Raw genomic sequence first — 72,089 nt, forward strand, 5'->3', positions numbered from 1 at the left:
ACAAAATGTTCATACCTCATGATGTCATCTATTTTGTGAAGTGCACCACACCCCCACAACATGATGCTGCCACCCCCGTGCTTCACGGTTGGGATGGTGTTCTTCGGCTTACAAGCCTCCCCCTTTTTCCTCCAAACATAACGATGGTCATTATGGCCAAACAGTTCAATTTGTTTCATCAGCCCAGAGAACATTTCTCCAAAAAGTACAATCTTTGTCCCCATTTGCAGTTGCAAACCGTAGTCTGTTTTTTTAATGGTTGTTTTGGAGCAGTGGCTTCTTCCTAGCTGAGCGGCCTTTCAGGTTATGTCGATATAGGACCCATACTTTTGTACCTGTTTCCTCCAGCATCTTCACAAGGTTGTTTGCTGTTCTGGTACTGATTTGCACTTTTCGCACAAAAGTACGTTCATCTCTAGGAGACAGAACGCGTCTCCTTCCTGAGCGGTATGATGGCTGTGTGTTGGTGTTTATACTTGTGTACTATTGTTTGTACAGATGAACGTGGTACCTTCAGGCATTTGGAAATTGCTCCCAAGGATGAACCAGACCTGTGGAGGTCTACAATTGTTTTTCTGAGATCTTGGCTGATTTCTTTTGATTTTCCCACGATGTCAAGCAAAGAGGCACTGAGTTTGAAGGTAGGCCTTGAAATACATCCACAGGTACACCTCCAATTGACTCAAATGATGTCAATTAACCTATCAGAAGCTTCTAAAGCCATGACTTAATTTTCCAAGCTGTTTAAAGGCAGTCAACAGTGTATGTAAACTTCTGGCCCACTGGAATTGTGATACAGTGAATTATAAGTTTAATAATCTGTCTATAAACAATTAATTTTTTGACTCCAACCTGAGTGTATGTAAGCTTCCGATTTCAACTGTACTTGCATGTTTGCGAACTCTAGCTCATGTGACATTGGCACCTTCGTTTTTCACGCATCACCTTTGCGGGGAGACCTAACTCCTCAAATCTTGATGCAAAGTTACCTTTCACAGTACGCACAATGGGGATATGGAAAACATTTTAAGGGTTCAAATTAGAGGAGAAAACGAAAGCGGTAGATTTTTTTTTTATCCTATCAATAAAGGTTTTATCCCTCCCCTGTTGTCCCAAATGAAGTCCATTCAAGTGATTGATGCCACTCTGAAAACAAACCACAGCTACAAACTCATCATGCATTTTCACTCGTACGTGTTGGGTTTGTTGTGGCAGCAATTGCTTTTCTCCGCGATTATCTTCTCCCTAAACTCACATACTCTCGAGAGCAACAGGCCTACCATTACTTAGCTGCTGAGCGTCATTATGAGGAAGTAGATCATGCTGCTCAGCAGACTACAAAACAAGCGATGTTGAAGGATAAACTTTGATGGGATAAAGTTTGAGAGCCATAACTGAGTCCATTGTTTTTGAAGTCACCGCTGGGTTTAGCCAAAGCACGTTTAGGCAGTGTAGAGACAATTGGCGGGCAGACAGACACTGTACCCCTGTTAGTAGCTCTGATTGGCTGAAACTAATATGTTACTGATATTGATTGACAGCACTTACTGGGCAGGACAATAGGATAATAGATTTTCCCATTGGAGAATATTGAGCAAGGGCTCATTTTGGCACAAAATATCTGATTTCTGCTGGGATTATTTTTTATATTTTTTGGGGGGCAAAATTGTCTTTAAAAGATGTACAAAACATCTCATGTCACAATAGGGACTGTGAAATGACACACTAACACACACACATACTTTAGTTGTATTGTTTGTATAAATCATTAATGCTAATTCTAGCCCTAAACCACCTACAAATAGCCTTATTCCTTGTTGGGTTCTGCAAAATGTCCCCAGTTGGTCTAATTAATGTTAGTTTGCTATTCTTGCGGGGACTTCTGCAACATTATTTCTAGTCATCTAGTTGCTTGGCCTTTTTCAAGATCAGAGTACTTCACGTTATCTTAACTTTTATCTAATTTTGACTAACAATAGACGGTTAATTTGATGTACTATACTATTTTATTTCTTAACCTAAATTTTGCTTCATTTAAAATAACTGAACTTTTCAAGTGTTAAAGTTCAGTTATTTTAAATGAAGCACAATTTAGGTTAAGAAATAAAATGAAGTAAAGTCAACCTTAACGTTTGTTGTAACCTACTATTCTGAGTTTAATCCATTTCCAGTTTTGTAATGTCAAATGTAGTTATCTTATCTAATAACCTAACCATTTTGTAAGTGCAACTTACTATTATTATTTGAATCAACTTAAACCTTTTATGTTAACAATACATGTGTAGTTCTAATAACTAAAGCTACATTATTGTTGACAAATAAAAGACAGTTAAGTCCACTGCTTCATCTTTCAGTGTAACTTACTATTCTCATTTGAATCAACTTAATAATTTATTACGTCAATGTCACAAACGTTGTAAGAATCGGACCAAGGCGTAGAGTTCCACATGTTTCATTTATGAAACTCACCAAAACAATACAGAAGAAAGAAACGAACGTGAAGCTATGCAGTGCTCACAAGCAACAATACATAAACAAGATCCCACAAAAACCCAGTGGGAAAAGGCTGCCTAAAGATGATCCCCAATCATAGACAACCATACCAGGCCAACAGAAATGAGAACTAGACTACCCACCCTAGTCACAACCAGAACCAAAAATATAGAATAAGAAGGATCTCTAAGGTCAGGGTGTGACAACTCAACATTTGTTGTTGACTATCATAGCTAAAGCAACATTTATGTTGACAAAAAATATTTTAAGTCTACATGTCAGTATAACAGACCATTTTTAGTTGAATTCATTTCACATTTTGTCAAGTCAACTTTGTAACTAGTAATAAAGTTATCATAACCACATTTAAAGTTTACATAACATGTCACGTTATCCTTGCTTAGACCATTTTGTTAAGTGCTCTGAGCTTGAAAAGGGCCACGCAAGTAGGTGACTGGAAATAAGGTGACTTGGAGTTACTGACTGGAGTTATCTGAGCTAAAGCCAGTTACTTCAATTTATAAGAGTTAACCATTTGCCATTAACTTGTTATTCTGAGTTCAATCTTTTTCCAATGTTATGTTAACTTTTAATAAAGTTAACTAGTAACACAGTTATGATAACTACATTTTTAAAGTTGACATAACAAAATAGTCTAAGCTAGGATAAGGTGACATGTAATGTACTCTGAGCTTGAACAAGGCCATGTAACTAGATAACTGGAAATGGTGTTGAAACAACATTAAAGTGTGAGTTATCTGATCTAAAGCCACATTTAAAAGAGTTAATCAATCAACATGCACTTAAGTCAAGCCTACTTGATAGCGTTATTGTAACGCAGAGTTCTCAACCTGTTTGGCTGGTGGTGCTACACTGTGGCTATGAGAAAGACAAGCAGGCCACAGATACATAAATAACTATACTATTAATGACATAACAGATGAGCTTGCCACAGACTGCAAGTTGAGAACCACTGTTCTAACTCAAAATTACTTTGACTAATAAAAAATGTAAACTTAATATAACCCAGTTTGTACAGTTGAACAAAGTTTGAAATTTAGTCAAGCTTATCCATTTTTAAATGACTTTTGTATTTACAATGATTGATTTGCTATCAAGAGTACATTGATCGATTCAACAATTTACATTGAAATCAATTAATTTCATCTAGCTTGTAATGACAAAATAGTCCAATCGTTTATTTCAGAACATTTATTACACAATGTATTAACAAACAAATACATGTGCAAAAATGTATTGTTCCCTAGAATGCATTTTGATTGTCATTAAAACAAATCTAGATGCATTTAAACGGGCAGCCAAATTCTGCTGTCACTAATTGATCTTAACCAATATCAGCTAAGACATTTTTTTAAAGATCAATGTTTTGTCAAACTTTATTCTTTATTGTGTAAACATTTCCAATACTCTTTGTTGGTTGTCTATCAGTGTCAATAGTGGCACCTCTGAAACAAGTGCCACCTTTTTAAACATTAGAAACTTGTTTATTGGTACCAAGCACACACTCAACAACAAAAAAATCATTGGATAAACGTAATTTAATCATGCCACCTATATTCCATCTAAGCAGATCAAGTAAAACCAGTCTATCTTGATTGTGTTATTTGAACATCACATTGATTTGTGGGTGAACTGTCATGTTAATATTTACATTCAATTAATTAGCCTTTTATTGAATTAAAATGTTTTTACTTAGGTAGTCAAATGAAATGTAAGTTTAGTTTACATTGGTCAAACACTTAAGTAAAACAAAATTCAGCCTTGTTGAATGAACTAATATAGGTTGTCTGTTATACTAATGTCAATCTTGTTTCAATTAGTGTTTTCATTGCTAGTAAGCAATCATTTGAATTAAATTACCAAAGGTCCACTAACGTACATAAAGGACAACATGTAAAACCATTTTATTAAATATTTGGCTTTAATGGTTGCCAAATCCTTGTCCTTCTCAGATTTTTCCCCTTTAACCACCTCATGCTAAACTTCCCTTTAGCTATCATCATAGCACCGGCCCCAGGCCTCAATTTTACCTCCATGCCACCTGAGAATACAAACCAACAGTCCTAATTGCAACCACGCTGTTCTGAAGGATGGTTGACGCAAACGTCAAAGCTAAGAGACCAAGAGGATTAAATGAGTTGCGTAAATAACAGGTACATTTTAGAACCATTCCACCCACAGCAATGCATGTAGGAGACAATAGAACTTCCAAAACAATGTTCACTCAGTCGAGAAGGATTACCGAACTAGAGACTCCCTAACCCCTGTAGACCTAACATTACACCAGATGTCTTTCACACATTTCCACAATATTGTCATTTGAACTTAATTACTGACTAAAACAGTAAGTGACATAATTCCTTCCAACACTCAATGAAAAGCACCAATTAAACCAATTTTCACAAAGGCTCTCATTTTGTTTGTCATATATTAACCATATCATTATGCATTTGGGAATGCTGTATTCACTTCCAAATCCTAAGCGTAGTGGCTTCAAGAAAACCGAGTTCATAAGTATTGTAAAATGGGTGCACTTCTGTCATTTAAGGTTTTCAACAATTTTTTTCAACTTTTGTAAAATAAAAAATGCATGTAGAATATTTTTCAAACAAAATAATCGAGGCTCATTAAGAAAAAAATGCTCAAAAATGTGCATGCTCATTTTGTATGTAAGGTGTCATCCTGAGGAAAAAAGGGAACCCATCCTGACAATATTCAGCATGTAGGCAGCATTTTGAAAAAATAACTCTGTAGTCTTGATAGCAAACTGTCACGCCCTGATCTGTTTCACCTGTGATTGTCTCCACCCCCTCCAGGCGTCGCTTATTTTCCCCAGTGTATTTATCCTTGTGTTTCCTGTTCTCTGTGCCAGTTCGTCTTGTATGTTTCTAAGTCAACCAGCGGTTTTCCTGTTCTCCTGCTTTTTGCATTCACCTTTTTCTAGTCCTCCCGGTTTTGACCCTTGCCTGTTTCTGGACTTTGTACCCGCCTGCCTTGACCACAAGCCTGTCTGCCACTCTGTACCTCCTGGACTCTCATCTGGTTTTGACTTTTTTGCCTGTCCACGACCATTCTCTTGCCTACCGCTTTGGATTAATAAACGTTGTAAGACTCCAACCTTCTGCATTTGGGCATGGTTATTGTGTGGTACAGTGGTTGCTCCACTAAAAAGTTTAGCAATTATACTACGGGACTTAGAGGTAATTTGTGGTTTATTACAGTACCCTGCGTCACTACTGCATTGCTCCAGAACAGCGGAAGGGGGAGTTAGCGCACTGATTACGCTTTTGGGTCCTACTATGTCTAACTGACAGTGAATGGGTGACATAAACCTAAATAGAAATGGATAATTGTGCACGACTTCAGTATTACTAAAACTGTATTTTATTTTGCTGTTACTGTAGCCCACTCACGACTGGTCAAGTTCTACAGTGCCTGAGTGGCGCAACAGTCTAAGATACTGCATAGCATTGCAAGATGTGTTGCTACAGATGGTTCCAATACCTGTGCTGGCCTCGACTGGGAGACCCATGAGGTGACTATGTTTTTGGTGTCTCTCCCTCTAAAAACAGATTCTGAATAACAAACTGGCTTTATTTTCAAATTAGTTACCATGTCTCACCCCATGTTCAAGAATGGCCTTTTTCTTGCTAATTTGACATAATTAGAAGATGCAACTCAGTTATTTTTTTAAACAAAGCGATTATTACAGAAATTACAGAAATATTGGAACAAAGTTGTCTAATGAAGGTAAACAAATTGTTTGCTTACTGGAAAATACTCTTTCAAACACACACGGTCACGTTGTACAGCGCCATTATGGCTATTAGCAAGGCTATATTTTGGCCGTTATGGGCGGCGCACAATTGTCCCAGCATTTGTCTCCCTCTAAAAACATAAGTAAATGTTTTGGCCTTTACAAATATTATTTTGGCCTTTATTCAGATTACAATCGCTCACTTTCATTTTTTGAAAATGAAATGATCTCAAATATTGTTTATATTATCAAGTTGATGGTACAGTCATATAGCCGACACCTACATAAAGTTAAGTGACTCACTCATTCATGGCTTTGGATCAAAATAAGTACCAGAATTCTTTCTGATAGTCTTTAATAAATAAATAGCTTGGTACAGTATAATAGCTCATTATGGACTATTAGCAGGACAATATACCTTTACCAACACCTCTCTGTTTTGATACTTTGTGGATGGGGGCTTCCGCAATGCAAAATACGTTGCTACAGATGCAGGTTCGATACCCGTGCCAGCTGCCACGGGGAGGCCCATGAGGCAGCTTTTGGTTTTAATTTATAATCCTCCAATCTTTTATATGTTATTATTGGCGGAGTGTCACATATTTTGCTATATACTGTTTGCCTACAGTAGGCGACATGAGTCTCAATAGTGTTGAGTAATGTGCTGTTAAAAGTGGTGTAGGTCTTATTTATTAAAGAGCATATTCAAGTTAGAAGCAATAGCCTACAACTATAAAGCAATGTGATTTTTATTTTCACTGAATCTCTGATTGGGTATTGGTTAGACTACAATTAGGGTGTAGAAATGTTATGCTCTTAGTGTTAGTTTTAACTATGCAAGTCAGTTAAGAACAAATTCTTATTTACAAGGACAGCCTACTCCTTCCTCCCCATTGGGGAAATGAACCCCTGTCTCCCGTGTGCCTGTACGACACAGGGATTCTTTAGCTAAATAGCCCAGTACTGTAGCCTACTCCCGACCGTCACATTGTACGGCGCCATATTTTCCATTCCATCATAACGGAAACCCAGAGGGTTTTTCATTTTTCTTGGAATAGAAACACCATAATATTAATCAAATGAATTAACCTCTAGCGTCGAGCAATCCGGGAGTGTAATCATAGCCTCAAGATCATTACCATAACGCAACGTTTCCTATTCATGAAAATCGCAAATGAAATTAAATAAATATATTCAAACACAAGCTTAGCCTTTTGTTAACAACACTGTCATCTCAGATTTTCAAAATATGCTTTTCAACCAAAGCTACACAAGCATTTGTGTAAGAGTATTGATAGCCTAGCATAGCATTAAGCCTAGCATTCAGCAGGAAACATTTTCACAAAAACAAGAAAAGCATTCAAATAAAATCATTTACCTTTGAAGAACTTCGGATGTTTTCAATGACGAGACTCTTAGTTAGATAGCAAATGTTCATTTTTTCAAAAAAGATTATTTGTGTAGACGAAATAGCTCAGTTTTGTTCATCACGTTTGGCTAAGAAAAATACCGGAAAATGCAGTCACAACGCCGAACTTTTTTCCAAATTAGCTCCATAATATCGACAGAAACATGGCAAACGTTGTTTAGAATCAATCCTCAAGGTGTTTTTCACATATCTATTCCATAATCTATCAGTGGTGGCAGTTGGCTTCTCATCAGAAGCAAACAGAAAAATTCTGCAGCTGGAGATTACGCAATAATTGCGACGGAGGACACCAAGCGACCACCTGGTAGATGTAGTCTCTTATGGTCAATATGCCTACAAATACGTCACAATGCTGCAGACACCTTGGGGAAAACGTGGAAAACGTAAGCTGACTCCTAGCTCCTTCACAGCCATATAAGGAGTCATTGGCATGAGGCGATTTTTAAAAAATGCGGCACTTCCTGATTGGATTTTTATCTGGGTTTTTCTGTAGCATCAGTTCTGTGGCACTCACAGACAATATCTTTGCAGTTTTGGAAACGTCAGCGTGTTTTCTTTCCAAAGCTGTCAATTATATGCATAGTCGAGCATCTTTTCGTGACAAAATATCTTGTTTAAAACGGGAACGTTTTTTATCCAAAAATTAAAATAGCGCCCCCTATATCCAAGAAGTTAAACAAAATGTCTTAAAATCAGTCCCATATACAATGTTCTTACAAAAAAATGTTTTAAATTCTCTAGTACAGCCACTATTGAAGGCTATCAAATGCTTCTCAAAGATGCCCTCTGGTGGTCAAACTAGCACTAACTAGCATTAATGGTACCAGTGGTTGGCACTTAAATAACGTGCCATAGAATTCTGTGGCATCATGCAAGCTGTTCTGTAGTACGCTGCAACTTTTAAAGGATGAAGCACTGTAGACTATTCAGATCTCAGGAGCCCAAAAGGCAAGTACTCAACATCTATACAAGATCTCAAACAAATCAGACATGAAATGAGGCAACCATTCACACACAGGGTGGTTTTTCATTCTGTCCAAAAAGTTCACCATGTGATTTTACCAATTACTTCCTCGTCTCTGGCTAAAGCTGATGTAATCAGTATAATCACATGATTAAGTATTTTGATTAAGTTAAAAACCTGCATACTCTTGGCACGTTTGCCTACCATATGTATAGAGAATTATGCTCATGCAATTGTCATGACAGGGGCATAAAAAGTATTTTATAAGCATAGGTCTACCCATTTTAATACAAACCTTGGACCTGGCCACCATGAGATGTCTCATTTTTCTTCCAGCCGCTCCACCTTTGCATCGAAGGCTCTCCATCATGCGTGGAGAGTACCGGTCGAGCTCAGCAAATAATGTAGGTAGCAGAGGTATAGTTGATATGAGCATATGCGCAACTCCTTATCGATCTGAAAAACATTAACAATGCACTTGTTACTCACCCTATCAGAACATCACAACAATATACAACACAGGAAGGATGAACAATGAATTACTAGCTGTTTGATCACTATATTATGTCAATATCAGTGAGGTGAGAAACAACTGGTGAACACTATATTTGATTTGTCATTATCTTCCTGTTCCTGTGTGTGTGCACACTCTGGGGGCATATATAAAACCTGAGCACATATAGGACATGCACCTCTTCCTCAGTGAACAGAGCTGGCCATCTGGTTTTGAAGTCTGAAACCAAGGGCTGTCCTTGAAGAACTTCTTGTCTTCTGTGTGAGGAAAGTATTCTCTATTTTCACTGTCACTATATGGTCATTGTTTCTCTTCTTAATCTCTGAAAGCAGTGCAATTCTCTCTTTTTCCAGACTCTCAGTGGTTTCTCCTTTGGGATGCTGCGGACAGTAATTGACTTCTGCTCTTTTCACATTCAACACTGGCAGACATTTGTCTTGGGCCTTGTTCTTTAGTGAATTTATCGTCACCTCAGCACATCTCAGGCCTCTTAGTTTGGTCCGGAAGTTGGCCATTTTATACTTAAGGCTAATCTTCTACCTGTAACAGCCATTGAAGGATCCCTGCTCCCTCAGACAAGGATGCTTTTTTTCACAAGGGTTTCTGCAACATCATCCAGATCATTGTTAGTTGGGTAGGCTTTGAATTTAAATTGATTTAGTTACACTGCAGGTTGCAGGTTTATTTTTCCGCACTGCGGTTCAGTGTTCAGCACAAAAAAGCAATTTTGAGAAATAATGTATCCAGGGTATAAATAAATACAACCTAGCCATAGCAAAGTTGAGCTAGCATTAACTGTGAGAAACAAGAGTGATAAAATTCATGTTTTAGAGAACTATCCAACTGAGATGTCTCAAATGTCTAATAGCTATTTATCCTATTTACCCTATTGAACTAAATAAGTTAATGTAAATATATCTGAATTACTTACTCTTATTATCAAGGATGCCACACAATTAGGTGAGAGTACTCTTGCATGTGTTGGTTAATCTTCCATGAACGTCCCACTCCTGCTTCTACAAACGTTTTCTGCCTCCAGTGGGCGTGGAGCATGCGCAATAGCTAACCATATCAGAGTCATTGTTTTAAAGGGCCTCATTCTCATTGGATTGACATGAATGAATTTAATTAATCAGAATTTTCTTTGAGTCCGGTACAACAAACAAGAATGAATCATTTAATGAACATAAACACGATTCATTAATTTAATGAATATATTTCTAGTTGCTAATCAATAGATTTTTAAAAAACTTTTTTTACAGTGTAGTCCCCACAAGTATAGTTAAATCTCCCTAAGGATCGGGGTCCCGCTAGCGGGACAACTTCCGCTGAAACTGGAGCATGCGTAATTCAAATAAATAATCATAAATATTATGGATTTTAAACATTTAGGTACATATAAGTGTCTTATATCAGTTGAAAGCTTAAGTTCTTGTTAATCTAACTGCACTGTCTGATTTACAGTAGCTATTACAGTGAAAACATGCCATGCGATTGTTTGAGGACGGCGCCCCACATCAAAATATTTTTCCACCGGCACAGGTTTTATACATTCACATATAAAGATTAAATATTCACTTACTTTTTCTAAATCTTCCTCTGATTTGTCATCCAAAGGGTCCCAGCTATAACATGTAGTGTCGTTTTGTTAAATAAAACCCTTCTTTATATCCCAAAAAGTCTGTTTAGTTGGCACCATCGATTTGAGTAATCCACTCGTTCAACTTGCAGAGAAAGGAATCCGAAAATCTATCCCTTAACTTTGTTTCAACAAGTCAAAATAAGTTTCTATTTAATCCTAAAATACCCTAAAATGTAATCAAACTCAAAATATTTCTTTCGGAAAGAAGTATGTTCAATAGGAAAACGATTTTAGCAGGTGCATAATTTCTTCATGGCGCGAGCAAACACGGATTTCCAGGACTGTGTCCTTCCACAAAAACTGTTATTTCTTATTAGTTTTTGAAGTTACAAGCCTGAAACCTTGAAAATAGACTGCTGACACCCTGTGGAAGCTGTAGGAATTCCATCCTGGGAGCTAATTTACAATTTACAATATGACCTTTCTCTTGCATTTCTAAGAGGATGGTCTCTCAAAGAAAAAATAATTCTGGTTGGTTTTTCTTTGGATTTTCTCCTACCATATCTATTGTGTTATACTCTCCTACATTATGTAAAGTGTTTTCTTTCCAATGGTACCAATTATATGCATATCCTGGCTTCAGGGCCTGAGCTACAGGCAGTTTACTTTGGGCAAGTCATTCATGTGGAAATTGAGAAAAAAGGGGCCTAGCTCTAATTAAACATGTCCACACACACATACGTGTTTATACTACCTACTGGGGACACCTGTTCTGGCATCACATTCTGGGGACACCAATTTCCTGGCAACCTAGAGACAAGACGAAAAATAAATAAATAGATAATAAATACATCCTTCAAATGTAATTCATTAATTTAATTAAGGGTAGATGACATGGTGGGGACTGGGCAGGTGATCAATGTGGGGACCCAAGAGGAAACTCATTATTTTGAATCAACAGGAAGTCTCATTTGGGGACCAAGTTCCAATCAACTAGTGCCATCTAGGGACAAGTGTAGGCTATTGTTTAGGGCACAAGGGGAAGATGGATTCTGATCTCGATAAGTTTGTATTGGTAGAACCGTCTGGCCATTCAGCATATAAATAAAGGGAAGGGAAAGGGGGATACTAGTCAGTTGTACAACTGAATGCATTCAACTGAAATGTGTCTTCCGCATTTAACCCAACGCCTCTGAATCAGAACGGTGCGGGGGGCTGCCTTAATCGACATCCACAGACACTAGCATATGCATCAGATACATATCAACATGCAAGGTGTGCAATGTGCTTGATAAATAAATGATTGATAAATAGTGCATACATTATTGTCAATGATTAACTGCATGAAGAAATACTCATGGAAATATATCAATAAAAAAATTATAGTTATTTGTTCAGAGAGTGAAGGATATGTTTTGTATAATTCTACAAAGTCCTAGAAAAAATGTAATTTCCCTCACAATAAAACACTACAGTGTAATCCATTTGATCAATGTTATTTGTAGATTGAATTAGTAATAGAGTTATAGTAATTAATAAAGTCCAGTTACATCTTCTTACAGAAACGAAAAAATATAATAATAATAATACTATAACCAGCCAGGTGCGCAGGTGAATTTATTTGCTGTATTTCTGAACAAAAGCACCAGTGCATGAACAATTATAAAGGATTGCATAAAGAAATATTTCTGGAAATATATTCATGACAAGATATAAAAACAGTCATGTTGATTGTATCTGACACTGTTTTGCCATTATACCTGTGCCTTCACACAAAGCCATCGCATCTTCTCCTTATGGTTCTGTTCCACACCTACATGACATTGTATCTTATTTTTCCAAGTGGGAGCTGTGGTGGTTGGGGAATAGGGAGAGCTGCTGCCTGCTTGGAGCTGTGGTGCTTGGGGAAGAGGGAGAGCAGGACCTGCTGACTTCTTGGAGCTGTGGTGCTTGGGGAAGAGGGAGAGCAGGACCTGGTGCTTGGAGCTGGGTAAGAATAGGGAGAGCAGGACCTGCTGCCTGCATGGAGCTGTGGTGCTTGGGAAGAGGGAGAGCAGGACCTGCTGCCTGCTTGGAGCTGTGGTGCTTGGGGAAGAGCAGGACCTGCTGCTTGCTTGTTGCTGTGGTGCTTGGGGAACAGGGAGAGCAGGACCTGCAGCCTGCTTGGAGCTGTGGTAATTGTGGAATAGGGAGAGCAGGACCTGCTGCCTGCTTGGAGCTGTGGTGCTTGGGGAAGAGGGAGAGCAGGACCTGCTCACTGCTTGGAGCTGTGGTGCTTGGGGAAGAGGGAGAGCAGGACCTGCTGACTTCTTGGAGCTGTGGTGCTTGGGGAAGAGGGAGAGCAGGACCTGCTGCCTGCTTGGAGCTGTGGTGCTTGGGGAACAGGGAGAGCAGGACCTGCAGCCTGCTTGGAGCTGTGGTAATTGTGGAATAGGGAGAGCAGGACCTGCTGCCTGCTTGGAGCTGTGGTGCTTGGGGAAGATGGAGAGCAGGACCTGCTCACTGCTTGGAGCTGTGGTGCTTGGGGAAGAGGGAGAGCAGGACCTGCTGACTTCTTGGAGCTGTGGTGCTTGGGGAAGGGGAGAGCAGGACCTGCTGCCTGCTTGGAGCTGTGGTGCTTGGGGAAGAGGGAGAGCAGGACCTGCTGCCTGCTTGGAGCTGTGGTGCTTGGGGAAGAGGGAGAGCAGGACCTGCTGCCTGCTTGGTGCTGTGGTGCTTGGGGAAGAGGGAGAGCAGGACCTGCTGCCTGCTTGGAGCTGTGGTGCTTGGGGAAGAGCAGGACCTGCTGCTTGCTTGTTGCTGTGGTGCTTGGGGAACAGGGAGAGCATGACCTGCAGCCTGCTTGGAGCTGTGGTAATTGTGGAATAGGGAGAGCAGGTCCTGCTGCCTGCTTGGAGCTGTGGTGCTTGGGGAAGAGAGAGAGCAGGACCTGCTGCCTGCTTGGTGGCTGTGGTGCTTGGGGAAGAGCAGGACCTGCAGCCTGCTTTGGGGCTGTGGTGCTTGGGGAAGAGCAGGACCTGCTGCCTGCTTGGTGGCTGTGGTGCTTGGGGAAGAGCAGGACCTGCTGCCTGCTTGTTGCTGTGGTGCTTGGGGAAGAGCAGGACCTGCTGCCTGCTTGGAGCTGTGGTGCTTGGGGAAGAGAGAGTGCAGTACCTGCTGCCTGCTTGGAGCTGTGGTGCTTGTGGAAGAGGGAGAGCATGACCTGCAGCCTGCTTGGAGCTGTGGTAATTGTGGAATAGGGAGAGCAGGACCTGCTGCCTGCTTGGAGCTGTGGTGCTTGGGGAAGAGGGAGAGCAGGACCTGCTGCCTGCTTGGAGCTGTGGTGCTTGGGGAAGAGGGAGAGCAGGACCTGCTGCCCGCTTGGTGGCTGTAGCTTCTTTCTTGGCGCTCTTGTGGTTCTCACGAAGCTCACATGCCAGATCCAGTGGGATGCATGGCGCTGAGGATGCAAACACTGTTATTTAATTTACACCTGTACTCTGTGAGTGTTGCTTTACCACTCTCCATCACGGGGTACAGATCCGCTGGTATGTTGTTTTACGGTAAGGGGGCTAGCTCCCGCCTTTGTTTGTTCACTGTTCCAAGCAGGCTTGTCTTCTTTGCAATCAACTTGTCAGCCAGGGAAATTGATGTGAAGCCACAGGATTGAAATGAACGAATTCAACAACCATGTCTCTGTCACTAACAAATACACTCATGGGTGGAAATGTTACAATTCACTACAAAAGCCAAGGCACACTGGGAAATGATTTAGGAGGCATGGCTTAGTTGGAGAAAGGCTTTCACATTACCCCGTAGTGGGAGATGTACTGTACTACAGACAAGCCCCCTTTATGAGAGTCACAAGTACGCATCAGGCACTGAAGGAAGCAGTGTCATGGTGCGTTTGTTACCAAGTGGGAATTTACTACATGAGGCTGGAAAAAATCCACTTGAATGGCCCTCCAACTAGTAATTACTAGTAGGAAACTCATCTAACATCCTGAGCTCCCACTTCTCCCACATGGTGACCTCTGACGTCACCGACTAAGGAAATAGTTTTTATAACAGCATTTTTGGCAGTTAAATGCAACAGCAAAACGTTATTTATTAAAATCAATCCGTTTTTGAACTCCATAATTTGACTCTCTTCTGTCTCCTCATGATTTTGTCCCTCAGTGTCAGTGAGTATCCTAGAAACGGTTCTGTTTTGGAATCTCAATAAAGACACAGAGAGCTGTTAGAATAGAGCAGGTGAGGGGTTACTTAAATTGCTCTACCTAGAGATTGGTACTCAAGATTTTGAATCCGATTGCACATTTGACAAGCTGAGAAGTAGGGGAAATATTTTTTGCATTAGTGGTCAAAACGTCAGTTGTTTGGGAAAAGTTGGAAGAACACTTGGTAATGCAGTCAGAAAAACCACTGTACTGTAAACTCCGTAGTGAATATTTTGATTCCGCAAATTGATATGTGTAGCAGAGCGTATGGGATTTTCACCTACTTATACTTCTCTAACTTTTTGTCTAACTTGTTGCAATAGTGGTCAAAATGGAAGTTGCTTGCAAAAATTTTACAAAAAATGTTGTTGATGGGGTTACTTAACCTTTTGATCCAAATATAATTTGTTGTCCAATCGCCAGATTTGAGTAGCAGAGAAGTAGACGAAGCTGGTCATTTCTTGTCTAAGTAGTTGCAAAGTGGAATTATTAGCTGATTTGAGTAAAAAATTGCATGATTTCACTTACAGAGAATTGCCGTTGGCAGCGAGGATGTTACAACGGGGAGCTTCAGAATCTTGAGAAATCCCATGAAAATGGATGGAAGAGAAAAAGAGGACAAAGTGAATAACAGAAAGTATAACAGATATCAAAAAGTTGTATGCAAGAAACTCGTTCGAGACCGTTGGAACAGCGTTTCTAGCTTAAACGGTGTAGGAGGAGTAGCTTGCCAGTTGTAGTCACTCTTCTGTCTCCTCATTATTTTGTCCCTAAGTGTCAGTATGTATCCTAGCAACGGTTCCGTTTTGGAATCTCAATCATGACAGAGAGCTGTTGTTAGAATTAAGCAGGTGAGGGGTTTCTTGAATTGCTCTACCTCGAGATTGTTAGACATGATTTCTAAACCGCTTTCAGATTTGACAAGCAGAGAAATGTTTTTGCCAAACTTGTTGGGTTAGTGGTTGGCTCTGTGACTCAAACGCACAACCTTTTGTTTACTGGCCCAATGCTTTAATCGCTAGGCTACTTGCCGCCCTTTTTGTTCTGCCGCCCCCACCTCAAACCCAGCCTCCATCTGCTTTGTGTCTGTTCTATCTCTATGGGGAATGTAGATTATTACTTTCCCTACCCATTGTTTTGTTTAATTGTGTACTTTGTTATTATGCTTTTTGGTTCGGGAGTATTCCGAAATGAATTTTATTTAATAAAATTGTTAAATGGCCAAATCTTCTCTGTGAATTATCCTTACAAACCATTAAGTTTCAGACCATTTAGAGAGTTATAGAGATTTCAGAATAGGAGAGACTAAAGAAGACCGGAACAAACTCATCAATAAGATTTATCTGGGCAGATTCCTTACCTGATCTTCCTGCCATGGGCTCCTGTACCATCGCTGGTATCCTATGACATGTTGTTTGCATATACCGGATCTATTTAAGTCTAGTCAAATTTCTTCCCTGCAGAACCATTGTCTGTGTTGTCTGTTGTGTTGTTCTCCACTCTTGAAGCCCCTGAAACACATGTCCATATGTAACCGATGTGAAATGGCTAGCTAGTTAGCGGTGGTGCGCGCTAATAGTGTTTCAATCGGTGATGTCACTCGCTCTGAGACCATTCAAGTAATGGTTCCCTTTGCTCTGCAAGGCCCGCGGCTTTTGTGGAACGATGGGTAACGATGCTTCGAGGGTGGCTGTTGTCTGTGTGCAGAGGGTCCCTGGTTCAAGCCCAGGTAGGGGCGAGGAGTGTGACAGAAGCTATACTGTTACACATACATGTTCTATACATGTATTCTTGTTGCTAAACTAAAGTAATGTGTTATAACTGGATACTAAGTGATTTTTACATTTTTAGTAGACACTCATTCAGAGCAACTAGCGTTAAGTGCTTGCTCAAGGAACAAACACATCAATAAGATTTATCTGGGCAGGTTTCTTTACTGATCTTCCTGCCATGGCCTCCCATATCATATCTGGTGAGCCAATGGAAATACATTTATATACAATTACACTGATCAGTACTAAAATCCTACAACATGCTGTTTGCATATATAGTATCTATTAAACTGTCTGTTCAAAAGGTATTTGTGTGTCATTCATTAATATGTTATGGCTGAAAATGAGAATTGAACAGGTTCCTAAATCAGCTGTGCCTTAAATTCTTTCATTCCACATTTACATTTTTACCTTGTGGCTCACATGACTTTCCAGGAGTCTGTATCACTCTCTTCATCTGGCTCAACAAACTCTGAAATACAAGCAAGCAAGAATGTCTGTTAGCAGGGAGGGAGAAATAGGCAGGTTGATCAGATTAAGTCACCATGATGTGGTTGAGGTACCAGATTCAACTTGATTTACAGATTCTCACATACCTGCTGGACTGACGTTGATCTGGTCAAGACCTTTCCCCTTGAATTTGTTTAGCCTTCCCTGCTCCATTGCCATCAGTATCAGTATAATATGTCCCAGGAAATCTGCTAGCTGGTCCATGTCAGTGTCATTTAAGTTGAGCACTGTGGTGATGTGTTTACACAACTTGGTGGATGAGAGGGATTCATTTGGCACCACACTTCTTGGCAAAGGGATGCAGGCAGTCTGATCCGCAGAATGATGTTGGATAGAGTAGAATGGCGAACATGTAGATGTTCTCCTTCAGAACGCTGCAACGTTTGCACCTCTCCGCAAGCACCTCCATTGATTTGATCACTGTAGGTGCTAGAAGCACTGCAACTTTTCATGATCGCTTTCCAAGTATTTCTATGCTTGGTCTAAAGTGGAGGAGTCCTACCCTCACATCACAACCATCGGCTGTGCTGCTCATGCATTAAATCTGCTCCTCAAGGACATCATGGCACTGAAAACAATGGATACACTCTACAAGAGAGCCAAGGAAATGGTTAGGTAAATGTGAAGGGTCATCAAGTTATAGCAGCAATATACCTCACCAAGCAAAGTGAGAAGAATAAGAGCACCACATTGAAGCTGCTCCAGTCTCCTGGAGGGGAAGGAGTCTCCAAGAAATGGCCATTTCACAGTCTGCCGATATGGACAGCCCCATCAAGAAGATCCTCCTGGATGATGTATTTTGGGAGAGAGTGGTAAGCAGCCTGAAACTCCTGAAACCTATAGCATTAGCCATTGCACGGATTGAGGGAGATAATGCCATCCTGTCTGATGTTCAGACTCTACTTACAGATGTAAGAGAAGAAATCCGTACTGCCCTGCCCACTTCACTGTTGCTCCAAGCAGAGGAAAATGCAATTCTGAAATACATCAAAAGCGTGAAGACTTCAGCCTGAAGTCCATACACGCCGCAGCGTACATTTTGGACCTCAAGTATACAGGTAAGAGCATCATGTCTGGTGCAGAGATCAACAAGGCCTATGGTGTCATCCCTACTGTGTCTCTCCAGGTCCAGGGAGAAGACATGGAAGCCTGGGAGGTAGACAACCAAAGCTTTAGTTTCTAGACTATCATTTCACAGATGTATGTTGAAAACATTTTTGGGAGATGCGATGGATCATTGGGTGTCATTCAATATTCCCTTTCTGTTGTTCAGTGAAATCATCCCATGTGAAGAGTCAACTCATTTAATTAAGGTTAAATTCGTAACAATTTTTTTAATTTTTTTACATTTCTTTTGGAAGGATTTAAACATTTACAATTATGTCTACTTATGATAAGGTAAAAGGTTTGTATGTCTGTCTCCATATGATATGGTAAACATATCCAATGCAAAAAAACTTCTACATTTAAATGGTATTAATGTGCATATATTTATGTAGATTCCCATATATTCCCGTTAATTCCCACAAAGTTTCCACCTCTGAATATTCACCAAAATGTGCAACCCTACCCATGAGGCTTTTATAAGTTATATTTCTGTTACACCCTGGTCAGTTTCACCTGTCCTCTTTACTGTCTCTTTACTGCCCCTCCAGGTGTTGCTTGTTTTCCCCAGTGTATTTATCCCTGTGTTTCCTGTCTCTCTGTGCCAGTTCGTCTTGTATGTTTCCAAGACAACCAGCTGTTTTCCCGTTCGCCTGCTTTTTGCATTCTCCTTTCTCTAGTCCTCTCGGTTTTGACCCTTGCCTGTTTCTGGACTGTGTACCCGCCTGCCTGACCATTCTGCCTGCCTTGACCACGAGCTTGTCTGCCACTCTGTACCTCCTGGACTATGATCTGGTTTAGACCTTTTTGCCTGTCCACAACCATTCTCTTGCCTACCCCTTTGGATGAATAAACATTGTAAGACTCTAACCATCTGCCTCCTGTGTCTGCATCTGGGTCTCGCCTTGTGCCTTGATCATTTCAGAATCAATGGCTATGTATCGTTAATGCCCCAAAATGGATGTATCAGAGGATGAATATTTTGACAATTGAGAAAGAGCCCTGGCCTGGTATTCATATGAGGGAGAATTCTGACCCGAGTTAAGCATGACAAAATGGAACATAATTCCTTTTTAATGCACTTCTCTACCTGTATTCTGACCTTGAACTTAAGCATGAGAATAGCATGCTATTCACCCTATTTTGGGGGGGTGGAGCTCAAAGAAAATAAGGTGTGGCAGATTCTGACCTTCACTTAATTCCACCACCTTTACGCTCAATGACGGGATTAATAAGGTTGAGCAACTTGTCGGTTCCAAGTGGAACAAACATCTTTCTTTTTCCGATAGAAATAAAACCATTCTCTCCATGCACTGAAATGTTTTTTTTTTCATAAGAGCTATTCATAAGAGCTAGTTAAATGAGCAATCCGTTTGCATAGAATGTTTTAATTATATGCCCAGACTCTTTACTGTTTATTTTTTATTACAATTTGTATTGTGTTAATTATTACCCATTATTTTACTCACATACATTTAAAACTGTCACTGACTTCGGTGTTAGTTTCCGTACATTTTGCATCTGTCTCGGCTGTTAAACGAAGAGGACCAAGGTGCAGCGTGGTGAGTGTACATTTTCTCTTTATTTGGAAAATGACGCCGAACAAAACAAACACTACAAAAACAAACCGTGACGCTAAAGGCTATGTGCCCTAAAAAAAAGTAAACTACCCACAAAGACAGGTGGGAAAAAGGGCTGCCTAAGTGTGCTGCCATCCTGTTAGAAGGTAACAGATTATTTTATTAATGGTTAAAATGTATTTTCATGTATAATGTACAGCTGCAGTATGTCAGTGTGAATTGAATACTAAAGTATATTCTTTTCTGTATTTTGCAGTTTCACAACATAAACGTTTTCAATATATTCATTCAAGAAAAGTCACGCCTTGGGAGTTTTATTGAAGGCTTAGTTGTTAGCTATCTGTCTAGTTTTGCATGGGAACGCAACTCAAGGGCAGAATATTATGGTTCCCAATCACAGACAACGACAGACAGCTGTCCCTGATTGAGAACCATACCCGGCCAAAACAAAGAAATACAAAACATAGAATGCCCACCCAAATCACACCCTGACCAAACCAAAATAGAGACATAAAAAGCTCTCTAAGATCAGGGCATGACAGCATCATTCCATTAAATCGTTAGTTTGCCTCTCTTTCCTCTGTCACGTTCGTGTGGTTGTTCCTGTGGATCCCTAGAAATAGTGTATCATATTACGTTAACGTATTACAAGTTGTGCAATAACTTGGGACAGGTAGCCTATTTGAATCCATATGGAACGCAGACCATACATAGCAGTTTAAACCTGGAGCCTGGCGCACGGTTCACGACGACTGGACCGTTGTCATCACAGTTCCATGATTAGTGAACATTATTATGGTAGATTGATAGGACTACTGTTCTATTATACACTTTTATACACTCACATTCCTATATTTCATGGTTTGAACAATTGAATATGGCAACTTTCAGGCTGAATCAAACCACTATTTTCGATTCACCAATATATTTAGTGCGAAAAGGCTCTCCAAACCTGTTTTTGTGTTATTCATAAATTCTTTACTAACCATAAAAACTGACAAGATCAGAGTATTTTAAAATCTACCAACTGAAAAGGAGACGAATATGTATGTATTTACATGCCTTTCTTTAATTGATCCCTAATATTCTCCCCATATATTTGAGTCTGTCAAGAACATTCTAACTTAAGGTAAACCAAATTTAAAGGGATGGCTTTAGATAAATGTACTGAAAACCCTATTGAATGAAAACTGGCCAGCAAGTGGGAGTGTTTTCAGCAGATGAATTACATTTATTCAGCACACACAAGGGAACCATGCCTGCAAAGCCCGTTGCCCACCTGCATAAGGTAAGTCTGAATACCAACAACCCCTAGAAATGTGTAGGAAAGGCGTAGATTTCCTTAGTCTGAATCGGGCACAAAGACTGCCATCTTGGGGAAAATTCTGGTGCTGCTATAACTTTCCTGATAAGAAATAGTTTAAATCTAAGGGAAACACTGGAGTTACTATTAGTACATTAGTAGTAGTAGTACAGCATTTAATATTTTACAGATTTATTTAATAAGTATAATGAACACATGGTATACAGTACACAACAGAATGGAAGCAGAAATTGAAAACTGCTGTCATTTAAAATATATGAATAAAGGAAAACAGTATGACTTGTAAGTGATCTCCAATTGTTTGTAACAAATAGATATTTAGTGAGCCTATTACACCACAGTTCCACTCCCTGGGCCTGATGAACGGTGGACAAACTGGTCTCTTCAGACATCAACTACATACACTGAGTGCACAAAACATTATGAACACTTGCCTAATATTGAGTTGCATCCCCTTTTGCCTTCAGAAGGGCTTAAATTATTTTGGGCCATGGACTCTATAAGGTGTTGAAAGCTTTGCACAGGGATGATGGACCATGTTGACTCCAATGCTTTCCACAGTTGTGTCAAGTTGGCTGGATGTCCTTTGGGTGGTTTACCATTCTTGACACGAACTGTTGAGTGTGGGGAAAAAAACAGCAGGGTTGCAGTTCTTGACACAAACCGGCGCGCCTGGCACCTACTACCATACCCTGTTCAAAGGCACTTAACTATTTTTGTCTTGCCCATTCACTCTCTGAATGGCACACATTCACAGTCCATGTCTCAGTTGTCTCAAGGCTTAAAAATCGTTATTTAACCTGGCTCCTCCCCTTCATCTACATAGATTGGAGTGGGTTTAACAAGTGACATCAATAAGGGATCATAGCTTTCACCTGGATTCACCTGGTCAGTCTATGTCATGGAAAGAGGTGTTATTGTTTTGTACACACAGTGTATTTAATAGATTTACAAAGAGAAACAAAAACAGCTTAAGCCTAACACAGGAATAACCAGGCGAATTCCACAAGTTAAGGACTTACAGAGTAGATATTATACACAATGGTGTAAAGTACTTAAGTAAAATACTTTAAAGTACTACTTAAGTAGTTTACTATTACTTAACTATTTATATTTTTGACTACTTTTACTCCACTACATTCCTAAAGAAATTGTACTTTTTCTCCATGTATTTTCCCAGACATCCAAAAGTACTCGTTACAATTTGAATGCTTAGCAGTGTACAGCAAAAAGGTCAAATTCACACACTTTCAAATTCACACAGAGAACGTCCCGGGTTATCCCTTACTGCCTCTGATCTGGTGGACTCACTAAACATAAATGCATCCTTTGTAAATTATGTCTGAGTGTTGGAGTGTGCCCCTGGCTGTCAAAGTTATACAAAAACAAATTGTGCCATTTGGTTTGATAAATATAAGGAATTAGATGTATAGAATTTTATTTTACTTTGTACTTTTCCTTAAGTATGACAATTTTGTACTTTTCCCCTCACTGTACTTAAGTACATTTCAAATCTGATACTTCTAGACTTTTACTCAAGTAGTATTTTAGTGGATTACTTTCACTTAGCTTAATATAAAATGACTCAAGTCAATCTCCACTTCTAGGTGAGACCAAAAAATGCCACCACCCCCAAAACTAGAATAGTCCCAGTAAGCAAAATGACTTTGAAAAGCCGTCTAAAAGACATATTTTCCAGACGCTGAAATTGCGTTAAATGAATGAATGAATGGTGAAAAGGTATTTTCCGTATATTTGAAATACATATTTTCCAGAACGTTGAAAAGGCATCTTTTCTTGGAGTTAAACAAAAATATGTATTTTCCAGACATTGACCGTGTGTTTGTTGTATTTGATACCATTCCACTCACTCCGCTCCGGTCATTACCACAAGCCCATTCTCCCCAATGAAGGTGCCACCAACCTCCTGTTATGTCAGTGGATGTCGAAATTAAGGCTGGTCCGTAACTGCACCAAAAAAAGACCTCCAAATGGTGTCAGTCTGTGCTTACTGAGGTGTACTGTAGCCTACAGTGTTGCCTGAAATATAATTTTATAAATGCCCATCTATGTGTTAAGTCTACCGTTTGTAAAAACCCCAAAAAACGACATCCGGACAGGAACAAAAAAGATGTCAAAAAGATGTTAGCTCGTGCTTACTGGGGTGTAACCTACCATGTCTGAATTTTATGAATGCTCATCCATGTGGTAGGCCCACCATTTGTAAAACATGCCATTACATTGGCTTTATTAGTCCTGATTCCTGTGACTAATCAATTTGGCTATTTAAGCTCTAAATATCAGCTACCCAACTTTATCAGGAGTTATCACGAGCCTATTTGCAATGTGGTTACACGGCGTGAAATGCAGAAATATTTTATTTTTCACTATGATCAGCTTGTCAAAAATGTATGGATGCCAACTTGAAACTTGAAATGTACTCAATGTACTCCTCTATAACAACTTCAATATGATTTATTCAATTAGCAGAAAGTATACATTGTTTATGTATTTTGAATTCAGTCACTCCGTTCTTCCTTTGTGTCATGAGCATGTGGAAGCATTGTATCCAGTGGTGGCTGGATATATGGGAGGACAGGCTTATTGTATTGACAGGAATGGAATGAAATGGACTGGTAAAGTGTTTCATATCTTTCCATTCATTCCAATAAGCACGTGCTTCGATATATCTGCCCACCACACTCCTCTGATTGCATCATCATGTGAACTGGGACTAGAACCTAAACGATCATTTTGCTAGTATCATTTCAGCCCAAGTATTGCTAAACAACTCATTTTTAAATGGTTTATCTAGGTCTGGCGGTATCATCCATGTATCACACCGTAATACATTATTGTTTTCCTTTGTCAGAGCCCATAAATGACAATCTTCCCAATGTGCCATTAGAATAGTACATAATCAGCATTACTCTATTATTATTCACTACATAATGTCATCTGGCAGAGTTACATAATGTCAACCTGGCAGAGGTACAACAGATACCAAAAACAGGAAAGTTCACAGGTCCACAACTCTTATCTTTAGCCAGCAGGTGTCAGCATGAGAGCTGATGTATGGAGAAAACAAATGAGTGAATGAATCAATAATTTAATAAATCCATGAATAAATAAATAAATTGATGTGTTGATCAATAAATTAATCAATGAATGATTGATTTTTGTTATTCATCCAAATTAAATGTTTTGTTTATCAAAAAGGAAATGATTTCCACAGCTCACCACAGCCATGTAACTGTCACATAGTATTTTTGAAAAGTAGTTCTAACAGTTTTTCTGCATTTCATAAAATGATCATTTGATATTTAAAGAGCAGAACCTAACTTGAGACATTATGCAACATTTCCATATTAACTATGTAGGTTAAAGCTGCAGTCTGTGATTGGCACATACATTTGTGTACTTTTAAATGATAGAAGACTACATCTAAATTCCCCATGAGCTGCGTTCAACTGTCTAACCCCATCAGAACCCCAAAGGTTTGTTGTATACAAACACTGTATAGCTTCAATCTCATGGATTGCAACTTTTGCATCTTCATTTCAATTACAATTTTGGTCATTTAGCAGACACTTATCCAGTGACTTACTTTTATTTGAATGCACTGACTGTAAGTCAGACAACTACATCACAGTCATTGCAATTTAAACTTTCCCCAATAAACCAGCTATCAGCTAAATCAGTGCTAGTAAGAAAAGACAAGTATGAGTGCAAAAAAAAGTACTACAGTAAGCTGTTAGTATTTTTGTTTCGTTTTTTTAGGGGGTGCTAGGCAGTGCTTAATTCGAGCTGGATCCCGCCGGAACAGGATCTGGCACCTCTCAGATTTGACTTTGTTTGTTCCGGCACCCATTTGCCCAGATCCGGTACCTATCGCAGCATGATTTATACATTATTTCAATGTTCGCACTGTAGACATTCTAATAAAAGTGATCAGCATTAAATCAAATTGCCTCCTCGTTATTTCTCCCGACTCCAGAAAGACCATCATGTAAAAGCGCGGTGATCCTTCTATGTAATCATCCTATCCTGCCACACTGATTCCAGACCTGCTCTCTTATTTGTACATATAGGTTATTGGAGAGGGCCTGTGGGGTAAGCAACTGATCTTGACACAGGTTTTGGTAGAGGTGGTCAGCTAGTGAAGAGGTCTCTACGTAATCACGTCACGTAGCCTAATCTAGTTGTCTCCCTAATGAATTTGAATCGTGGGAAAGCAAAATGAGAAAATTATAAGAAAAGGCAATCGAAATGGTCATTTTTCAAGACCAAAAATCCAGAGAAAGATGGTGAATCAAACCCAAAACAGGCCAGAGAACTGCAAGAGCCGGAGGAGAGGAGTGAGGGGCAACCTATTCCTGATGTCGATGCTAAACCCTCCAGTTCAGCATCACAACCGGCACCTCCACTAGCTAGGAGGGGAGGGGCAGTGCATCCACCAACAAAATACTCGGAGAAGATGCAATTTGCTCTTCAAGAACAAGCAAACGTATAAGCCCTGGCTTGTCATGCAGAATTCAAAGTTGGGCTGTACAACATGCACAAATGTAGGGAACTTGAGTCTAGAAATTACTGGAGGTATTAAACTAGCAAAAGAGTGGGTGGAATGTACAGTACATTAACATCCTATGCATTGGGCGTATAAAAACAACAACAAAGAGCCCTCAGAAAACCAAGGAGCATTTGGTGGTAGCAAGCCTTGTAGACGAGGCTAAAGGGGACATCCAAATTAACACTACAGCCAGAGTCTTCAGAACAGGCTTTGAGCAGGAAGTTAACTCGCAGGAGTTAAATGGATTTGACATGGAGAGAGTCATTGTGGGAGGTTTTGAAAACTAAGGTAGGACATTTTTTCCCCTTGACCTTCACAGCACAGATCAAGTTTGTAATCTGAATATGTGCTTCATATTATCACATAGACAGGAGGCCTATATATTATCATATGTGTGTTCTGCTGTAGCCTACATTGACTTATTTTATTTGAAGTTATATTCTGATATTGTGATATTTGTTTTACTGCTACATTGATGTCATGAAAATTATATGAAATTCTGGTCTTGTATGCCCCACAGCTGAGTATGTGTGCATATGGCGTAGCTATACTCAAGTATGTGGCTATACTGGAGTGATGTCTAAAATTCTTAGAAAATAACTAGCACCTTGGAGAGTGGTGTCTGTTTCGCCACCAAAGGGAGTAGGCTAATTGGCTGCTACGTTATGTTTGACACTTTTTCTCAATGTGTTCCGGTGTGGGGGGTGGGGGGTGGGTTCGGCACAACACCTGTACCTCGGAGCCCACCAGACCTCCCGATTTTTACAAATTAAGCACTGGTGCTAGTGTAACAGTATTGCTTCCATCCCTCTCCTCGCCTTGAACCAGGAACCCTCTGCACACATTTACAACAGCCACCCTCGAAGCATCGTTACTAGAGGTCGACCGATTAATCCGAATGGCCGATTAATTAGGGCCGATTTCAAGCTTTCATAACAATCGGAAATCGCTATTTTTGGGCGCCGATTTGACCATTTTTTTTTTTACACCTTTATTTAATCTTTATTTAACCAGGCAAGTCAGTAAAGAACACATTCTTATTTTCAATGACAGCCTAGGAACGGTGGGTTAACTGCCTCGTTCAGGGGCAGAAAGACAGATTTTCACATTGTCGGCTCGGGGGATCCAATCTTTCAGCCTTACAGTTAACTAGTCCAACGCAATAACGACCTGCCTCTCTCTCCTTGCACTCCACAAGGAGACTGCCTGTTACGCAAATGCAGTAAGCCAAGGTAAGTTGCTAGCTAGCGTTAAAATTATCTTATAAAAAAACAATCATAATCACTAGTTAACTACACATGGTTGATGATATTACTAGATATTATCTAGCGTGTCCTGCGTTGCATATAATCTGACTGAGCAGATAAGTATCTAAGTATCTAACTGAGCGGTGGTAGGCAGAAGCAGGTGTGTAAACATTCATTCAAACAGCACTTTCCTGCGTTTTGCCAGCAGCTCTTCGTTGTGCTTCAAGCATTGCGCTGTTTATGACTTCAAGCCTATCAACTCCCGAGATGAGGCTGGTGTGACCGAAGTGAAATGGCTGGCTAGTTAGCACGCGCTAATAGCGTTTCAAACTTCACTCGCTCTGAGCCTTGGGGTGGTTGTTTCCCTTGCTCTACATGGGTAACGCTGCTTCGATGTGGAGGCTCATGTTAAAAGGAACCACCAGCTTTCATATGTTCTCATGTTCTGAGCAAGGAACTGAAACGTTAACTTTCTTACATAGCACATATTGCACTTTTACGTTCTTCTCCAACACTTTGTTTTTGCATTATTTAAACCAAATTGAACATGTTTCATTATCTACTTTAGGCTAAATTGATTTTATTGATGTATTATATTAAGTTAAAATAAGTGCTAATGCAGTATTGTTGTAATTGTCATTATTACAAATACATTATGAAAAATCATAATCGGTCGACCTCTAATATTGAGATAACTAACTATTTACATCCGCTTTTCAAGAATAAACTCAGCAAAAAAAGAAATGTCTTCTCACTGTCAACTGCGTTTATTTTCAGCAAAATGTGTAAATATTTGTATGAACATAAGATTCAACAACTGAGACATAAACTGAACAGGTTCCACAGACATGTGACTAACAAATTTAATAATGTGTCCCTGAACAAAGGGGGTCAATATCAAAAGTCAGTATTTGGTGTGGTCACCAGCTGCATTAAGTACTGCAGTGCATCTCCTCCTCATGGACTGCACCAGATTTGCCAGTTCTTGCTGTGAGATGTTACCCCATTCTTCCACCAAGGCACCTGCAAGTTCCCAGACATTTCTGGGGGGAATGGCCCTAGCCCTCACCCTCCGATCCAACAGGTCCCAGACCTGCTCAATGGGATTGAGATCCGGGCTCTTCACTGGCAATGGCAGAACACTGACATTCCTGTCTTGCAGGAAATCACGCACAGAACGAGCAGTATGGCTGGTGGCATTGTCATGCTGGAGGGTCATGTCAGGATGAGCCTGCAGGAAGGGTACCACATGAGGGAGGAGGATGTCTTCCCTGTAATGCACAGTGTTGAGATTGCCTGCAATGACAACAAGCTCAGTCTGATGATGCTGTGACATACCGCCCCAGACCATGACGGACCCCGCAACTCCAAATCGATCTCGCTCCAGAGTACAGACCTCGGTGTAATGCTAATTCCTTCAACGATAAATGTAAATCTGACCATCACCCCTGGTGAGACAAAACCGCGACTCGTCCGTGAAGAGGACTTTTTGACAGTCCTGTCTGTACAGCGACGGTGGGTTTGTGCCCATAGGCGATGTTGTTGCCGGCGAAGTCTGGTGAGGACCTGCCTTACAACAGGCCTACAAGCCTTCAGTCCAGCCTCTCTCAGCCTATTGTGGACAGTCTGAGCAATGATTGTGCGTTCCTGGTGTAACTCAGGCAGTTGTTGTTGCCATCCTGTACCTGTCCCGCAGGTGTGATGATCCTGTGCAGGTGTTGTTACATGTGGTCTGCCACTGCAAGGACGATCAGCTGTCCGTCCTGTCAACCTGTTGTCTTAGGCGTCTCACAATACGGACATTGCAATTTATTGCCTTGGCCACATCTGCAGTCCTCATGCCTCCTTGCAGCATGCCTAAGGCACATTCACGCAGATGAGCAGGGACCCTGGGCATCTTTCTTTTGGTGTTTTTCAGAGTCAGGTGAAAGGCGTCTTTAGTTCATATCGGTGATCTTAATTGCCGACCGTCTGTAAGCTGTTAGTGTCTTAACGACTGTTCCACAATCATTAATTGTTTATGGTTGAACAAGCATAAACATTGAACAAGCATGGGAAGTTTAGTTTAGTTGTGAGTTTATATTTGAGTAGTAGGAACACAATTTAATAACATTTTGCTAACCTGATTAAATATTGATTAAATAAAGCTTCTCAGCAATCTGCACACAATACCCCGTAATGACAAAATGGAAACAGGTTTTAAGATTTAAGATTTTTTTTTTTTAATTTTAAAGATTTTTTATGTACATTTACTAAATTTAAAAAACAGATATGACATTTACATAAGTATTCAGACCTTTTGCAATGAGACTCGAAATTGAGCTCAGGTCCATCTTGTTTCCATTGATCATCCTTGATGTTTCTACAACTTGATTGGAGTCCACCTGTGGTAGATTCAATTCATTGGACATGATTTGAAAAGGCACACACCTGTATACAGTACCAGTCAAATGTTTGGACACACCGACTCATTCAAGGGGTTTCTTCTATTTTTACTATTTTCTACATTAAGAATAATAGTGAAGACATAAAAACTATGAAATAACACATGGAATCATGTAGTAACCAAAAATATATTTTAGATTTTAGATTCTTCAAAGTAGCCACCCTTTGCCTTCATGAAAGCTTTGCATACTCTTGGTATTCTCTCAACCAGCTTCATGAGGAATGCTTTCCCAAAAGTCTTGAAGGAGTTCCCACATATGCTGAGCACTTGTTGGCTGCTTTGTCTTCACTCTGCAGTCCAACTCATCCCAAACCATAGCAATTGCGTTGAGGTCAGGTGATTGTGGAGGCCAGTTCATCTGATGGAGCACGCCATCACTATCCTTCTTGGTCAAATAGCCCTTACACAGCCTGGAGGTGTGTTGGGTCATTGTCCTGTTGAAAAACAAATGATAGTCCCACTAAACGCAAACCAGATGGGATGGCGTATCGCTGCAGAATGCTGTGGTAGCCATGCTGATTAAGTATTCCTTGAATTGTAATTAAATCACTGACAGTGTCACCAGCAAAGCACCCCCACACCATCACACCCCCTCCTCCATGCTTCAAGGAGGGAGCCACATATCCGGAGATCATCCGTTCACCTACTCTGCGTCTCAGAAAGCCACAGCAGTTGGCACCAAAAATCTCAAATTTGGACTAATCAGACCAAAGGACAGATTTCCACCGGTCTAATGTACATTGTTTGTGTTTCTTGGCCCAAGCAAGTCTCGTCTTATTATTGGTGTCCATTAGTAGAGGTTTCTTTGCAGCAATTCGACCATGAAGGTCTGATTCTCGCAGTCTCCTCTGAACATTTTATGTTGAGATGTGTCTGTTACTTGAACTCTGTAAAGCATATATTTGGGCTGCAGTTAACTCTAATGAACTTATCCTCTGCAGCAGAGGTAACTCCGGGTCTTCCTTTCCTGTTGTGGTCCTCATGAGAGCCAGTTTCATCATAGCGCTTAGTCATTTTTGCGGCTGCACTTGAAGAAACTTTCAAAGTTCTGGAAATGTTCCGTATTGACTGACCTTCATGTCTGAAAGTAATGATGGACTGTCATTTATCTTTGCTTATTTGAGCTGTTCTTGCCATAATTTGGACTTGGTCTTTTACCAAATAGGGCTATTTTCTGTATACCACCACACCTTGTCACAACCCAACTGATTGGCTCAAACACATTAAGAAGGAAAGAAATTCCACAAAATAACTTTTAACAAGGAACACCTGTCAATTGAAATGCATTCCAGGTGACTACCTCATGACTACCTCATGGTTGAGGGAATGGTGCTCCGAAGGCACTGCATCTCAGTTATAGGCGTCACTACAGACCCTGGTTCAATTCTAGGCTGTATCACAACCGGCCGTGGTTGGGAGTCCCATAGGGTGGCTCACAATTGGCCGGGGTAGGCCGACATTGTAAATAAGAATTTGTTCTTAACTGAATTGCCTAGTTAAATAAAGGTTATAAAAATAAATAAATGCAAAGGGTGCATATTTTGATTTGTTTAACACTTTTTTGGTTACTGCATCATTCCATATGTGTTATTTCATAGTTTTGATGTCTTCACAATTATTCTACAATGTAGAAAATAGTAACAATAAAGAAAAACCCTGGTGTGTCCAAACTTTTGACTGGTACTGTATATAAGGTCCCACGGTTGACAGTGCATGTCAATGCAAAAACCAAGCCATGAGGTCGAAGGAATTGTCCGTAGAGCTTAGAGACAGGATTGTGTCAAGGCGCAGATCTGGGGAAGGGTACCAAAACAATTCTGGAGCATCAAAGGTCCCCAAGAACACAGTGGCCTCCATCATTCTTAAATGGCAGAAGTTTGGAACCACCAAAACTCTTCCTAGAGTTGGCCGCCCAGCCAAACTGAGCAATCGGGGGAGAAGGGCCTTGGTTATGGATGTGACCAAGAACCCGATGGTCACTCTGACAGTGCTCTAGAGTTCCTCTTTTGAAATGGGAGAAACTTCCAGAAGGACAACCATCTCTGCAGAACTCCAGCAATAAGGCCTTTATGATAGAGTGGCCAGATAGAAGCCACTCCTCAGTAAAAGGCACATGACAGCCCGCTTGGAAGTTTGCCAAAGGGCACCTAAAGACTCTGGTCTGATGAAACCAAGATGCAATTCTATGCTCTGAATGCCAAACGTCACGTCTGGAGGAAACCTGGCACCACCCCTACGGTGAAGCATGGTGGTGGCAGCATCGTGCTGTGTTAATCTTTTTTTCAGCGGCAGGGACTGGGAGACTAGTCAGGACCTCAGACTGTGGCAAAGGTTCACCTTCGAACAGGACAACGACCCTAAGCACACAGCTAAGTCAACGCAGGAGTGGCTTTGGGACAAGTCTCTGAATGTCCGTGAGTGGCCCAGTCAGAGCCCGGACTTGAACACGATCGAACATCTATGGAGAGACCTAAAAATAGCTGAGTAGCAATGCTCCTCATTCAACCTGACAGAGCTTGAAAGGATCTGCAGAGAAGATTGGGAGAAACTCCCCAAATACAGGTGTGCGAAGCTTGTAGCGTCATACCTGAGAAGAGTCGAGGCTGTAATTGCTGCCAAAGATGTTTCAACAAAATACCGAGTAAAGGGTCTGAATACTTATGTAAATGTGATATTTCTGTTTTTTTATTTTTTATAAATTAGCAAAAATTTCTAAAAAACTGTTTTTGCTTTGTTATTATGGGGTATTGTGTGTAGATTGATGAGGTAAACATAACTATTTAACCAATTTTAGAATAAGGCTGTAACATATCAAAATGTGGAAAAAGTCAAGGGGTCTGAATACTTTCCGAAGGTACTGTAAATATGAGTAAAACCATGTGATTCTGGACAGTAAAATCAATACCCTCTTGTTCTTTGTAGTTTTATAGGTCAATATCAACCAAGTACACTGAATACACAGGAAGAGGCCTTTGATAACAATACAGCAACCCTTGCCAGTCGTCTGGCGAACACAGATGACCGTGTTCAACATCAGTTGGTCACATGGGTAGCTATAGCAATCACTGTCCATTGATATTTGCTCGGATAATGGTGGGGTGTGCCTATTAGCATGGTGAGCAAGGCTAGGGAAATGACTAGTCATTGGGAATCACTGATGGATTATTTAGAGCAGGGGTATCTTCATTCAAAGACTCAAACATGGACACTCTTACTGACAGTTGTGGCTGATTTGTGTGATGTATTGTTTTCTCTACCGTCTTGCCCTTTGTGCTGTTGTCTGTGCTACCATGTTGTGTTGCTGCCATGTTGTTGTTGTGTTGCTGCCATGCTATGTTGTCTTAGGTAGGTCTCTCTTTATGTAGTGTTGTGTTGTCTCTCTTGTCATAATGTGGGTTTTTGTCCTATATTTTTATTTTTAATCCCAGCCTCTGTCACCGCAGGAGGCCTTTTGCCTTTTGGTAGGCCGTCATTGTAAATAAAAATGTGTTCTTAACTGACTTGCCTAGTTAAATAAAGGTTAAATCAAATCAAATAAATAACATTCCACAGAGGGCCGAGTGTCTGTGGGCTTTAGGTTTTTCCTTTCAATTAAGACCTTGACATCTTTTTTAGGGGAGTTCCTTACTAATAATGACCTTAATTAATCAATCAAGTACAAGGGTGGCGCGACAACCCGCAGACACTTGGCCCTCTGTGGAATGAGTTTGACACATGACTTTGAGGTGAAGTTTCCCATAGGTACAGACCTAGGATCAGGTTCTCCTCCCCCAATCCTAACCTAAACCATGAGTGGGGGAAATGAAAAACTGACACAAGATTAGTGTCTAGAGGCAACTTCACCTTACAGAAGCGGCAGACATTTTGTTTCCCCTGTGGAACTGTAAATAAGCTTTGTATTTCAGCTCTCTAGAGAGCTCTGGACATTTTATTTAACCAGGCCAGTCATGTAAGAACACATTCTTATTTACAATTCCTGCCTAGAAACAATTTCTGCCTTGTTTAGGGGCAGAACAACAGATTTTTACCTTGTCAGCTTGGGGATTCGATCTAGAAACCTTTTGCTAACTGGTCTGACACTCTAACCAATAGGCCACCTGCCGCCCCATATAGGAGAGGCAACCACTGGACAAAGGTAGCAGTTTGTTGAGCTGGAGGTAGAGGAAGGCAGCTGGAAGAGGGAAGGTGAGTCGGAATTGGCGGTGAGTAGTGTGGACAAAATGGAGGAAATTGAGAAAAAGTTGGTGAAGCAACAGCTGTGCTGGAATGCGAACAATACGGGTGCTACTTCGAGAATACAAACTCTTGCATCTTTTACAGCAAAGAGCCTGGGAGTCCGGGGGATGACTGGAGGAGCAATGGCGGAAGTATTGTGCGATTTTCTTGGCGCGAGTACAGTTGGTGAGAATGAGTGGATGATGGTGAAGAAGAGTGGAGTAAAAAGGGCTAAAGTTGGAAATGAACAGCAGTTTATTGGTTGGAGTGCAATTCACGAGCAAGGATGTTTTTTGGGGTGACCCGTTTGCTGTCTTGAAGATTGTGAAGGACAAATTGGGTAAAGTGGAATCGGTCAGAGTGACCAGGAGCGGTATGATGCTGATTTTGTGTCAAAAGCATAGAGGTTGTGTGGTTTAAGGATAACATTCCAGGAGTGGTAGATGCACGTCACTTGAATCAAATGATAGACGGAAAAAGAAGGAGCAAATCCTATTGGTTTTACTGTCGTTTGATGAAGTGGTTCTCCCAACTTATGCAAAAATTGGGTATGTGAGATATGAGGTGAGATTGTATGTACAGAAACCGCTGCAGTGTTAAAATTGTAATAAGTTTGGACACGGGGCAAGTGTTTGATGAAGGAATAAATATGTAGTAGTTGAAGAGTCAGATGAAGCATGTTGTTATAATTGTGACGGGAATCACATTCCCGGAGTGCCCTGTACGCATGGAGGAGGTCGCAGTAGCTAGGATCAGGGCAAAACAGGAGGTCTTCTATGTGGAGCCAGGGAAAGTAGTTGAAGGAGTGAGGAGATGGTAGTGGATGTCCCACATTCTGTAGTGAATGCCATGCAGGGGAAGGATCCCGACACACTAATAGTAAAGAAGGTGGACTTTGTTGCATTTATGGTGCAAGTGATAAATTGCGTTAGTCAAACTAATAAAAAAATATCTAAAAAGCTAGACACCACTGTGAAGACGGCAAATAGATTCCTGGATCTCCAGGACGTTACAGCCGAAATGTTACAGGGAATACTGAATGAAGAGGTTCCCCCCTTCCCGGTTCCTGAGCCTGTGTAGGGATCTGAATAGTACAGTTTTTGTTTGAAATTCAGGATAATGGAGTGAATTTGGTAATTAGTATGAATTTGTTCATCCAAAACATATTTAGTTTTGGGGGTATTTTTTACTACACCGTACAGTAGGTGGCGGCAACACACTTTGAGTGTAGTCTGCCAATAAACCTCAAATAAGAAGAGAGGCCACCACTAACAAGATGACAGCAGGCAGACACACGTAGACATCATCAGTCTACACACCAGAGACCAGACCAACTCAACAGGTTTATATTTTTCTAGTGGGGTTCTCAAAAATGATTTATCAATCAAAGTTGAGATTAATTAACTTTCATCTTGAACTTTAACAACTGATTTGTCTTAAAGATTTTTTTTTTAAATGAGAGATTTGACCTCTATATGCAGCGAATGGCAGATTTCCAATCTTCATTGTTTTCTTACCTTAACAGGAGATGAGTCTTAGTGAGAATTTTAATACAAGCTCTATTGAAAGCTCTGTGAAGTAAACAAAAACAGTTACAAATCTTTAATTCTAAGTCAAACACAGATTTTGTCAAATGATATTGGCGCAATATAAGTTGAATTGAAGTGCATTAGCTATTTTGTTTTCATACTTGCGTTCAATGCATTGTTTACTTTAAATGGCTTTTCATAAAGCTTGTATTAAAGTTCAAAGAAAGACTCTCTTGAGGTAGCATTTCAGAAAACTATCCCTTTAAGGTAAACATTTTAGAATTAGAATTCTTCACATTTACTTGTTAAGCGAGAACTCTATATCTTGGAATTAATATTTTATTTGTGGAAAGCTTTCCTTGTATATTTGTTTTAGGTGATTTAGCATGTTTGTGTGTGTTCTAATTCTGACATTTGCTATTTGTAAAATTAATCATTGTTACTATCCTTAAGTATAGAAGTTCAGATAATTATTTGGTGAATATATATTTGGTAGTGTGTATAACATTATATGCTGTCATACTCATTAAGAATTTGGTCTACTTGTGTGGTTGTTAAATTGTATTATCTATACAGTGTATCTGTATTTGTATATTCCAATGAATTTGTACACTATAGGGCACACTATATATATATATATATATATATATATATATATTTATTATTCACCTTTATTTAACCAGGTAGGCTAGTTGAGAACAAGTTCTCATTTGCAACTGCGACCTGGCCAAGATAAAGCGTAGCAATTCGACACTTACAACAACACAGAGTTACACATGGAATAACCAAAACATACAGTAAATAATACAGTAGAAGAAAACAAAGTCTATATACAGTGAGTGCAAATGCGGTAAGTTAAGGAAATAAATAGGCCATGGTGGCGAAGTAAATTACAATATAGCAAATAAACACTGGAATGGTAGATCGGCAGAGGATGAATGTGCAGGTAAAGATACTGGGGTGCAAAGAAGCAAAATAAATAAATAAATAAATACCAGTATGGGGATGAGGTAGGTAGATAGATGGGCTGTTTACAGATGGGCTATGTACAGGTGCAGTGCAGGTGCAGCTGCTCTGACAGCTGGTGCTTAAAGCTAGTGAGGGAGATATGAGCCTCCAGCTTTAGAGATTTTTGCAATTCGTTCCAGTCATGGGCAGCAGAGAACTGGAAGGAAAGATGACCAAAGGAGGAATTGGCTTTGGGGGTGACCAGTGAGATATACCTACTGGAGCGCGTGCTACGAGTGTGTGCTGCTATGGTGACCAGTGAGCTGAGATAAGGCGGGGCTTTACCTAGCAGAGACTTGTAGATAACCTGTAGCCATTGGGTTTGACAACGAGTATGAAGCGAGGGCCAACCAACGAGAGCGTACAGGTGGCAATGGTGGGTAGAGTACGGGGCTTTGGTGACAAAACGGATGGCGCTGTGATAGACTGCATCCAGTTTGTTGAGTAGAGTGTTGGAGGCTATTTTATAGATGACATAACCGAAGTCGACGATCGGTAGGATGGTCAGTTTTACGAGGGTATGTTTGGCAGCATGAGTGAAGGATGCTTTGCTGCAAAATAGGAAGCCGATTCTAGATTTTGAATTGGAGATGCCTAATGTGAGTCTGGAAGGAGAGTTTACAGTCTAACCAGACACCCAGGTATTTGTAATTGTCTACGTATTCTAAGTCAGAGACGTCCAGAGTAGTGATGCTGGACAGGCGAGCAGGTGCGGGCAGTGATCGGTTGAATAGCATGCTTTTAGTTTTACTTGTGTTTAAGAGCAGTTGGAGGCCACGGAAGGAGAGTTGTATGGCATTGAAGCTCGTCTGGAGGTTAGTTAACACAGTGTCCAAGGAGGGGCCAGAAGTATACAGAATGGTGTCGTCTGCATAGAGGTGGATCAGAGAATCACCAGCAGCAAGAGCAACATCATTGATGTATACAGAAAAGAGAGTCGGCCCGAGAATTGAACCCTGTGGCATCCCCATAGAGACTGCCAGAGGTCCGGACAACAGGCTCTCCGATTTGACACACTGAACTCTATCAGAGAAGTAGTTGGTAAACCAGGCGAGGCAATCATTTGAGAAACCAAGGCTGTCGAGTCTGCCAATAAGAATGTTGTGATTGACAGAGTCGAAAGCCTTGGCCAGGTCGATGAATACGGCTGCACAGTAATGTCTCTTATTGATGGCGGTTATGATGTCGTTTAGAACCTTGAGCGTGGCTGAGGTGCACCCATGACCAGCTCTGAAACCAGACTGCATAGCGGAGAAGGTATGGTGGGATTCGAAATGGTCAGTAATCTGTTTGTTAACTTGGCTTTCGAAGACCTTAGAAAGACAGGGTAGGATAGATATAGGTCTGTAGCAGTTTGGGTCTAGAGTGTCACCCCCTTTTGAAGAGGGGGATGACCGCAGCAGCTTTCCAATCTCTGGGAATCTCAGACAATGTGAAAGAGAGTTTGAACAGGCTAGTAATAGGGGTTGCAACAATTTTGGCTGATAATTTTAGAAAGAGAAGGTCCAGATTGTCTAGCCCGGCTGATTTGTAGGGGTCCAGATTTTGCAGCTCTTTCAGAACATCAGCTATCTGGATTTGGGTAAAGGAGAAATGGTGGGGGCTTTGGCGGGTTGCTGTGGAGGGTGCCGGGCAGTTGACCGGGGTAGGGGTAGCCATGTGGAAAGCATGGCCAGCCGTAGAGAAATGCTTAATAAAATTCTCAATTATGGTGGATTTATCGGTGGTGACAGTGTTTCCTAGCCTCAGAGCAGTTGGCAGCTGGGAGGAGGTGCTCTTATTCTTCATGGACTTTACAGTGTCCCAGAACTTTTTTGAGTTAGTACTACAGGATGTAAATTTCTGTTTGAAAAAGCTTGCCTTAGCTTTTCTAACTGCCTGTGTATATTTGTTCCTAACTTCCCTGAAGAGTTGCATATCACGGGGGCTATTCGATGCTAATGCAGAACGCCACAGGATGTTTTTGTGCTGGTCAAGGGCAGACAGGTCTGGAGTGAACCAAGGGCTATATCTATTCCTAGTTCTACATTTTTTGAGGGGGGCATGCTTATTTAAGATGGTGAGGAAGGCACTTTTAAAGAATAGCCAGGCATCTTCTACTGACGGGATGAGGTCAATGTCATTCTAGGATACCCCGGCCAGGTCGATTAGAAAGGTCTGCTCGCAGAAGTGTTTCAGGGAGCATTTGACAGTGATGAGGGGTGGTCATTTGGTCGCAGACCCATTACGGGTGCAGGCAATGAGGCAGTGATCGATGAGATCTTGATTGAAAACAGCAGAGGTGTATTTGGAGGGCGAATTAGTTAGGATGACATCTATGAGGGGGCACGTGTTTACTGATTTGGGGTTGTACCTGGTAGGTTCATTGATAATTTGTGTGAGATTGAGGGCATCAAGCTTAGTTTGTAGGATGGCCGGGGTGTTAAGCTTGTCCCAGTTTAGGTCACCTAATAGCACGAGCTCAGAAGATGGATGGGGGGCAATCAATTCACACATGGTATCGAGGGCACAGCTGGGGGCAGAGGGAGGTCTATAGCAAGCAGCAACAGTGAGAGACTTGTTTCTGGAAAGGTGAATTTTTAGTAGTAGAAGCTCAAATTGTTTGGGTACAGCCTGCAGAGTTCTGTATTACTATCTATCATTGCAGTAGATTGCAACACCGCCCCCTTTGACAGTTCTATCTTGGCGGAAAACGTTTTAGTTAGCAATGGAGATTTCAGGGTTTTTGGTGGTTTTCCTAAGCCAGGATTCAGACACGGCTAAGACATCTGGGTTGGGAGAGTGTGCTAAAGCAGTGAGTAAAACAAACTTAGGGGGTAGGCTTCTAATGTTAACATGCATGAAACCAAGGCTTTTACGTTTATAGAAGTCAACAAAGGAGAGCACCTGGGGGGTGGGAGTGAAGCTAGGCACTGCAGGATCTGGATTAACCTCCACATCACCAGAGGAACAGAGGAGAAGTAGGATAAGGGTACGGCTTAAGACTATACGAACTGGCCGTCTAGCACGTTCAGAACAGAGAGTAAAAGGAGCAGGTTTCTGGGCACGATAGCATAGATTCAAGGCATAGTGTACAGACAAAGGTAAGGTAGGATGTGAGTACATTGGAGGTAAACCTAGGCATTGAGTAATGAAGAGACAGATATAGTCTCTAGAGATGTTTAAACCAGGTGATGTCATCGCATATGTAGGAGGTGGAACAACATGGTTGGTTAAGGCATATTGAGCAGGGCTAGAAGCTCTACAGTGAAATAAGACAGTAATCACTAACCAGGACAGTAATGGACAAGGCATATTGATATTAGAGAGAGGCATGCGTAGCCAAGTGAACATATGGGTCCAGTGAGTGGTTGGGCTGGCTGGGGACTCAGCGATTCAGACAGTTAGCAGACCGATGCTAACAAGCTAACAGTTAGTAGGCCGGGGCTAAACAAGCTAGCAGCTAGTAGACCGGGGCAAGCTAGCAGTTAGCAGGCCGGGATAGCAAGCAAGCAGTTAGCATGGGCTAGCAGTTACAGACCGGGCAGGTAAGCTAGCAGTTAGCAGGCCGGCAGCTAGCAGTTAGCAGGCCGGGTTAGCAAGCAGTTAGCAGGGGCTAGCAGTTAGCAGGCCGGGTTAGCAAGCAAGCAGTTAGCAAGGGCTAGCAGTTAGCAGACCGGGCCCGGCAAGCTAGTAGTTAGCAGACCGGGTTAGCAAGCAGATAGCAGGGGCTAGAAAGTTAGCCTTTGGGGGACGTCGCGGCGGCGGTAAGTCTGTTTTTGCCTCTTCGTGCAGTGACGTCGATAGACCAGTTGTGGAATTAGTAGGGTTCCAAGTAGCTCTAGGTAGCTAGCAGGCCTAGATGGTTAGTATAATGGGCCTTCAGCGGACGTCACGCCTGAGGAGCCTGTTGAGGTCCTCGGGCAGATTATGTCGGTATTCGAGTCGTAGGGGATCTGCGGGGTTCTATGCCCCATACCGGCTGTATAAGGGGTCCGGATATTGTAGCCCAGGAGTGTACTTTGGTGGTAGCACAGGAGCCCTGGCCGGGCTAGCTTCAAGCTAATTGGTGCTTGCTCTGGGATGGAAACGTTAGCCAGGAGTAGTCATCCGGGATTGCGGTTAGCTAGTTGTGAAGATCCAGATGACAATGTTCAGTTTGCGGTAAGAATCCGGGGATAAAAATAACAGGTCCGTTATGCTCTGATTAGAGTCACGTTGTTCGAACTGACGAGAGCTTTCCGAGCTGAAGGTTAGCTGATGACCGCTGGCAATGGTTTGCTGACTGATAGCTGGTAGTTACCTGGCTAGCTTCAGTTGAGGGGTTCCAGATCTGAAGTAAATATAAATACTTTAGGGAAAAAAAAGCAGATCCATGCCACATTCGGTGAGTCGGGTTGCAGGAGAGTATTTAGATGTTGAGGTTTAGCAAAATATTTTAAAGGATATACGACAAAAAAAATATATACAAGGGACACGACAGGACAAAGACGTCTGACTGCTACGCCATCTTGGATTGCGTAGCAATGTGTTGGGTCAAGTGTGACTGGTCATACGTATACATCCCTTAGAGATAGATAGAGATCCCTACTGCCACCTGCAGTTTTGGAATGTTTACTCACAAGTGTAATTCAATGACTGGGATGTCCAAACCAGTTGACTACTTTAAAATGGTGGAAGTCCTCAATGGCACTGCTCATGTGTTCACAGACACAAAGACATGTTGTCTAACTAAGTCTATGATACAGGCACACAGGTGACCCGGAAGTGGGGATGCACAGGTATGGACAGCATCATAGAGATGGAAAGAGAGAACAGATACAAAGATGATACATCTATTATGGCATCTGTGGTCGCCTCAATGGTGCTGTCCATGCTATCTCCATTTTAAAGTAGTACATTTTCTGCGTCTTTTATATTTGAATAAATTGTCAAGCTAATATTGGTGATAGCAGTGCTGGAGTCTTGATCCAAATGTTGTGTGTGATTCATTTATTGTGGCCACTAGACAGCTGTGATACAGCTTAAAGCCATTTACAAAACTTAGCACCCAATTTGAAAAAGAAGACAATGCTCTGATCATTGGCTGATTGCTCCAAACCCATAGGAATCCTCACCCATTTTGAATACTTTAAAATGGTGGAAGCACTCAATGGCAGTGCCCATGCTAAAATGGGTTATATCCAAGTTGAGTCCTCTAACTACCACTATGGTCAGCATACAGTTCTGACCATGCTCACTATGAAACTAAGATAAGGTAATTACATCAGCCTGTATGGAAGTATTGGTATGTTTTAACTTTGCTGCTAATAAATGGGCAAAAGACCCAACTGAAGATCCACTTCTGGAAAGCAGTTATGTGTTCAATATTTACAGGTGTACTATATTAATTTCATCACTCTCTTGTCACAGAGAATTTTCCTGTGGAGCAGGAAAAGCAGATTGTAGTGTATTTGGGGTTTAAAAAGGCTTCTCAAGTTTGTCATTTCCACTAGTGAAATTAAGAGAGTACATGAACATTTGCAGTCCCACCTGTGCTAGAGTGGCTATTAGGACATTTTGACTAGGTTAGCCACTATAATAACAGTGAAAACTGAGGCTCGCTAGCACAAACCAAAATGTCCAATTGAAATTTGAGAAGCTAACAAGCCTCTGCTGTTTAGTTGTGGCCTTCACATGTGTTCCATCACAAACTACAATGCACTCTGTAAAGCGCTTTCATGAAATTTGGGATCAAACTAGAGGAGTGGCTAGTGACAGAACAACTGGTAAACAAGTCCAAATGTCTCTTCTTGTATACCTTTTCAGAAATGAATATGGCCTTCGCAATGATTCAACAGTCAGTTAACAAATCAAATCAAATCAAATTTTATTTGTCACATACACATGGTTAGCAGATGTTAATGCGAGTGTAGCGAAATGCTTGTGCTTCTAGTTCCGACAATGCAGTAATAACCAACAAGTAATCTAACTAACAATTCCAAAAAACGACTGTCTTATACACAGTGTAAGGGGATAAAGAATATGTACATAAGGATATATGAATGAGTGATGGTACAGAGCAGCATAGGCAAGATACAGTAGATGATATCGAGTACAGTATATACATATGAGATGAGTATGTAAACCAAGTGGCATATTTAAAGTGGCTAGTGATACATGTATTACATAAGGATGCAGTCGATGATATAGAGTACAGTATCTACGTATGCATATGAGATGAATAATGTAGGGTAAGTAACATTATATAAGGTAGCATTGTTTAAAGTGGCTAGTAATATATTTACATCATTTCCCATCAATTCCCATTATTAAAGTGGCTGGAGTAGAGTCAGTGTCATTGACAGTCATTGACAGTGTGTTGGTAGTAGCCACTCAATGTTAGTGGTGGCTGTTTAACAGTCTGATGGCCTTGAGATAGAAGCTGTTTTTCAGTCTCTCGGTCCCAGCTTTGATGCACCTGTACTGACCTCGCCTTCTGGATGACAGCGGGGTGAACAGGCAGTGGCTCGGGTGGTTGATGTCCTTGATGATCTTTATGGCCTTCCTGTAGCATCGGGTGGTGTAGGTGTCCTGGAGGGCAGGTAGTTTGCCCCCGGTGATGCGTTGTGCAGACCTCACTACCCTCTGGAGAGCCTTACGGTTGAGGGCGGTGCAGTTGCCATACCAGGCGGTGATACAGCCCGCCAGGATGCTCTCGATTGTGCATCTGTAGAAGTTTGTGAGTGCTTTTGGTGACAAGCCGAATTTCTTCAGCCTCCTGAGGTTGAAGAGGCGCTGCTGCGCCTTCCTCACGATGCTGTCTGTGTGAGTGGACCAATTCAGTTTGTCTGTGATGTGTATGCCGAGGAACTTAAAACTTGCTACCCTCTCCACTACTGTTCCATCGATGTGGATGGGGGTGTTCCCTCTGCTGTTTCCTGAAGTCCACAATCATCTCCTTAGTTTTGTTGACGTTGAGTGTGAGGTTATTTTCCTGACACCACACTCCGAGGGCCCTCACCTCCTCCCTGTAGGCCGTCTCGTCGTTGTTGGTAATCAAGCCTACCACTGTTGTGTCGTCCGCAAACTTGATGATTGAGTTGGAGGCATGCGTGGCCACGCAGTCGTGGGTGAACAGGGAGTACAGGAGAGGGCTCAGAACGCACCCTTGTGGGGCCCCAGTGTTGAGGATCAGCGGGGAGGAGATGTTGTTGCCTACCCTCACCACCTGGGGGCGGCCCGTCAGGAAGTCCAGTACCCAGTTGCACAGGGCGGGGTCGAGACCCAGGGTCTCGAGCTTGATGACGAGCTTGGAGGGTACTATGGTGTTGAATGCCGAGCTGTAGTCGATGAACAGCATTCTCACATAGGTATTCCTCTTGTCCAGATGGGTTAGGGCAGTGTGCAGTGTGGTTGAGATTGCATCGTCTGTGGACCTATTTGGGCGGTAAGCAAATTGGAGTGGGTCTAGGGTGTCAGGTAGGGTGGAGGTGATATGGTCCTTGACTAGTCTCTCAAAGCACTTCATGATGACGGATGTGAGTGCTACGGGGCGGTAGTCGTTTAGCTCAGTTACCTTAGCTTTCTTGGGAACAGGAACAATGGTGGCCCTCTTGAAGCATGTGGGAACAGCAGACTGGTATAGGGATTGATTGAATATGTCCGTAAACACACCGGCCAGCTGGTCTGCGCATGCTCTGAGGGCGCGGCTGGGGATGCCGTCTGGGCCTGCAGCCTTGCGAGGGTTAACACGTTTAAATGTCTTACTCACTTCGGCTGCAGTGAAGGAGAGACCGCATGTTTTCGTTGCAAGCCGTGTCAGTGGCACTGTATTGTCCTCAAAGCGGGCAAAAAAGTTATTTAGTCTGCCTGGGAGCAAGACATCCTGGTCCGTGACTGGGCTGGGTTTCTTCCTGTAGTCCGTGATTGACTGTAGACACATGCCTCTTGTGTCTGAGCCGTTGAATTGAGATTCTACTTTGTCTCTGTACTGGCGCTTAGCTTGTTTGATAGCCTTGCGGAGGGAATAGCTGCACTGTTTGTATTCAGTCATGTTACCAGACACCTTGCCCTGATTAAAAGCAGTGGTTCGCGCCTTCAGTTTCACACAAATGCTGCCATCAATCCACGGTTTCTGGTTAGGGAATGTTTTAATCGTTGCTATGGGAACGACATCTTCAACGCACGTTCTAATGAACTCGCACACCGAATCAGCGTATTCGTCAATGTTGTTGTCTGACGCAATACGAAACATCTCCCAGTCCACGTGATGGAAGCAGTCTTGGAGTGTGGAGTCAGCTTGGTCAGACCAGCGTTGGACAGACCTCAGTGTGGGAGCTTCTTGTTTTAGTTTCTGTCTGTAGGCAGGGATCAACAAAATGGAGTCGTGGTCAGCTTTTCCGAAAGGGGGGCGGGGCAGGGCCTTATATGCGTCGCGGAAGTTAGAGTAACAATGATCCAGGGTCTTTCCACCCCTGGTTGCGCAATCGATATGCTGATAAAATTTAGGGAGTCTTGTTTTCAGATTAGCCTTGTTAAAATCCCCAGCTACAATGAATGCAGCCTCCGGATAAATCGTTTCCAGTTTGCAGAGAGTTAAATAAAGTTCGTTCAGAGCCATCGATGTGTCTGCTTGGGGGGGGGGATATATACGGCTGTGATTATAATCGAAGAGAATTCTCTTGGTAGATAATGCGGTCTACATTTGATTGTGAGGAATTCTAAATCAGGTGAACAGAAGGATTTGAGTTCCTGTATGTTTCTTTCATCACACCATGTCACGTTAGTCATAAGGCATACGCCCCCGTAGAAATTACACACAGTAAGTCAAATCTAGCCTAACATCTAGCGAAGTCAATGCCTAGAAACAAAATGGTGGAAGGCTCTGTTTCCCAATCATGTAATCTGACCTCAATATGACAAAGATAGTAAGGTTCCAGGGAAAGCCAGTTGATTTGCATCATTTGTCACTGAACATGACGTGATATAAAACCTGCCTGTTATCTCTGATCTGCTCCTGTATTGTATTTACCAAGTGTTGTGCAAATTAACATTATGTAGTCCACCACATTGTATATGTAAAAAAAAAGGTAATTTAGCACGTGCTCTTATTCAGAGCAATTTACAGGAGCAATTAGGGTCACGTTGATTTGCTCAAGGGCACATCGGCAGATTTTTGGCGTATGGGATTCAAACCAGCAACCTTTTAGTTTCTGGTCTAACCGCTAGGCTTCCTGCCACCCTAATACGTGGATGACAAATTAGGGATTTTTGCCACTCCTGCATCACTATCCATTAAGATGAGAAGACAACCAGTTGTCTTTGAACATCTTGAAATGTGACAGAAAAATATTTGTTAACTTTATCTTGGCAGGGCTGAGTTCTAAATTTGACAGTTGCTGAGTACATACTTGTTGTTGAACATCTTACCACAGAAGTGATCCAGACAGTTTGTTTCCACTCAATGGCAATGATCAGCCACTGATTATTGATGAAAATTACAGGGAAGGCAGTAACTAATAAAAATGTATTTATGCATTTATTTGACGGTGACAGTTCACATTAATCAACATGTCCGTTTACACATCAATGTAAATGTGCCAGAGTAAGCTACAAAGCTAATTTACATCCTTACTACCCGGGCATGCAACAACACACAACATACTGAGTGTCAATTTCAGATAACGGTTAGCATGTGAATATACTTTATCTGTTTAAGTTTTTAAAAAACACTGTATCTAAGTGTTGGCTAAATTACTACAATGGCACACAGTAACCTAATAGTACACCCACTATTTTGCAAGAGTCAACAATAGAGTGAGAGGCTTGTCTTGGGAGGGGATCAGCTGGCTGCTCTGCTGTGGGCTGCGGGCCAGACTGGCAGAGAACAGGCCCAAGTGCTGTCATGTAGAACCTGCAAAGCGGTGCATTGTGGGAAACAGCACGGGTCACTGGCTTCGTGAACTGAACAGGGAACTCTCTCATCACTTGAGACAGGCAGAGCTGCACCTCGCATGAGAATTCAGCCAAGGCAAACTGACTCGAAGAGAAGTCGTTAGGTCCTCTATTTAAACAAATGATCTTACTCTCTTTGTTTAGTTTCATGCTGTTTCATTACTGAATGCTTGAACTAACCCAGAGAAGTCATCATCACATTGATAGTTCTCCACTTAAATATGTAGGTAGGGGGACACTACTGATGACATTTCTATCCTGCAATCCTCTCCAGGTCATAGTTTAGAAATACTGTGGGTATTGTTTTATATATCTTCTGATAATGATATCGGTGTGTTGTATTTCTCTTGCATTGAGGTAAAGTACTGGTATGTACTCTACCTCAATGCAAGAGAAATACAACACACAGTAACAGAGGGGATGTGGAGTCCTGTAATCTCTAGATTAGGGGGATTTGGGAGTGGTGCCTAAATGACTGCTGTATTGTATGGCTGGGAGAGGGCCGTGGTTTTCTCCATGCACTTGTATTTAGATAAAAGCCACAACACACCATCGTTTCCTTTCATCCCTTATGCCAGCTTGACAGGTGCCTCAGTTGAGTCACAGTGGTTTATGTATCACTCTTTTGCACAAACATATAGGTATCTCCAGCTTCCACAACTCAGAACAGAAAATAAATAAATAACAATAATCATCATAATTAAAAATGTATTGTGGAAAAGGTTCACCATGCACAGTTCCTCACGGTATTTAGGGTATTCAAATAATACTGAATGGTGGAATTGTTGGTGATGATTGCAGTGCATGGTTGACAATTGCACATGCTTGATAAAAAAGCTGCTTAGCATGTTCTTGGTTCCTCTGGTTGATGTGCTTGCACTGCAATCCATGCATGCGGGTGTGCTGTTCAGTGACATTCTCAAATGGTCTGGAGGACTAAAACCATTGCGCTCAAACAATAGCAGCAGCTGGACATCACTCATCTCACTTCCAAACATCATGGTATCATATTACCCTCATTGAGCTGAAGCAGATCTGCCTGTTTGCAGCCATTTAACACAGTCTCCACAACCTTCACACTCATACCACCTCTAAAGGAGGGGAATAAGATATGAGGCGTTGAGCCACCTGAGCTGTTGAGAAGGGGATGGGCATTTTATAATAGTGCAGTTTAGTTGCCACAATCTGCAACTGGAAGGTACTCTTGGAATGGTTGCTTCAGAATCTCAGAAGTTTGTCATTGTTAATCATCATCTTTACATAAATCTGAGACGTTCAATTTAGTGATATGTTACGAATTAAAATTCATATTACATGTCTCGAATATGCAAAATGTACAATATGTTCCGAATTTCCAAAACGTACGATATGTTACAAATTCTAGCTAGGTGGCTAACGTTAGCTAGCTCGCTTAGGGTTAAGGTTCACTTTAGGAGTTAGGTTAAAGTGCTAAGGTTAAGGTTAGGTAAAGGGTTAGCTAAAACGGTTAGGGTTAGGGGAAGGGTTAGCTAACATGCTAAGTATATAGTTGCAAAGTAGCAAAAAATGTGTAGTTAGTTGAAAAGTTGCTAATTAGCTAAAGTTGAGATTCGAACTCGCAACCTTTGGATTGCTACACACTGATTTTGGTAAAGATCTCTGGATATAGTTTTCAGTTTAGGCAGAATAGAAACAGTTCTGTGTATTCAATGGCATCATCTGTCAACAGATTAGCGTGGAGGAAATGGTCTAGCATTTTGAGTGAACACAGGCCAATCTTTACTGTTTTAAACTTTTGTCAATGCATGATGGACAGGGAATATATATATATATATATATTTATTTATTTTTCGCTTTCATAAGTTTATTGATATCACTTTGTTAATAAAGTTATTTGTATTGAATGTATATGTCCTGACCTACTGTATAATACATTAAAAGTTTTCTATGGCAATAAGTCGTTCCACAAAGAGTACCTTTTCGTCCCTTTTGATATTTTAAATAGAAATTGTGAACCAATATTGCATTTTAGAAGCCTGCTATATTAATTGAAGTACCCTTTAATATAGACCACATACAGAATTCAATACATCAGATTTTTAATATGAATAAAGACTTGAAGTGCCAAAATTCTGCATTTTCTCCAAGTTTTCACCTTCATTGTAAAGCCATGGTTATTTTGTTGCTTTGACAAAGTAATTTATGTCTGATTAATATTTATTTTATGTGATTTGTTTGTCTGGCCCTCATTTTAAGGTCAATCCTGTTAGTGAACTGAACTCTCATTTTAATATGGTGAAACTATTCCTTTAAAAAAATCTAAAGAAACATTGAACATCTAATAGTCAAATCATAATGTAAAAGCAGGTGAAGTGGTTATACTCTTTTTAGCCATTTTCTGGTGTTTTGTGATGGAAAACTGTTGCAGATCTAGCATAAAACATGTCAACCCTGTTACCCGTAGACTAGAAGTGTTTTAACAATTTAGAAGAATGTAAACTTGCATTTTATTGCCACTCCCTGTTGACAGAAAAAGCTTCTATTCCTCTTGTCAAAAGGGGATTCATGGCACATTTAAGATGATATTGTCCACCCTGCTATTTTATTTGGCACTTATAGTCATTTTTGAGATTGGAAACAGTTTTTTAAAAATTATGTTGAACATGTGTTCTTTATGTCAGAATGTAAAAATGTTATGAAATCCCCCCCAATTAAAACCATATTCATAAATATTTTGTAATGAATGGCAAATATTTGTATGCTCACTGGATCATATTACAAATAGAAATGTGCTAGTTTGTGCGTTTGTTATAATGTCATGTGCATAATGCCATCCAGCATACAGATAGCCAATGCAGGTTGTAGAGGTAGCTACTGTACCAAGCACCTTTGTGATCCATTACCTCTTCAGATTCCTACATCCTTGAAGGCGTTCACCCTCCGTCTCACAACTATTCCATGCATTTTAAGAATCCGTGAACACCTGAGCCCATATTCATAAAGTGTATCAGAGTAGAAATGCTGATCTAGAATCTGGTCCATGTGATCTTGTTCATTATGATCTAAAAGGTCAAACTGATCCTAGATCATCTCACCTAATCTGAGATGCTTGATACCTATGGCCCCAGATCTGACTCTATGTACCAGCAGTGCTATTTTTTTAAAATTATTGTTTGTTTTCGTTTTGGATTAAACTTTTAGCAGAAAAGTGATGTATGAATTGTTTTCTCCAGAATGAAATGTGTTCTTTTTTTATTAATCCTATGTGATGCAATTCCCATAATCCCACAGGCAAAGACCTTCACAACTACTGAACTATAGCAACATTGTTACAATGTACATTCTCTACAACTGGAACTGTCTCTCCTCAAATGTAACAAACTGGAGAGGATCAAATACAAACGTTTGATCTGATAATCCTTTCAAGCTGGGCTGTGAAAGGTGCTTAATTGGCCCGAGAATCTAGGATGGGAGACTGCGTTGCCTACGGTGGAAATGTAATTAATAGATCTCCTCAGAATTATCATGGAAAAACAACCAATTTGGAGGGACAGTTCCATGTAGAGTATTAATAAAGATAGCCCTAGTAAACACAACAAATATCATTTACACAACTCTTTGTTTACATATAAGAGAATAGGAGTATTTGTACATCCAAATCATGTTACATGCACTACGCTTGGTCTTTCTTTTGGTTTTGGCACTATCCTGTGCTGCATTCTTGTTTGGTCTCAAATGGCTTAGGCTGCTGCATGGTTGTTCTGAAGAGATATTGTATTTTATCTGGCGCCTTGCTTTGCTCTCATGACATCAGTCAGTAAATCTAGCACGGGGAGACTTTCTGAGCTCCCTTTAATAACATTATCTCTGATAGAATGTCAGAATGTGGAGATTGCAGTCTGAGGGCATGGGTGATTTTACAGAATTGTACCTTATTTCACTTCCTTCTGTTAAGCAAATAAATGTCACCCAGTAGAATTATGAGGTAGCCTACATATTTTTGAGATACTGGAAAACTTTCTTCAGTTTGGGTAAGTTGTTAAATGTATCAATGTGCCACTAGCTATTACATCTGTATCAACTGTTCAAATGGTCATCCTGCTACAATGCCTTGAGTCAGCTAGTTTGAGCTGAAAACAACCGTCACACAGGTGCCTTTACACAGTGAGCTAGTTCACTCAGAGATCTGTCTGTTTCCCTATCAGTCACTCAGGGGAGACAGTCTGTCTCCCGAGAGCAGGTGATCATTATCACCTGTCTCCCACAGGCAGGTCCGCTGGTCATGCCTCACTGTATGTGGGTGGTGGCATAAAAATAAAATGACTAGAACGAGTAAGCCCTTCACACCACAGCAACTTGACTGTAGGTACACTCAATATGGCTGAAGGTCCACCCATCACGGGACATCGACTTGAATGGGAATGTTTGTTCTGGCCATTCTATTTCTACGGGTAGCAGTGATTACGGTGTCTACGATGTCTATGGTGTCTACGCCTGGCCATGTTGTATTACTCAGCACTTCGCCTCCGTGTCTCTCCACCACCGAGGGCATTAGCCTATTATAGAAGCATTTATTCACAAACCTCACATTTAAAGAATTACTGTCAATGAAAATTTCATTTCTAACCTAAGTTGGATGGTATTTTAGATCAAGGCCTATTCGAATGATAGCACCAAAGCGATAAAAATAACTATTTCACAAGTATGTGGAAACTCTTAGTACAAAACTCAAAGCAAATCATCAAAAAGGCTGTTTTTTTCAAAACTTTAAGCACATTTTCAATTGATATACACAATCACACAGTCATTTTTTCACCAAACCTAATCTGTGTTTCATCTATACAAAAATACCTTTCATATAAAGCAATTGCCTTTCACAATGCAATGCTCACAATACTTTTCACATGATTCTCCTCTCATTTGTTTAAATACATTTGACCATTACGTAATCCAACTGCTTAATGGTTGATCACTTAACCGTTTGGTAAACCTACAGATGTTAAACTGGTTTGTCTACTATGTATGGATTTTGAGAACTACAGAAATCAAATGTGTGTTTTGTAAGTATAAACCCCTAAATGACATGTATGAAACATGATAACCATACATAAGGACTACTCATTATTCCTAATTGATTTCACATAGTGGTAACCACAATTGGTCACCATATAAAAGGGTGTGTGTGAACCAGGGAGAGGAAGAAACCAAAGAGCTCGTAGACAAGGGACCCGTCAGAGAGGTGGGCATGGGCCCCGTCACTACTTGTATTTGTGAGAGGTTGAAAACACCGAGCTGTCTGTTTGAACTACTGGCACACAGCTCGGACACCCATGGATACCCCACAATACATGGCACCAGAGGTCTCTTCACAGTCCCAAAGTCCACACTCTTCAAAGTCCAGAACAGACTATGGGATGCACACAGTACTACATAGAGCCATGACTACATGGAACTCTATTCCACATCAAGAAATTCATACAGCAGTACAATTAGATTTAAATCAGATAAAAATACACCTTATGGAACAGTGGGGACTGTGAAGCAACACAAACATAGACACATGCATACAAACACACGATAACATACGCACTATACACACACACACACACATGTACTCATGGATTTTGTGTTACAGATAAGTGGTAGTAGAGTAGAGGCTTGAGGGCACACACTTAATATGTTGTGAAATCTGTTATTTAAAATGTATAACTGCCTTAATTTTGCTGGACCCCAGGAAGAGTAGCTGAATGGGGATCCATAATAAATACAAACACAAAGAGGTGGACATCAAAGAGAGGGAGACAGATGGCAGTGGACTGTTGTGTCTAATGAAGTCCGGGCCATCGTCAATGACCATTTGGTAAACAGAGGCCTTACCATGGCACACGCTGCCAGATTAGTTCACCCCAATGGGAAAAGGTCAGAGGTGGTTCAGGCATGGTTTCGGGCCCGTCCTCGATCCGTGACCCTATACCTGCCCCCCTACTCTCCTTTTCCCCCCAGCATGTGAGCAGATATGGTATCACGTCACCTATGGTTTTACAATGTTCTGCCAGGAAATAGTCCAGAAAATACCTCTACTTACCGGTCTGGATGGAATAGAAACGTCTATGTATGAATCAATATAGAAATATAATACAGGTAGAGGTGTGTGTGTGTGTGTGTGTGCGTGTGTGCGTGTGTGTGGGCGTAAGTCTGTGTGTGTTTCAAAATGTGTATGTGCTATTCATGGTGAACTGTAGAATGCACTGTGTGGGGGAAAAAAGGGAATTTCCATGTTGCAACACTACAGTGTCAGGCCATTAGGCCTAATCTGTCATTCAATCCATTTACTGAAAATATTATTGTCATATTTCGTGTTGACATAATATTATATAGCTATAAAGTTTGTCTTAATTGTGCTTAAAACATGTATTTTTAAATGTCTTATTTTTCGAATTAAATTGGTGACAACCTGAAAAGCAAAAACGAAATGTATGATGTGAAATGTTAATGGACTATTCGTATGTATGTCGTTGACCTATATAAATGACATTATAGAAGGATTAATATCATTTATTAAATGAGAGTGGAAATATTTTCAATAAGGCTGTCGGGCCTGGATGATGTAGCCGGTTGGTAGTCTATAGGTCAAATAGTTCATATAATAGCTTGCAGTAAGAGAAAAGTCAGATCACTCATCCATGCTTACAAACATCGCTTGACACATCAGTTGAACGCACTCGCACAATCTATAGTTCACCTTGTTCTATGCGTTTCAAAGGGCTTAATGGTACTGTAAAACTTCACGAATATCGATAAACAGACAGACAACATGTCTGCGACCTCATTTTCAACCTAAACAAATAAGTGTTGACCCTAAAGAACCCAGCAACAGTGTGGGAAAAGCGGCAATATGAAAGGGTGTCCCAGCCAGCGCAGACATCCCCATGGGAGGGTTTTAAAACAGTAGCGGAATGCGCGTCTCACCTGTGAACACTATTGCCAAAAACTTTTCCCGTGTGGTTGGACACTGCAGCTCCTAAACCGAGGAAGATTTAAACTACATGATAAGATGGACAAAGAGGACTTTCACGGTGAGCAGCAATTGGACATATTGGATCTAACCGACTCGTCCTCCGGCATGGCCAAGAGCAAGGGCTCCGCAGACAGCGCAGACAGCGCAGCGGAGGGTGTGGACGAGACTGACAAGGCCAGAGTGGGTCAAACGGAGAAGCCCCCATACTCTTACGTCGCCCTCATTGCCATGGCCATCAAGGAGAGCCGGGAAAAGAGGTTGACCCTGAGCGGAATTTATCAGTTCATCATCTCAAAATTCCCCTACTACGAGAAAAATAAGAAGGGGTGGCAGAACAGCATTCGGCACAACCTCAGTCTCAACGAGTGCTTTCTCAAAGTACCCAGGGAGGGCGGAGGTGACCGAAAAGGGAATTTCTGGACTTTGGATCCTGCATTTGAGAACATGTTTGAGAAAGGGAACTACAGACGTCGAAGAAGGGTGAGGAGACCCTACAGACCTGCCACCGTTCCTTACATAGCGGGGACCACCTGCGTGGACTATCCGGAGCACTTCTACCTGCAACAGAAACCAGTCTATGTACAGGCGCCTTTTGTCAGTAACCCCTGGACCCTCTCCCAGCCAAACTCACCTCAGGCCACCTCATACAGCTACCCCCAGTCGCAGCCCATCAACGGACAAGTGCACTCAGTGTCCCCAAATGGATACGCCAGCTCCCCTGTAACCTACTACCACAACCATCAGTTCCACGCCACCTACAGTGCTTACCACCGACATGCGTCCGTCGTGATGCCACATAACGGATGCCCCTGTGGTGGCATGACCCAGGATTTGAGCCCCGGCGGTGGCTCGACTTCCCAAGCGTGCTACCCCCAGTTCTCCTTTGCCAGACAACCAGAAATGTCACTTGCGCCCTCATTTGAGTAGAAATGTTGGACTCGAGCGCTTGAACGCCTGTTTTTCAGTTGTCATTCATAAAATAAAATAGCCAGTTAGTGTAACAGACAGCTTGTTGTTTTGACATGTGCTAAGATGTTTTAGAGCTTATGAACGAAATACGTTTTTTGGCTAAATAAACATGTCAATCTGCTGAATTGTGTTAAGATGTTCATGCTATTCAAATATGCATTTACAGTGTCCAGTTAGGTGGGAACATTGGACATGAATTGTGGACATTCATGTCTTCTGCTGTCCGGAGGGTGACACGTAGGCCTATGGACATAGACCTGTTCTTCCCCAAATAATTGAGTCAATTCCAAAGAAAATGTATCATGCTTCTTTGTTACAGGTAGGCTATTAGGCCTGTAGGTGTTTGTTGTAAATGTTATGTATATTCCGTTTTCTAGTGTAGGCCTATACACTTTTATATGCCCGGTATAACAGTTTAATAAATTATTATTGAAGTTTTCTTCTGGATTTTCAACTCGAGGCATTTGGAATCGTTATAAGTTGTGGAATGTGTGGTATCCAACATCTTCGTTTATTTCAATAAAATTTTATTTTTGAATCAATATTGCCTCATCTATTTTGGGTTGCACAAACTATCTTTATCTCCTGTTTGTAGGCCTATGATCCGATGTTTTTCAAACATGGCTGGGATAAGTTTGATCAAGTTATTAGAATGGGGAAAGAGGCCAATGGTTTGATTAGCTAAAACATATTGTAGCCTACTGTTTAAAAGTAATATTTGAGGTGCATGTGTCCTCTTGCCAAATTGCAGGCATATTATTTTAATTCATGGAGATTTTTTGATTAACCTGTAGGCCTATTGACTAACCATGGTTTCAAATAAACGAATATTTCACGTGCATTGAATGTGTGTTTAATCTATCCAAATACCAGAGGTCTGGCTATGCATTGGTCTAAATGCTACTGTTTCAATTTTTGGAACCTAAATGTTGTATGTTGAGTCACCATCAAATAAATATATTTATTTCAAAATGTATCATTTAACTGTTCATTGGCCTATAAGTGCTGAGATTGTATTGGTTGATAACCAATAGGAATTGATCATCTTGACTAGTGACACCCAAATCCTGATATCATGCAAGAATAGTGGAATTGCGCATACTAGACCTACCCGAGGTTATAATTCTGCCGATTGATCCGATTACTAAGAAACGGTGTGTGTGTGCGTGCGGGCGCAACTTGGCCCACCTGTGCCATAAAACCCGGGCCTCTTGGTCAAAAGACAGGCTACAATAGCATGGAATAGAATTATACTCATTGTGAATGGAGATTACCGCATTTGTGTATATAGTGCCACCATGTGGTCAAATTTGAAACATTTATTGTGAGGATAAGGCATGTGTACTGTACAGTCTCCAGCACTTCACAGTATTACAGTATTCTGCCTTCAAATACTCCTTGGAATCTATATTCCTGTTGGTGAAGTCGTCATAGACAAGCTACAGCTAGGCTTACATTTTAGCCAATATGTAGCATAGTCCAAGTAAAAAAAAAAGTCCTTCCCCTTACCTGGAACAAACATTTTCTTCTGGAACACATAGCTTCAACATCTTTTAATGAACATAGTCCCTCTGACTAAAAAAAATGTTTTACTAGAAGTTCTAACAGTTCAAAATCTGTTCAATGGCCATTATTTAGGTATATATAGGCCTGCCCATTTTACTCTTCAACAATTTATACTTCACTCGAGCTCTGTCCTCCTCCTACCCTATAATAACACACAATATACGTTTTTATAACTTACTTGTGAACAAGTAACAATTCAACAAACAATGCATAGCTTCTGATTAAAACTATCATGTGGCTCTCATACACTGTCAGTCCTTGCATCTAGTGCGCTGTCTATGAATTTGAGAGGATACATTTTCCCAGCCCAATACCCATACACCAAAACAGTGGCGGGGCCTATACCCTTTTTTTGTTTGTTACCAGTCCCAGGTAGCTTTAATCAACCAAATGCAGCTTTCCCATAGATCTTTGTCTTCACATTTGCAATTTACAAATACAGTTATTTATTAGGCCTACATTAATTATGGCTTTTGTTCATTAGGGTTTCCCCAACTCGGTCCCAGGTCACCCCTGGGTTCAGGTTTTGTTTTTTGCCCTAGCACTACACAGCTAATTGAAATAATCAAAGCTGGATAATTGAGTTGGTTATTTGAATCTAAATGAACAACAGAGACTAAATTTCAATATCAAAGTTTATTGAAAGAGTTTGGGGAATGGCCTCTCCAACAACATATTTGATGGAAGCCCTATGCAGGGGAAAGGATGTTCCAATGACGGTCCTTATAACCCAACGAGCACACGACATTCTGGTCACACATCATATGACCAAAATATGACCCGTTTAAGACGTATTTTTTTTGACACAAAATATGACCAGAAAATATGTATTTTGCCTAACGTCTTCCTGACTCAAACCTCAAACCTCAATGTCAATGACCAGTTATCAGCATTGGCGCGCAAAGGCTGGCATGTTTATCCAAGATCAGTGATCAGAAATAACTTGTTTCCTGTCCTCCAGTTTTGCCTGTCCAAATACAGATTAGGCCTACGTTTATCATCCATCTACTAAAATACATTTTATCAATCGACTACTGACTCATGATTTCCAAAACAATAGGCTACCTGACGATTTCATTGATCATTTTCATATCTCAGATAGGCCTTTGGGTGGCTGCTGGCTGCGTGTCTAAAGATAAACAGCTTTAACATCGCACTGTCTTCAACATTATGGATAATATTCATTCTGGCGAATGTATTATGATACATTTGTGAGCACTCGGCGCGCAGGCTGCCCTCCAACGTGATGGCGCAGTGCAGACAGAACATGCTTTCCACCCGATCCTGCAACCTCTGCTACAAGTATAGGGTGTATGTATGTATGATTTAGCTTGCTCCGGATTCCAGAGATACGACATGATGTAGGCCTTTACCTAATTCATATTGGCTACTAACATGAATGACTTTCAACTTCAAATGCATGTGTAAAAATACGTTTATTTCTGTAGCCTATCTTGAGTTTTGAAAATGCATCACCTTTAATGGCTGTAATAACAGGCAACATTTGGAGTTGGGTTGGATAGCCTAATGGTAGGCTACAGCATTTCTTACAATCAATCTTCTTTTTTGACTGGAATTGTGTTTCAATAAGTGCATAATTTATTCCATTTCAAAATAATTTTGATAAGTACTTTACTGTCAGATGCTGCTTTCCCCTTTTTTGTAATTTCTCAACTGGTCTGCGACCACTGTTGCAGGACATTTGATTTTCGTGGTGCCATTTTTTTGGTTCAAGCATATGCCACCCATATGCATGGCCCTGACTCTTCTCATCAAGCTTCTAAACTGAAAAATGTGGAACAATTGTGCATTTTGTGATAAAAGCACCAAATTTGGCACAAATATAAATTAATGTAAAATCTGAACATTTTAGTATACACTCTTATCCAGAGCAAATATGGTTAAGTGCCTTGCTCAAGGGCTCATCATTTTTTCACCTTGTCTGCTCTGGGATTCAAACCAGCGACCTTCTGGCTCAATGCTTTTAACCGCTAGGCTACTGACCCACCTGAAACGTTCTAGATATAGAGCCACCCCAGATTTGGACCCTGAGGGGAGTGGCAGCCATTCTTCAAAATATGACCCCTTTCAGGAAAGGTGTATGTCGCACATCACTAAATCACAAGAGGTGTATTTGAACATCTTAATTGTTTAAAATCAAAATAGATTTTTTGGCAGAAATACCTTCTGGAACATGTTATTTTTCATGTGCTTTAATAACAAACTTATATTCCATCTGTAAATATGAATAAAATGGTTAAATTAAAAGCCTTGTTGGTTTAGCCACAGAAAAAGTCAGGAACCTTCCCGCTAGCCATGATTGGCTGAGATAATGGATGGGCTGGACACGCTGGGAGATTAGTTTGGATTGGTTTGCCATGCAGCATGGTTCTGTCTATAACGTGAGCTACTCAGTATGTGTTGACAATCCTTTCTAACATGTCTGAAAGATATAAAGTTAGCCATCAAGAACTACAAAAGTCTTGCTACTTTTCTCAACAACATTGATGCCCTGAATTTAGCAGGCACTATAGACAGATCAGTTACTTTCTGCACACGCCATGGTCAATGTGAACCGGAGTGACTTGACACAACGCTGGCAGAACAAGATGTAGCTACAAACAAAATGCAATTAAATTGTTCCAGTCTGCCCTGAAGCATTCATCCATGTATACAGGTAAGAGTCTAGCTACATTTTCTGATATTATATGTGTCTAATTTTGTCAAAGTCCTTTTCATTGCAAGTTAACCTCTAGTGACACCCCATCCTATGAACGGGACCGTTTTCATCATCTTACACTAATTAGCATAATGCAACGGACATAAATCTTCCTAGAAAATATTCCTATTCATGAAAATCACAATCACCCTGTCATCTCAGATTTTCAAAATATGCTTTACAGCCAACGCTAGACAAGCATTTGTGTAAGTTTATAATAGCCTAGCATAGCATTATGCCTTGCTAGCAGCAAGCAACCTTGTCACGGAAATCAGAAAAGCAATCAAATGAAATCTTTTAACTTTGATGAACTTCGGATGTTTTCACTCACGAGACTCCCAGGTAGATAGCCAAAGTTCATTTTTTCCCAAAATATTATTTTTGTAGGCGAAACAGCTCCGTTTGTTCTTCACGTTTGGCTGAGAAATCGCCCGGAAATTGGGGTCACGACAACGGCAATTTTTTATATATACATGGCAAACGTTGTTTAGAATCCATCCTCAAGGTGTTTTATATAATATCTATTCGATAATATATCCGTCGGGACAATTCCTTTTTCTCTAGGACCGATTGGAGTAATGTCTACCTCTGCAATTTACGCAAGAATCTCTCTCGGAGCCACCATGTGACCACTTACGCAATGTGCCCCCATACGGCTATTCTTCAACAGAAATGCGTAAAACTACATCACAATGCTGTAGACACCGTGGGGAATACGTAGAAAGCGTAAGCTCGTTGATGGTACATTCACAGCCATATAGGGAGTCATTGGAACGCAACGCTTTCAAAACCTGGGGCACTTCCGGATTGGATTTTTCTCAGGCTTTCGCCTGCAACATCAGTTCTGTTAATACTCACAGACAATATCTTTACCGTTTTGGAAACGTTAGTGTTATCTATCCAAAGCTGTCAATTATATGCATATTCTAGCATCTTTCCCTGACAAAATATCCCGTTTAAAACGGGAACGTTTTTTTCCAAAAATGACAATACTGCCCCCTAACACCAACAGGTTAAAGCGTACTGTTCGCTAGCTAGAAAACGTTATCTTGCTGTCTCGCTAGCTAATATTACGTGCATAATCTGTGCAGTAATATTATTAGAATCAGAATCCATTTGCATGGCTAGTTATAGCCTAATGTTAGCTAACAAACATTGAACATAGTTGGTTAACTTTAGCTACCTGAAGATTCATACTACAGCTATGACAATCAGTTTTATATTGGTAACGTTAGTAGTATGAGATGAGATTATTGCAGTTCATTGTTCAGCTAGCTAGCTACCCAAACAGAACACATACATCTTGCCAACGTCGGGCCGGACAGCGGTATATCATTAGTAGATCGTGTTCCATTTAGAACGTCGGTGGGAGGGCGGCTGTTAGTGTAGTAAGTCGAAATGTATGCACAATGCACCGTCACATGGCCGCTCAGCATCACAGAGTCGGCCGTAGATCGTGTAGACATCGAAATTGGGACGAGTGTCATAATGCTTGAAAAGCTACCTTCTCTCAATGCATAATCATTCCTCACCTGCAGGGGTCATGTTTCACATCATCAGAAAATATGTAGAATGCCTACCGACTTAAAAAAATGTTTTTAACCTCACTTAGGGTAAGGGGCCACTATTTTCACCTCCGGATGAAAAGCGTGCCCTCAGTAAACTGCCTGTTCCTCAGGCCCAGAAGCTAGGATATGTATATAATTGGTTGATTTGGATAGAAAACAATCTAAAGTTTCCATAACTGTTAAAGTAATGTATGTGAGTATAACAGAACTGATATGGCAGGCGAAAACCTTAGAAAAACCCATCCAGGAAGTGGGATTTTTTTGTTTGTAGTTTTCCATTGACTGCCTATACAGTATCCCATGACTTAGGACTCAATTTGCACTTCTTATGGCTTACACTAGATGTCAACAGTCTTTAGAAATTGTTTCAGGCTTGTAGTCTGATAAATGAGGGAGTAAGACCACTTTGAGTGAGTGGACCCTGGGAAGTCACCAGGCCCGTTTGCTGCGCATGACAGAGAGCGCGCCTTTCTTGTTTTTCTTTTATATTGACGACGCTATTGTCCGGTTTAAATATTATTGATTATTTAGGCCAAAAACAACATGAGGATTGATTATAAACATCGTTTGACATGTTTCTATGCACTTTACGGATACTATTTGGATTTTTCGTCTGTCTGTTGTGACTGCCTTTGAGCCTTTGGATTACTGAACAAAATGCGCCAACAAAACTGAGGTTTTTGGATATAAAGAGGGACTTTATCGAACAAGATCATCAAAGGTAAGTGATTCATTTTATTGCTATTTCTGACTTTTGTTGACTAATCTACTTGGCTGGTAACTGTATGAAATGTTTTGTGTGCTGGGCGCTGTCCTCAGATAATCGCATGGTATGCTTTCGCCGTAAAGCCTTTTTGAAATCTGACACAGTGGCTGGATTAACAAGAGGTTAAGCGTTATTTTGATGTATAACACATTTTCAAGAATGTTAAATATTTGAATGGAGTATTTTCGAATTTCACGCTCTGCAATTTCACTGGATGTTGGCCAGGTGGGACTCTACCGTCCCAGGTTCCCATAAGATCCCATAAGATCAAATCATAAAACAAGTGGCCACCTCTACTGTGTAGAAGATGATAAATCTGAAGAGATGAGTTGGCAATGTGTAATTAAATCACTGAATCATCCATCCACATTGCGTCTCGTAACAATGCTTAACACTTTGGAGAAGTCAATGTGTTCTCAAACAGGATTCTCAAGCGAGACAGCCATGATCAAAACTAGTGCGAGAGACTAACGTTACATGGATCACAGCAAGCAAAACATTAATTATACCTAGCTCGCGCAGACTAGCAAGGCTCAAAATGATTTGACTGTTGGTTTGCCAGCTAACGTTAACTGTAAATTGGGTAATTATCTATTTTATTATTACATCTAATTGTCACAGGATTGAACTAGCTACTAGCTAAATGGTTGTAAATGCTAACTAACATTAATGTTAAAATATAGCTAATGTTATATCATCTACTGTAGCTAGCTAGCTACCCTACCACCAGGTCACCTAAAGCTAACGGTAATGTTAGATTAATTTGCAGCTATAGCTAAACTAATGGCAGCTAGCTAGAAAACTATCGCACAGATTAGATTAAAATGTTAAATCAATGTTGTGCTGCAGAGTTGTAATGGTAACGTTTAACTTAAGGACGGTTGCTAGCTAGCTAACATTAGCTACCTAAAACTTTGGAATGGAACACTCACTTGTTGTTAGTTATTGAATTTTATTCACCATGCAGGGGCGCATGACAAGCTCATATTTTTGTCGTTCTTTCCATTGAATAGCTAGCTAATGGTAGCTACATTAGGTTCCTGTGAGATTGACAAACCAATTTTAGTTTGGGGGGAAACCCCAAGCAGATGAGACCGCGAGTCTACTGCTCAGACAACGTTATCCATCCGTGCAACAAGGGAAACATTACCGATGAGCCTTACGATGTTTGTACCCTATTTTTGACCACGGTCTATAGGTTGCTGGTCTGAAGTAGTTTAATATGTAGGGAATATTGAACCATTTGGAATGTAACCTCTGGATTGATGTAGTCTTCTGATGTAAGTGGGAGTAGTGCAAACATAGAAGGGTTATTCAAAACGAGCCCTTCCGGCCTCTCCAAAGGCTTTCACTGCACACTCTATCATATCATATAGCGCTTTCCATTAAACCAAAATTAATCTCAATTCAAATCAAATGTTATTTGTAACATGCGCCGAATACAACAGGTGTAAAGTGAAATGTTTACTTATTATACCTTAACCAACAATGCGGTTCAATAAATAGAGTTAAGAAAATATTTACTAAATTAACTAAAGTAAAAAAATCTACTCAAATCCCCCCAAGAAGTTACATAACAACAACGAGGCTATATACAGGAGGTGTAAATAGTCTGGGTAGCCATTTGATTAATTGTTCAGCAGTCTTATGGCTTGGAGGTAGAAGTTGTTAAGGAGCCTTTTGGTCTTAGACTTGCCAGAGAGGCATCACTACAGACCCAGGATCGATTCCGGGCTGTATCACAACCGACCGTGATCGGGAGTAGGGCGGCACACAATTGGCCCAGCATCGTCCGGGTTAGGGGAGGGTAAGCTGTCATTTTTACATAAGAACAAATTCTTAACGGACTTGCCTAGTTAAATTACATTTAAAAAAAGCTTGGCCCCAGTGATGTACTGGGCCGTACGCACTACCCTCTGTAGCGCCTTAATGTCAGATGCCGAGCAGTTGCCATATTGAGGCGGTGATGCAACCGGTCAGGATTCTCTCGGTGGTGTAGCTGTAAAACCTTTGGGGGAGAAGTTGTTGTCCTGGCACCACACTGCCAGGTCTCTGACCTCGTCCCTATAGGCTGTCTCATCGTTGTCAGTGATCAGGCCGACCACTGTTGTGTCATTAGCAAACTTAATGATGGTATTGGAGTCGTGCTTGGCCACGCTGTCGTGGGTGAACAAGGAGTACAGGAGGGGACTAAGCACGCATCTCAAGCAGGATATAGGCTTGCTTCCAAAAAGTATTTTATATATATATGTATTCATGTGGGTTTCTCTCTCTCTTCTCTCCATTCCTTCAAGAAGTGACCAACATCCCTCTGACTCCAATCGTTGGTCATCCAAACCTGTTTCTGAAGGAAGTGGTGTAGTTAAAAGTACTACTTATGTAGTTTTTTGGGGTATCTGTACTTTACTTTACTATTAATATTTTTGACAACTTTTACTTTACTACATTCCTAAAGAAAATAATGTACTTTTTACTCCATACATTTTCCCTGACACCCAAAAGTACTCATTACATTTTGAATGGCTAGCAGGACAGGAAAATGGTCAAATTTATGCACTTATCAAGAGAACATCCCTGGTCATCCCTACTGCCTCTGATCTGGCAGACTCACTAAACACAAAATTACATCTGAATGTTGGAGTGTGTCCCTGGCTATCCGTAAAAAAAGAAGAAAATGTGTCTGTCTGGTTTGCTTAATATAAGGAATTTGAAATTATTTTTACTTTTACTTTTAATACTCAGGTATATTTTAGCAATTACATTTACTTTTGATACTCACAGTGGCAAGAAAAAATGTGAACCCTTTGGAATTAACTGGATTTCTGCATAAATTGGTCATCAAATGTGATTTGAGTCACAACAAGAGACAAACACAGTCTGCTTAAAACTAATAACACACAAACAATTATACGTTTTCATGTCTTTATTGAACACACAGTGTAAACATTCACAGTGCAGGGTGGGAAAAGTATGTGAACCCTTGGATTTAATAACTGGTTGACTCTCCTTTGGCAGCAATAAACTCAACCAAACGTTTTCTGTAGTTGCGGATCAGACCTTCACAACGGTCAGGAGGAATTTTGGACCATTCCTCTTTACCAAAACGTTTCAGTTCAGCAATATTCTTGGTATGTCTGGTGTGAATCACTCGGTCATACCACAGCATTTTAAATCAGGTTGAGGTCAGGACTGTGACTGGGCCACTCCGGAAGCCATTCTGTTGTTGATTTACTTCTGTGTTTGGGGCGTTGTCCTGTTGCATCACCCAACTTCTGTTGAGCTTCAATTGGCAGACAGCCTTACATTCTCCTGCAAAATGTCTTGATAAACTTGGGAATACATGTTTCCGGTGATGAAAGCAAGCTGTCCATTCCCTGAGGCAGCAAAGCAGCCCCAAACCATGATGCTCCCTCCACCATAGTTTACAGTTGATATGAGGTTTTGATATTGGTGTGCTGTGCCTTTTTTTCCTCCACACATAGTGTTGTGTGTTCCTTCCAAACAACTGAACTTTAGTTTAATCTGTCCACAGAATATTTTGCCAGTAGAACTGTGGAACACCCAGGTGCTCTTTTGCGAACTTCAGATGTACAGCAATGTTTTTTTTGGACAGCAGTGGCTTCTTCCGTGGTGACCTCCCATGAACACCATTCCTGTTTAGTGTTTTGCGTATCGTAGACTCGTCAACAGAGATGTTAGCATCTTCCAGATATTTCTGTAAGTCTTTTGCTGACACTCTAGGATTCTTCCTAACCTCATTAAGCATTCTGCACTGTGTTCTTACAGTTTTTTTGCAGGATGGCCAGTCCTAGGGAGAGTAGCAATAGTGCTGAACTTTCTCCATTTATAGATAATTTGTCTTACTGTGGACTGATGAACATCAAGGCTTTTAGATGTACTTTTGTAACCCTTTCCAGCTTTATGCAAGTCAACAATTCTCAATCTTAGGTCTTCTGAGATCTCTTTTGTTCGAGGCATGGTTCACATCAGGCAATGCTTCTTGTGAATAGCAAACTCAAATTTTGTGAGTGTTTTTTATAGGGCAGGGCAGCTCTAACCAACATCTCCAATCTTGTCTCATTGATTGGACTCCAGGTTAGCTGACTCCTGACTCCAATTAGCTTTTGGAAAAGTAATTAGCCTACTTTTTCCAACCTACACTGTGAATGTTTAAATTATGTATTCAATATAGACAAGAGAAATACAATAATTTGTGTGTTATTAGTTTAAGCAGACTGTGTTTTTCTATTGTTGTGACTAAGATGACGATCAGATCAAATTTTATGACGAATTTATGCAGAAATCCAGTTCATTCCAAAGGGTTCACATACTTTTTCTTGCCACTGTAAGTATATTTAAAACCAAATGCTTTTAGACTTTTACTCAAGTAGTATTTTACGGAGTGACTTTTCACTTTTTCTTGAGTAATTTTCCATTAAGGTACTTTGACTAAAGTATGACGATTGGGTACTTTTTCCACCACCGCCTGAAGGTATGTCACATCTCACCTGGCCGTCCATAGATCTGGAAACCTAAACTTCTCTGCTGCTTTGATCCCATACCTACTAACTACCTTGTAACAGTGTGAACCACTACACATCCACAGATACTTTCGATTTTCCTAATTTCATCTTCAGGCTGAGAGACGATGGATGGGCAAGAGACAATGGATGTATCTATAGGTGTATGCCAAGTGAAAGGCATGGGATATATAAAGAAATATTCTTGATGGGAGAATTCTGAGTAGATCAGGTGGGAGTTCAGTACAACTGAATAGTGTAGAGAGTTTAATTCAATGGAAACGGTACTGTACTGAACGACCACAGGGCGATTGTGTATGGCGTGCTGAACACGTTTTGCAATTTCTAATGACCACACCCATATTAATCAGGCTACACGTCGCCACACACACCAAATGGGAGCAAACATACCTCAAAAGCATTTTCTTTTTAGAAATGTGTCTGCATTACTGCATGTCCAAGTGTCTGTTTTTCCCAAGTTTGGACTACACAGAAGTTCACAAAAGTTCAAAAAAAGAGGTGTCCCTTTTTTCAGGACCCTGTCTTTCAAAGATAATTCATAAAAATCCAAATAACTTCACAGATCTTCATTGTAAAGGGTTTAAACACTGTTTGCCATGCTTGTTCAATGAACCATAAACAATTAATGAACATGCACCTATGGAACGGTCATTAAGACACAAACAACTTACAGACGGTAAAGAAATTAAGGTCACAGTTCTGAAAATTTAGGACACTAAAGAGGCCTTTCTACTGACTCTGAAAAACACCAAAAGAAAGATGTCCAGGGTCACTGCTCATCTCTGTGAATGTGCCTTAGGCATGCTGCAAGGAGGCATGAGGACTGCAGATGTGGCCAAGGCAATAAATTGCAATGTCCGTATTGTGAGACGCCTAAGACAACAGGTTGACAGGACGGACAGCTGATCGTCCTTGCAGTGGCAGACCACATGTAACAACACCTGCACAGGATCGGTACATCCGAACATCACACCTGCGGGACAGGTACAGGATGGCAACAACAACTGCCCGAGTTACACCAGGAACGCACAATCCGTCCATCAGTGCTCAGACTGTCCGTAATAGGCTGAGAGAGGCTGGACTGAGGGCTTGTAGGCCTGTTGTAAGGCAGGTCCTCACCAGACAACACCGGCAACACCGTCGCCCATTGGCACAAACCCACTGTCGCTGGACCAGACAGGACTGGCAAAAAGTCCTCTTCACTGACGTGTCATAGTTTTGTCTCACCAGGGGTGATTCGCATTTATCGCCAAAGGAATGAGCGTTACACCGAGGCCTGTACTCTGGAGCGGGATCGATATGGAGGTGCGGGGTACGTCATGTTCTGGGGCGATGTGTCACAGCATCATCGGACTGAGCTTGTTGTCATTGCAGGCAATCTCAACGCTGTGTGTTACAGGGAAGACATCCTCCTCCCTCAGGTGGTACCCTTCCTGCAGGCTCATCCTGACATGACCTTCCAGCATGACAATGCCACCAGCCATACTGCTCATTCTCTGCGTGATTTCCTGCAAGACAGGACTGTCAGTGTTCTGCCATAGCCAGCGAAGAGCTTGGATCTCAATCCAATTGAGCACGTCTGGGACCTGTTGGATCAGATGGTGAGGGCTAGGGCCATTCCCCCCCAGAAATGTCTGGGAACTTGCAGGTGCCTTGGTGGAAGAGTGGGGTAACATCTCACAGCAAGAACCGACAAATCTGGTGCAGTCCATGAGGAGGAGATGCACTGCAGTACTTAATGCAGCTGGTGGCCACACCAGATACTGACTGTTACTTTTTTGACCCTCCTTTTGTTCAGGGACACATTATTCAATTTCTGTTTGTCACATGTCTGTGGAACTTGTTCAGTTTGTCTCAGTTGTTGAATCTTATGTTCACACAAATATTTACACATGTTAAGTTTGCTGAAAATAAACGCAGTTGACATTGAGAGGAGATTTCATTTTTTGCTGAGTTATTAAGTCAGTACAATACAGTTTTGTACCGTAGAGTTTAGTACAGTAGCACACACTAATGTAGAGCACAGTATCATTTTACTGTATTCTACTGTACTGTAGTTCACTGTACTGTACTAAACCATGCTGTACTGTAGCCTACTGTACTGAACTCTACTGTACCAAATTATACTGCACAGTACTGTACTGTGCCAAACTATACTGTACTCTACAGTGCTGTACTGTGTGGCAAACTTGTGATTGTGACTTGTGATTATCTGTGGTCAAAAAATGATCTTGTTCGGAGGCAGGGCTCAGTAGAATAATAGCCAAACATACGAAGGAGAATATTACATTTTTCTACCTTTGTGTACCTATTCAGGATACATCACCATAAAGAGAATGTCATGCATAATTATGTATTTCTTGGTAGTACAGATCAGGGACCGATGTCATTCTGTTAGTTATTCTGTTACCAGGTGTTAATCCTTCAGGGAGCATTCCTAAAGCACCACAAAATGTATTTGTTTAAGACCATGTAAACATTTCAATATTGATTCTTTCATTGATGACTTGATATCTACAGCACCAGTCAAAAGTTTGGACACACTTACTCAATCCAGTTATATTAAACAATCTAAATATATTTTATATTTGAGATTCTTCAAAGTTACCACCCCTTGCCTTGATGACAGCCTTCCACACTCTTGGCATTCTCTCAACCAGCTTCATGAGGTTATCACCTGGAATGCATTTCAATGAACAGGTGTGCCTTGTTAAAAGTTAATTTGTGGAATTTCTTTCCTTAATGCATTTGAGCCAATCAGTTGTGCTGTGACAAGGTAGGGGGGGTATACAGAAGATAGCCCTATTTGGTAAAAGACCAAGTCCATATTATGTCAAGAACAGCTCAAATAAGCAAAGAGAAACGACAGTCCATCATTACTTTCAGATATGAAGGTAAGTCAATACGGAAAAGTTAAAGAACTTTCAACATTTCTTCAAGGGCAGTCGCAAAAACCATCAAGCGCTATGACGAAACTGGCTCTCATGAGGACCGCCACAGGAATGGAAGACCCAGAGTTACCTCTATTGAAGAGGATAAGTTCATTAGAGTTACCAGCCTCAGAAATTGCAGCTCAAAAAAATGCTTCACAGAGTTCAAGTAACAGACACATCTCAACATCAACTGTTCAGAGGAGACTGTGAATCAGGCAAAGAAAACACTACTAAAGGACACCAATAAGAAAAAGAAACTTGCTTGGGCCAAGAAACACGAGCAATGGACATTAGACCGGTGGAAATTTGTTCTTTGGTCTGGAGTCCAAATTGGAGATTTTTGGTTCCAACCGCCATGTCTTTGTGAAACGCGTTGTGGATGAACGGATGATCTCATCATGTGTATTTCCCACTTTAAATCACGGAGGAGGAGGTGTTATGGTGTGGGTGCGCTTTGCTGGTGACACTGTCTGTGATTTATTTAGAACTCAAGGCACACTTAACCAGCATGGCTACTACATCATTCTGCAGCGATACGCCATCCCATCTGGTTTGGGCTTAGTGGGACGATCGTTTGTTTTTCAACAGGACAATGACCAAACACACCTCCAGGCTGTGTAAGGGCTATTTTACCAAGAAGGAGAGTGATGGAGTGCTGCATCAGAGGACCTGTTGGAAAAGCATTCCAGGTGAAGCTGGTTGAGAGAATGCCAAGAGTGTGCAAAGCTGTCATCAAGGCAAAGGGTGGGTATTTGAAGAATTTCAAATATATTTTGATTTGTTAAACACTTTTTGGTTACTACATGATTCCATATGTGTTATTTCATAGTTTATATCTCACTATTATTCTACAAAGTAGAAAATCGTAATAATAAAGAAAAAACCCTTGAATGAGTAGGTGTTGTAAAACTTTTGACCAGTAGTCCTCTAACAATGGCTACAACTAACTGCCCTCATATATGAAGCTGGGCAGATCACAATATGTAATGTGGAGAGCCACCACCACCAGAAGATGGTGACAGAGGCTTGTGCAGGGAAGAATGTAGAATATCTTGACTTCATAAATGACTTGATGATGCAGTTTGATCACACAAGCTGGCAATGATCAAGTTCAAACTTAAATATTTTCTATATAGATGGTCAATTTGATACCTGTATATGCTTTAGCTAACCACTAAAAAAGACTCCTACACCATACAATCAGAGGAGTTTTCTAATGTACATAAAGATCTGGGATCAGGCTTGGTAAATGTATAGCATCTGTAGGGTTTGACATATGACTGACCCCTTTACTCTTTGCTAACATTTGCTTGATATGTAGCAAATGCAGTCTAATTACTAAATGTGGTCTAATGTTGTGTTTTGCAGTACACATATAATGAATCTTTTTTTATTGAAAAATTAAACAGTTTCCTCCATTTCTCAGAGAAGCTGTCACTTCATATAGTATCTACATACAGTGGGGCAAAAAAGTATTTAGTCAGCCACCAATTGTGCAAGTTTTCCCACTTAAAAAGATGAGGCCTGTAATTTTCATCATAGGTACACTTCAACTATGACAGACAAAATGAAAAAAGAAAATCCAGAAAATCACATTGTTGGATTTTTTATGAATTTATTTGCAAATTATGGTGGAAAATAAGTATTTGGTCACCTACAAACAAGCAAGATTTCTGGCTCTCACAGACCTGTAATTTCTTCTTTACGAGGCTCTGTTTGAACTTGTTATCAGTATAAAAGACACCTGTCCACAACCTCAAACAGTCACACTCCAAACTCCGCCAAGACCAAAGAGCTGTCAAAGGACACCAGAAACAAAATTGTAGACCTGCACCAGGCTGGGAAGACTGAATCTGCAATAGGTACGCAGCTTGGTTTGAAGAAATCAACTGTGGGAGCAATTATTAAGAAATGGAAGACATACAAGACCACTGATAATCTCCCTCGATCTGGGGCTCCACGCAAGATCTCACCCCGTGGGGTCAAAATTATGACAAGAACGATGAGCAAAAATCCCAGAACCACACACGGGGACCTAGGGAATGACCTGCAGAGAGCTGGGACCAAATTAACAAAGCCTACCATCAGTAACACACTACGCCGTCAGGGACTCAAATCCTGCAGTGCCAGACGTGTCCCCCTGCTTAAGCCAGTACATGTCCAGGCCCGTCTGAAGTTTGCTAGAGAGCATTTGGATGATCCAGAAGAAGATTGGGAAATGGCATATGGTCAGATGAAACCAAAATTTTGGTAAAAACTCAACTCGTCATGTTTGGAGGACAAAGAATGCTGAGTTGCATCCAAAGAACACCATACCTACTGTGAAGCATGGGGGTGGAAACATCATGCTTTGGGGCTGTTTTTCTGCAAAGGGACCAGGACGACTGATCCGTGTAAAGGAAAGAATGAATCGTGAGATTTTGAGTGAAAACCTCCTTCCATCAGCAAGGGCATTGAAGATGAAATGTGGCTGGGTCTTTCAGCATGACAATGATCCCAAACACACCGCCCGGGCAACAAAGGAGTGGCTTCGTAAGAAACATTTCAAGGTCCTGGAGTGGCCTAGCCAGTCTCCGGATCTCAACCCCATAGAAAATCTTTGGAGGGAATTGAAAGTCTTTGTTGCCCAGCAACAGCCCCAAAACATCACTGCTCTAGAGGAGATCTGCATGGAGGAATGGGCCAAAATACCAGCAACAGTGTGTGAAAACCTTGTGAAAACGTTTGACCTCTGTCATTGCCAACAAAGGGTATATAACAAAGTATTGAGATAAACATTTGTTATTGACCAAATACTTATTTTCCACCATAATTTGCAAATAAATTCATAAAAAAATCCTACAATGTGATTTTCTGGATTTTTTTTTCTCATTTTGTCTGTCGTAGTTGAAATGTACCTATGATGAAAATTACAGGCCTCTCATCTTTTTAAGTGGGAGAACTTGCACAATTGGTGGCTGACTAAATACTTTTTTATCCCCACTGTACATGTAAAATAAGGTGTATAGACTAAGGCATATTGACCTGTGGGCAAGTCATCATCACCATTCCAGGTTTCCCAAATACTGTAGAGTATTTCATTCAGATGAAAATGATCCTGAATGGTTTCTGATTTATAAATCAACTGTGCCATAAGAGTCTGTATAGTGCATTGGTGGCTGTAAATATACAAATCAAATGGACCATGCGTGTGAGTAGCCTATTGTTTTTGGAGAAGCCAGTAAGGATGACTACAACTACTTTAGAAGATGCTATGAGCGTGAAGCAAATCTCCTCAATGTTCAAAAAAATACTGACTTCCAATGCGTTACGACCATATCATGAGTATACGTACAACATGATTGAATTGTAGACATGAACACATTTACATACACACAACATACATGCAATGTACACACAAATACACAACTGTTAAGCATGGTACATGATATTCAACAACTGTATTTTACAGTAAATAATTCTGTAAACCTCGCATGACTTTATCCTTTTTGGCATTTGACCCAGAAATGTCCTCTTATCCAGGGCAGGCAAAAACAATTATCCCAGCCTGTTAACTCTGGAGCACATTTAAGAGTCCACCCTGTAAGATGGAGTATAGGACAGTCATCCCCGTGATGTCGAGGGTAGTGTGTTATCTGAACTCCAAAGTCTGCGATTAGACAACGCTGCAAAATGGCACCTCCAGTTCAGAAGTCCCTTTAGTTCACCAAGGCCCCGCCATAGCACTCCCTTCTCTGTACAAAACAGTCTGTTGTTTTGAGAGTGCTTCAGTTCAGTTTTGAACTCTGTGATCTCTAGAAGTGACCAGTAGGCTGCAGTTGTATGAGGCTGGGGGTCAGTCAGTAGGGGGT

At 41.0% G+C, this 72,089-nt stretch overlaps 3 protein-coding genes across 3 annotated transcripts in view; 1 reads left to right on the forward strand and 2 right to left on the reverse strand.

Annotated features, from left to right (window-relative positions):
* Window positions 1-13,014: 13,014 nt before the first annotated feature.
* Window positions 13,015-16,350, reverse strand: LOC121840498 (predicted GPI-anchored protein 58). Its single transcript, XM_042304361.1, has 4 exons — window positions 16,320-16,350; window positions 14,110-14,199; window positions 13,500-13,979; window positions 13,015-13,280 (listed from the first exon to the last, which is right to left on the reverse strand). Exons 1-4 carry the CDS (start codon window positions 16,348-16,350, stop codon window positions 13,015-13,017), a joined length of 867 nt encoding a protein of 288 aa, XP_042160295.1.
* A 36,562-nt stretch (window positions 16,351-52,912) lies between these two features.
* On the forward strand, window positions 52,913-54,687 carry foxl2l (forkhead box L2-like). Its single transcript, XM_024383743.2, has one exon. It carries the CDS (start codon window positions 53,213-53,215, stop codon window positions 54,101-54,103), a length of 891 nt encoding a protein of 296 aa, XP_024239511.1. The 5' UTR covers window positions 52,913-53,212; the 3' UTR covers window positions 54,104-54,687.
* A 16,475-nt stretch (window positions 54,688-71,162) lies between these two features.
* The window catches only part of LOC121840499 (multiple epidermal growth factor-like domains protein 6), a 13,904-nt gene continuing 12,977 nt past the window's right edge, over window positions 71,163-72,089 (reverse strand). Inside the window, exon 13 of the mRNA XM_042304362.1 lies at window positions 71,163-72,089. This exon is cut by the window's right edge and continues 75 nt beyond it. The gene's annotated coding sequence lies outside the window, so the exon portion shown is untranslated.

This window comes from Oncorhynchus tshawytscha, linkage group LG22, assembly GCF_018296145.1.
Source record: "Oncorhynchus tshawytscha isolate Ot180627B linkage group LG22, Otsh_v2.0, whole genome shotgun sequence".
In the NCBI taxonomy this organism is placed as follows: Eukaryota; Metazoa; Chordata; class Actinopteri; order Salmoniformes; family Salmonidae; genus Oncorhynchus; species Oncorhynchus tshawytscha.

Bases quoted from the DNA above. Each gene is read 5' to 3' on its own strand.
- LOC121840498 (XM_042304361.1), bottom strand. From the start codon at position 16,350: ATGGTACAGGAGCCCATGGCAGGAAGATCAG. The intron at 14,200-16,319 runs GTAAGGAATCTG...TTGCATCCTCAG, and splicing joins GCCCATGGCAGGAAGATCAG to CGCCATGCATCCCACTGGAT. The intron at 13,980-14,109 runs GTCCTGCTCTCC...CAATTACCACAG, and splicing joins AGCCACCAAGCGGGCAGCAG to CTCCAAGCAGGCTGCAGGTC.
- foxl2l (XM_024383743.2), top strand. From the start codon at position 53,213: ATGGACAAAGAGGACTTTCACGGTGAGCAGCAATTGGACATATTGGAT.